At 46.0% G+C, this 68,684-nt stretch overlaps 1 protein-coding gene across 2 annotated transcripts; it reads left to right on the top strand.

Moving 5' to 3' along the window:
- Positions 1 to 28,544: 28,544 nt before the first annotated feature.
- Positions 28,545 to 39,327, top strand: MARCO (macrophage receptor with collagenous structure). 2 transcript variants are annotated; one of them, XM_032115115.1, is made up of 15 exons: positions 28,545 to 28,760; positions 30,710 to 30,811; positions 31,199 to 31,435; positions 31,833 to 31,868; positions 32,770 to 32,805; positions 33,168 to 33,275; positions 34,560 to 34,667; positions 34,766 to 34,810; positions 35,352 to 35,450; positions 35,546 to 35,599; positions 36,097 to 36,141; positions 36,285 to 36,392; positions 37,546 to 37,587; positions 37,901 to 38,077; positions 38,383 to 39,327. In XM_032115115.1, exons 1-15 carry the CDS (start codon positions 28,580 to 28,582, stop codon positions 38,511 to 38,513), a joined length of 1,509 nt encoding a protein of 502 aa, XP_031971006.1. In that variant the 5' UTR covers positions 28,545 to 28,579; the 3' UTR covers positions 38,514 to 39,327. The 2 variants fall into 2 exon arrangements, with proteins under 2 accessions (XP_031971006.1, XP_031971007.1); XM_032115116.1 differs by lacking the exon at positions 28,545 to 28,760 and adding an exon at positions 29,464 to 29,669.
- Positions 39,328 to 68,684: the final 29,357 nt, after the last annotated feature.

Below are 68,684 nucleotides of genomic sequence, written 5' to 3'. Positions count from 1 at the left end.
GAAAAGAAAACAAAAGAAAACAAAGAGAAAAGAAAAGGAAATAAAAGAGGCGAAAATAAGAGAAGATAAAAGAAAAAAGAAAAGAAGAGAAAAGGTAAGAGAACCGAAAAGAGAAGAGAAGGAAAAGAAAAGAAAAGAAAAGAAAAGAAAAGAAAAGAAAAGAAAAGAAAAGAAAAGAAAAGAGAAAAGAAAAGAAAAGAAAAGAAAAGAGAAAAGGAAAGAAAAGAAAGGAAAAGAAAGAGGAAAGGAAAAGAAAGGAAAGGAAAAAAAAGAGAAAAGGAAAGAAAAGAAAGAGAAAAGAAAAGAAAAGAAAAAATAAAAGAAAAAAGGAGAAAAACACAAGAGCTCGCTGCTTTCCAGTGGCCTGGCTGCAAACCCCTTCCCATTTGCTTCCCAAGCCCCCTCCCGCCTCCCACTCACATCTGCAGCCCACCCTACCTCGCTACGAGCAGCACAAGTCACCTGGATCGGCTGTCTTAAAAAGGTCCCAGCTCCCGGAGATGTTCCTCTCTAGCTGGCCGAGGGAGGATCCGAGGAGGGCAGCGGCATCCTGTCGCCCGGCGAGCAGCTCCGGCGGCTGCCTCCGGCCCCAGCTGCTCCCTGGCAATCTGGTTTAAGTTACAGTGGATATTTCTGAGCGCTGCTTTACTCCACTTCGGGACAGATACCCCTGTCCCTTCGCTAAAGACGTTACCAATAGGGGCTGAAAGCTCCGTGGAGGGTTTGGGGTCCGCACGAGCCTCTGCTCTGCTGGGCCGGTCCCGGTCTCGGTCCCGGTCCCGCCGTGCTCCTCGTCACCGGCACACCCGGTCGGACTGGCTCGGACCCGTTTACATTTTAAAATATGTTTTCAATTTCCTCCAGCTCTTCCCACCTATGTCTCGCCCTGCTTCTCTCTCGGCTTCGGGAGCCGTGGAGCCCAGGGAAGAGTCGGGAAAACTTTCGCCGCCCGACCCCGCGGGAGGCGGCGGAACCGGAGCCGGGGCCGGGGCGGCTCCGCGGAGCTCTGGCGGGCGGAGGGGATGTCCTTGCCCGGGTAAGGGGGGACTCCCTGCCCGGCCAGGGTGCCGGAGCCCCGCTTTGGGAACAACACCCCCGAGACTCTTCCCAACTCGAGTGAGTGCAGGGCTGCCTCTTCGTGGTAGTAAAGCTTTTCCCTTCACCGACTTCGGGATATTTGGGTGACAAAGGGGCACACGCGGGACTGGTGCCCACGCCGCCCACCCGCTGCCCTGCCATGGCTGTAGGGGCAGGGGCTGTCCGCGTCCAGCTCCACGCAGCCCCGCTGTGTCTCCCAGCCCTTCTGCGCTCTCTGCGCGTGTATTTGCCTGCGAGGGTTTGCGGGTGCATTTGTGCAGCTGAACGCGGGTGCAGCGGGCGTGTCGGGGAATATTCCCTCGCACACACGCGTGTGCAAGTGGCTGTAGCTGTTAGCTCAGAGGTTGCACACGGGCACGACCTCCCTCCACCACTACTCGGCGGGTTCCCTTTCTGCCCGAAGGCCGCCCCGAGGGGCTCCTCCTGCCAACCCCGCGCCCGTCCCCTGCCCGGGAGCAAAGGGTCCGTCGCCGTGGAAAGTTTGCCCAACTCCTGGCGTGGAGGAATGGTCCCTCATGGGGTCCTCTCCTCGGCTCTCAGGTGCACACCCCTCTCCAAGCGCCTGCCTGCGGGGATGGCTGGGGTTCTCCTGCAAAGATCTGGTGTTCTATAGGTTTTCTACCCCGAGGTCCAAACGACAGCACCGGTGTCGGGGGACATGAATGTCACCAATTCTCCCCTTCCTGTCGGCAGGCAGCTCAGGGCTCTCTCTGCCAGTGCTTTGGAGGGAGCCGAGACCCATACTCCTCTCCACAATATTTCACTCCCCTTTCTGTCACTTCACACCCCCGCGTCCGGGCCGTGGCTGCGACATGGGCCCCGGACCCGGGAGGCGACACCGGGTGGGAGGGTCCTGGCCTGCCCCGGGCCGGTGTGCAGGCACCGGGAAAGTTGAGAAGGAGAGAAAGGGGAGGTGGAGGGGGAAGAGAATCCTTTGTGTTTTTGTCATCCTTTGTTCCGGAACTAACTTGACCAGTGTGGCTGGGAAGCAGCACCATTTCTATTGGAAAAAGCAGGAGAGAGGGGGGCTCTTTTGATCCTCTTCGGGGAGATGATGTTCGGGGAGGTGGTTGGAGGCGCTGACACTGGCTCTGGACTCTCTCTGCGGAGGCTCACAGCGAAATTTCGTTGAAGGCACTATTTCTGCCTTGCCTGGGAACTTTCGGCTTTAATTATCCGTGTGGCTCCTACGAGCTGGGCTTGCCCCTCTCTGCTCATCCGTTCCCAGGGAGAGAAAACAGTGTGTAGTGCTAAAATGCAGCAAGACAAAATAATCAGCTTTAAAAGTACGTGTTGGCTTGGGGGTGGGAGACAGAGAAAGGGGCAGAGAGTAAAGCAAAATAAGTCTATTGCCTGGAGAAACGATGCAATGTTACTGCTGCCCAGTGGCAGTAACCGGAATTGGGTCATTTTAGGGACAAACGCCGGCAAAATTCAAGTCACGTCCACTTTTGATATAAGGATGTGTCCTCTTTAAAAATTGTTATGCAAAAGACTCTCATACGTGATCTTCTTGCGATAAAAAGCAGCAAGCCAAATATTGGAGCCCGAGTCAATAATGTATGAACAGATTAAGCAACCTTTCTCCCAAGCAATTATTCCAGCAATTGAAAACCTCGCTCGCTCCAAATTTCAATAATAATAATAATAATAACAATAATAGCAAAAGTAAATAAAGCCCAGCGCAAGTGAGATGGTCTCCTGCTCCTTGGCCCTTGCTCGGGAAGAGTGGGTGGAATTTTTTTTTTTCCAGCCGGGAAGGGTAGCCGAGAAGGTGTTTAAACCAGCAGCAGCTTGAAAATCACAACAATTCATAATAATCTACGGATCGCGGGAGTAAACAGGCATATCGCTGGGCCACCGGCCTGCGGGGTTTATTTGTCTTTAAAGCTCGGGGTAAATTAAGTTTCCGGCTGTGTAATTCTAACAAAAGGTGATAGAAAACGCACTGGGGGAGTAATAGATGGTGGCACCGGGGATCAGAGGGGGGAATGGGTTTAATGCTGATTTATGTGCCGAGGGCCGGGGCGCGCCGCCGCCGCCGCAGGAGCAACGCGGGCAGCTCCGCGGGTGCGGGGGCTCCGCGGGGGTGGCCGGGATGAGCGGGGCCCGGGGCACGGCCCGGAGCAGCGGCTTATGGAGGAGCCGCTGCCGGGAGGCGGCTTGTCCCGGCACTCGCCGGGAGGGAGACTGCTGCCCTGTGTGGGGAGGGACACGCGTCCCTCGTGGCCGAGATCGCCAGGAGATCACGAGGGGAAAATAAATTCAGCTGCAGGAGGAGGGCCAGGGGGTCTGGCAGCAGGGAGACGGGGGCGGAAGGCAGAGATCTGAGATGGGTTTCCGCGAGCATCCTTGTGGCTAAAGTCGCTGCAAAACTTGGAGAGAGAATTTCCCCAGTTCTACACTTCACGTCCCCTGCCCGCACTGGCGGCCCCGCAGCAGGCAGTTTGCATTTGCAAGCCTCTCTCTGGCTCCACCACAAAAACCTGCCCTCGTCTACACCGGTTCCGATCTTGGTCTTGAATTTGGTCGATGGTGCAGTGGCAATAACCAGCCATTCGTTTCGGTTGCAAAAGCAGAGAGCAAGTCAAAAGCAAGGAAATTGAACTTTCTGGAGACAGGCTGGTGTAGACTGGGGTTTCCACCCTTTAGGAGAAACCATGACCAGGTTTCAAGTGAGGGATGGGACTTGGGACCCATTTGGAGGCTGTGTGAGAGGAAGATGAAAATATTATTTGGGAACGATTCCTCACGGTGCATCTGAGCAAAGAGGTTGTGTGGGAGGACCGAGATGTTGTAGCACCCAGCCCCATTGACCTGCTACAACTGAGACCCTTTTCCAAAATATGCCAGAGTACAATAGAAATACTCGCTAGCCTGGCACTTCACCTGCACACCCAGCCCTGCAGCCAAATCCCACGTCCCTCTCCAGACAGCAGCCTTACATTCCTGAGCTAGACAAATGATGAAAAAGTTCCAGTTACCGTCTAATGAAAGGCCTCCATCTCCCTTCCCCCAGAGGTTTCCGATGCACATATAATTAGCTCTCAATATTTCATGAATATGGGGTTTTACTAATTCCTTTTCACTCAGGAGATTTCGCATTCACCGTTTTACCCTCTCTGTCATTTTGCACAAAGCCGTGGCTGTGGGAAGGGTGGTTGCGGGTTGGGGTGGGTTCTTTGAGCTGGATACACAACATCCTTCAGTCGCCTGAGGCCTCAGCCCAGACATCATGGGAGACACAGATCTCAAATGAAGGACCACAGGGTTTTTTTTAATGCAGGAAATTAAATGTGCTGTGGGATTTTGGTCCTTTGGGGCAAGCATTTTTTTCCATGGGTAGCAATTCAGGAACAGGTCTTCTGCTTCTGAGTTACAGCATGTTTTGGAGAGAAATTGGTACTTTCTGACCAAAAAAAGCAGTCATCTCAGACAAACCAGGAGGCAGAAGTCAAGCTAAATGTCATCAAGAAATGTCCCACTAAATCTTAGTGATCTTCCACAATAACAGCTTCAAATTGTCTGAATACTACACAATTGTATTAGTAAGGACAAATCCAAGTTCCCACTCTGTAAAATGAAAGGGAAGACTTTGCCAGCATCATCTTTAGTTCTTTTTCTTCTAATCATGCCAGAGATATTGACTACATCTCATTTTTCTCATCCTGCTCTATCCAAATGTATGTGCCTCGAGTAAAGTGATGTAATGATAGTACAGTCCTGGGGGACTGTTTTCCTGAACACACGGCAAGAACAAAGTTTGGTCCTACAGTTAAAGCAGATTTAGACTAATGGACTTTTCACCACATCCTTCAATGCTAAATACTGGCATTTGCAATGTAGTGGGTGAGTTTCTGTAAAGGCAACCCCCAACCAGAAACAGCTCATTAAAAATCCCATTATCCCCATAACTAGCTTATTATTAGTTTAAATGACTGTCTTACGATTTGTAAGAGGGAAAACAAATCCTAAAACAAATGATACTTATAATCACTGAGCCTGGTGGGCAATGGATTTTATTTGCCACACATTTTTAGTTGGATGTTAAAGAGGTTTTCCAGTTTACAGTAATTGCTGTCTCTCTATGTGGTCCATTGAAGGATAGCTTTGTTTTCTCGCATTAAACTTTGTGAGTCACTAGTTACTGTGCTTTGCCTATTTCTTAATAACAACTTTACACTTATATGGGCCTTTTCCACCCTGCAATTCTCTAGCTGTTTACTAGGAAGCCAAGAGGAGCTGGTGAAAGGGAGAGGAGTTCCCTGAGTGACTGACATGGATGCAGGATCAGAACCTGCAGGCACTCTGCTGAGCTCTGAGTCACGTTCAACAGGATTTTTCCCTGTGTCAGAGACAGAGAGTTCATTCCCATAATGTCTATCTGTGGGTGTGGCGCAGTGGGATTTTTTCTGTACTCATCAATCCCCAGGGGTGATGGTGCAGGTAGTGAAACTCCACAGGAGTTGGCAGGTTTGGAGGTTATAAACCCAGGCCAACGCTGCCTACAGGAAACATCTCAGAAGCTGAAAGTGTCTCCTTTGGCTCTCTGGGGAGCGACCTGCATCAGAAGCAGGACCCTAAGGGAGAATAGGATTATTCATCACTGCTCCGGGCTGAGACAGCCTGTGCTGAGATCCCATCAGCTGCAAGGGATCCAAAGCCCTGCAGACACTGCTCTGGTGTGCAAGAACACGCGGCAGAAGGGCTTCCAGAGAGGACTGCCCCCATATTTCACTGTTTTCTGCTGCACTGTGATTATTCTTTAATCTGGTTTCCAATGTGCACTCTTTGCTGTTTGTCCCATGACTTCAGAAGTCAGTACAGTTTTTGGTCCAACGGTGATTTACAGATCCACAGTTCTCATCCATGCGTTCAAGAGGTACCATGTGTACAACCTTATGGGCCAAATTCTCACCTGGAGTAAAGTGTTGTGGAGAGGGACCTTCATAGAGCTGGGCTGTCCCTGCCCCACTGCTCCCAGTACAGGTTCAGAGCAGCACACATCCCCGGGCTCAGGACTCACTGCAGATGGAAACAGCCCAGCCCCTTTCCCGGGGTTATTAATGCCTCTTTTTTTGTCCAACTGCTGGCTTCCAGAGACATCTTGTGGCTCTCACCAGCTATCACAGCTGAGCTGCTCCACATCCCAGCACACTGCTCTTCCTGCGGGGTTGAACAGCCAAAAACCGTTTCCCAGGCTGCTTGCTGTTTGCACCCTGTGTGAGGTTTATCTTTCTTTTAGCCCTTGATGTGTATTTTCAACATTGTGTGACTGCTTCTCACATACAGCTCAGTCTAGGCTACAGGTGTAAGCACCAGTGTTGAAGGAGAGAAAATCTCTGCAGAGGTGCCACTGGTGTGCGAGGCCTCCCAGACTGGTGTTGCCCCAGGAAATCAGTGTTTTCTCCCAGAGCAGCACCCAGAACTGGTACCTCAGCAGCTAATGAAGCCCAGTGTTGTTTGGTTTCTGGGTTTTTGGTGGGTTTTTTTCATTATTTCATTTGATGACAATGCTACAAAGAGAAATATAAAGCAAAAGCTCTTTTGTGAGAAGCAGGGGAAGAGCAGTGTTGGCACATGGCAGAAGATGGGGGATGGCTTGAATCCCTGTGTACTGCAGGCAGAGGGGCCCTCTCCAGCCCTTGCAGCAGAGATTTCCAGGAGCAGTTTCTCAGCTCAAGTAGGAGGGACAAACCCCACTGGGGTGTGAAAGACGATCTTTTTTGGAAAAGGGGTGATAGGAAGCAAATAGTGAGGATTGAACGCCATGACCATGTAGGTCCCATCCATCCACATGCTGACTGCCCAGATGGTGATGTGAAAGCACAGTCCTCCCAGACTGCAGTGAACAAGGACTGTTGGGCTTTTAAAATCTTTTCAAAGTAATGAATTAGCAGTAATTATTCAGAAGATAAAGAAAGGTCATTTAAACCACCCAGTGTCAGCAGATCTCTTCTTGTAAATCTCTTGTTTAGGCAACAAGCCCATCATTTTATCTGCCAGGGTGGCTTGTTCCAGCAAGCATGGGCAGCCCTGCTCCCCTGAGCACATGCAGTGCTGCCAGCCAACTCCTCACTCATGGCCAGAGAGCACAGGAGGGAGCAGCCAGGTTCAGGCAAGGAGACGAAGGCTGTTCCTCATGCCTCAGGCACACAAGGATTGTTGTGGTGCCACATTATGCAGGATCTGTCTGTCCAACACCCAGTTAATCCTCCTCCCTTTCCATGGGGAGATAGCAGCTACAGCTATGGTGTCTGAGCCAGCAGATTGCTTGTCTCCATCCAGCCAGGGATTCCCTTCTGATTGCACAAAGAAAGCTTCACAGATGAGGGTGATTTCAGATGTGTATCCCATAGGCACACTGACTCTTGCTGGGTCCAAGCCATCTATGCAATCTATACTTTCCCACTGGTGTATAATTTTCTTGGCACTTTCCTTGCAACAGGTGGACTGCAAAACAAGGAAACATAGTGTGACTGCTTCACTCTTGACTAAGAAGAAAGATTTACTGCAGAAGACACATTGCTCACAGTTTTATGGAGATTTCTTATCTAAAGCCATGTAACACCCTATGGCGGGGGGCCACAATGTTGAAAAAGTCTCAGAACATCCAAACAAATGTTTTCAAGCAGGAAAGGAGCCAAGTTACCATGTCTGTGCACAACATCAGGACACTGGGCTGGGAACTGTAGCGGAGATCACATGGTGCTCTAACCCCACTTCGCACTTGTCTGGTGCCCAAGGAACCTTGTGTAATTCATCCAGCCCTGGAGGGGAGAAGATTCCGCAGATGAAAAATGACTTCCCAAGTGCCCAGGACAATGCGTTGGCTGTGCTGACTCAGACAGCTTGCTGTGCTCTGTCCTTGAGCTAATCATCAGTGTCTCCATCCAAGAGGTGGCCAAGCCCATAACACAGCCTCTCACACCCACAAGAGGACACAGATACCTTCGTCCACGGCTATGACCAGGTCCACACCAGCTATGGTAATGTCTCCTGGCCTCTTACAGATCTGAGGCACCCAGGGAAGAGGACAGAGAGAACTGCTGTCCCTGCATTGCTCCTTGAGGTGGTTTTCCTGCATGGGTTTGTAGTTTGATGCAATGTCCACAGCGAGAACCAGTCCCTCTGTCACAGACGCTGCTAAGAAGAAAGCATGTCATGAGTTATGACCACTAAACAGCAAGGCAACACTAATAAATCTTAATCTGAAGGCTGATAAACTGTAAAACACAACATAAAATATGATGCATGGGTTGGTGTTGAGAGCCCGAGCCTCTGATCTCTTCCCACGGGTGCAAATTCTGGCTGATTTTTACTGATGGAGCTCCAAGTGGGCCAGCTGCTGTCACCCAGGCTAAAGTTGGCCTCATGAGTCTTATCTATGTAATTCCTGGTTATTAATATCTTTTATAGCTGATACGTGGGACTGAATGGTGTGTGCTTTTTCAGTGAGGATAAACCATTCAATCACGTAAAGCATCGCCTAAGAGCTGTTGCTAGATGAATCATTTAGGTTGATTGAAGGCTGTGTAAGTGATATATTAAAGAAGTGCCAAGCAACATTCCTTGATGGGGAAAATTATGTGTTTTCTGGCAGATTCATAAGCTAAGGAATTCATCTGTGGGTTGTTAAGGAGATTATTGTCTGGTATGTCTGTATATACATGGGAGCAGGAATACCAGTCAGTCCATTTTCATAGTTATCCAAAATAATCTTGGTTTGCTGAAATGAAACTGTCAGCCCAGTCTGATGCTGGGTAAACTTTTGACTCATCAAATCAAAGTGATTCTTTCTGTAACTCTTATGCCAAGAAAGAATTTGGTCCATGGGTTTCAGAGACAGGATCTTTGTGGGACATGACCAGCAGAGTGGACTCAGTGAATGTTGTTACCTTTTATTGTCAAGAGAATTGCTTTCTAGGACCACTGAAAGGATGGCTAAATATTTCTGTAACTCTAGCAAACTCTAGGATGATGTGAAAAGTGCAATGGTTATCGAAACCAGTTCAATTCCTCTTATTTTGATCCATACATTAAAAAATCCTAGCAAGAGCCCTCTTCCTTTAAGATGGTCCGTGTTGGGACTTAAAACTGACCTAACTAGGAGGAAAAATTAATTTTAACCCCACAAGAAACTTTTGGTGTCTATGATGCCATCCCAGGGCACACCATAATGCCTCCAGTTTCACAACCACTCTTTCAGGAAGGTGTTCATCTGAGTTGGCAGGACTGGGCACAGGGTCTGGCTGTGGCTGATATCCAATCCTGCGCTGCCACCAAAACAGCATCTTCCCTGAACTCGTGGCTGTTTGCCATTCACCAACACTCACATCAAGGAGAAAGGAGAAAAAGCATGATCAGAGAATATATTTTGCAATATCTACATATTTTAAACTTTTTTTTCTTTTCATTTTTCTGAAAATTATGTGTGTGTCCCTGGCCCTGGAACTCCCACACTGTCTCCTTTCAGCTGGAGTTCAGTATGGTCTTAGTTTGGATTGCCATTCAGGTCTTCAGGCTTTTGAAAGTTTGCTTCAGTTTATGCAGCTTATGCAAATCTATGTGTCTGAATCTGAATTTCACATTAGAAACATGAAGACAGCACTGCAAATAACAGCATTCTGTACAATCTGCTCTTTACATCATTACTTTCAAACCAGAGTTATTTATTGTCTCATGATCTGTTTTATAGAATTTCCTAGTTTATGGTTTGTACTTTTCCACATCTTCATTACATACTGTAATTTTATCATCCTCCAGTGAAGAATTTTAAATCACTGCTTAGTTTCTGTCCTGTATCCCCCACCCAAGATCACACAGCACTTTTCTGCAAGCCTCCTCCTATCAGTTGAAAAAGTAGGGGAAACCCTGTTTTGGCATGTTTCTCTGCAGTATTTTGCTTCCCTGTTTTACTCTGCTTCTTCCCAATGTGCAGCCAGTGACGGAAGGGGCTCTCCTCTGCTCTGACTCGGAGAACACTGTTCTCCACAGAGAGGAGAGAGACAATAATTAATAATATTAACTGTATGTCATGGACAAAACTAGCTTATGAAGAGCCCAGAGAGCTTGCAGATGGGGAGCTTATGGTCGCATCAATCAGCTGAACAAGCAAATGAGAGAGGCAGGCCCTTAAGCCCATTTACTCAGCGGCTTGGTGCGCCACAGAACTCGAGTACTTTGTCTCTCTGTGTGCTTTGTAAGGTTTTTCTGACAATTATGTATCTCACCTTCACATTACCCATTATGGCTTTGAGAGATGTTTAAAGTGATCTTCAAAGAAAGCTTAGAGTTGCTTAATGTTGTGGAGGGAACTTTGATATCCAGTAGCTTGGGCAAGGTTTAATCCACAGGGAAGCGTGTTTGGGTGCAACTCCCAGAGTGGGCTGCAGACCTTTTGCCTTGGCCCACAAGGGTGGGCATGGCTGGATACTCTTCTGATGGGAAAACAAATCCTGGTATGGATGCAGCTTTGGCCACTGAAGGAATATTTTTCTGGTTTATACTATTAAGAGGATGCAAGGTGCAGGTAACATTAGGTCAGTCTGGGCAGAGAGCTCTGCCAGCTGCAGGCGAACAAGACTGAGGTGATGGCTATTTCTTAATGGTAGTATAAGTATAAACATACTGATTAAAGGCTTCATGTTTGAAAGGCTATGACTACCTGAATAGCTTCCCAAGCAATACTTGGTGCTTCTCCACCATTATGAGGGTGACAGTTCTGAGACCCTCTCCCCACACCTCTCTCCTCAGTAGAATATAGACCAAAGAACACTCAAGTTCAATTAAACATATCAACTGTCCAGTAAAGAAACTAATTGTACACTCTCAGCTAGTCTCAAAGGAGCCTGAGCTCTTCAGCTGGCTGAACCAGATAATATCTTTCAGCTACTTGTTGGGAGCACACATTCCTCGGGAAAGCTATGATAAACCCGGCACTTAACAAGGCTCACAAACCAACTAAACAGCTGTGGGAGACATTTGGTGCATTCGACAGTAAAGACAGGAATGCTTTGAAGACCGGGCTTGTAAGGCAGAGCTCTGTCAACCAGCTCCGGAGCAGCCCGGCGAGCGGCTGGGGCGTATGGAGCGAGCTCAGCCTTTATGACTCCGCAGCCCGGCAACTGCCCTCCCGGCCGGCGTGGCCGTGATTTATCCACCCCGCACCCCCAGGCTGCTCTGCTGTTCTCGCTCCCTGCATTTTCCAGGGCTCTGTTTCACATTAACTCATCAGCAGGTTGCAAAGTTAGCAAGCCTGGAGAAAAGCTTTTTAAGAGAGACCCTGCAGATCGTCATCTCTTTGCCACAGAAGGGAGCTGGAGGGAGGAGGTCGCCTCCTGCTCCTTCCAGCCATCAGCTCCTCCGTTAAGCAAATGTGAATAGGATTCACCCCTTGGCACATAAGGAAGAAGTGCAGGAGAGAAAGAGATGCTGAGCTAGTCATAGTCACCCATGGGTTTGTATTTTTAGAAATTTTTTTTTTTTACAAGATAAATACTGTGTCACCTTCCCTCAAAGAAAAAAGGGCTGAAGTTGTTTTTTCATAACACAGGGCAGGAAGATGCTGGGTTCCCACCCATGTTTCCACCTTGCCCAGTTTCCCCTTCTGCCAGGAGGTGTTGAGCATTTTCTGTACCCTTGGTCATGGGACACGTGCCAGGGAGGTTTCAGCATTGCACCTGGGAATGGAGAGGTTGGGTTCAAGTTATCCTCATGGAGATGCTCTCAGAGACTGAAGAATATCCAGATCTTTGAAAAAAAGTTGAATTTACTCTGAGCTGTTACCTCTAAAAGGAGATCCTGGAATTATAGAACCATTTGAGCTGGAAAGGACCTTTTAAAGGTTATCTAGTCCAACACCCCTGCAATGAGCAGCGACATCTTCAATTAGATCGGGTTGCTCAGAGCCCCATCCAACTTGACCTTGAATGTTTCCAGGCACAGGACATCCACCACCTCTCTAGGAACACTTTCACCTTATTACAGATGATGGATTATTTCGCAGAGCCAATTGGTAATCACCGTGAATTAGAAATATCTGGTTTTTCCTGAAGATCAGTGACTACTCACAGCACTAACTGAGGACTCACAAATGGCTACATTCCTTTTGCTTGCTAAACATGCTTTCAGTAAAGTCCACATCACCTCTGAGATCCTTTCTTGCATAAGCAGCAAAGTAGAAGGTACTGGCTAGCTGTGTAACACCTCTGTGAAATCTTTAGTCATATTTTGAATTTTCATGGTAGATATTTAGGCATCAGAACCAAAGGTATCATCTTTCCAGAAGGAAAGATTTAAGCAACATCACGCACACACAAAAAAAACCCAACTCAAAAAAACCTTTCCTCATCTATCCAGGACTTTTACCACACCTTTTAGGGGCTGTCTAGAAGAAGAGGCAGAGAACATGCTTTTGTATCCCTTGCAATGAATGCTTAGCCGGGGCTCGAGGGGAGCTCACACTGCAGCCGGTGGCCGGGTGTCCCCGCAGCCCGGGGAGAGGCTCCGGCGCGCACCACAAGGTGGGGATGCTGCAATGCTGAATGGCAGCGGCTCCAGGCCGGGCAGCGCTCAGCTAAGCACATCCATCTCTGTCTAAGATGAAGTTTCTAATAGCCAAAAGCCAATATTAGGTAAGGTAAGGTATAATAAGCAAGGTATACTTAGCCCTGCGGAGCTTGCTCCAGTCCCAGCAAGTTACCCCACATCGTATCTCCTAATCTGGCATTAAGGGCTTTAGAAAATGTTGGTGCAAGTGCAGTTTGCTCGTGGGGTTCCCAGAGTCTTTTCTGTCACCTGGAGAGCCAGCACCGACGCTGCTCCTGAGGCTGGCGTGAGCCTGCAAGACACAGCAATGCTGTGGAGAGAGGGGAAATCTGATGTGCCTCTTTTTGTTTTTTTTCATGCAAGAGCAAGGTGACACCACCGTCAGAGAATGGTGATGGATTTCAAGCAATTAAGGGAGCCTCTTCCTCTAGAGACTGAGCTGGGTAGAAAACTCAGTGCTCTATGCTCCCACTCAATATTACTTGTTTTCCAGAGGCAGATGCCACAGTGAGAGCAATTCCTGCACAGAGGCGGTGGATGACAGCTCCTTAAAAAACTTTAAAAACCGAGTTTTAGAGCCTTGGCTTGCAGGGCAGTGTGCACTCAGTGGGCAACACAGAGGCATTTCCCTCCTGCACACTGACCACCTCTTCCTGCTCCAAAACTCCTGCTGCCATGGATGCCAGCAAAAGTGTGGCAGGCTCAGGGCTGTGCCTATGAGTTCTCCTGACAGCACTGGCCACCCTGCTCTGCCTGCACCCCACAGGCTTCATGGGCTCCTGAACGTCTCAGGCTGGGCAAGAGTGATCCTTCCCACCAGCTGGGAATGGGACATCTGGCATAATGAATATGGGCAAACAATAGCTGTGATACTTCTTGGAGTTAACAAAGTATTTTACTGACTAAAAAAGAGAACTGAGAACTTGGTTATAGTTTTCATATATGCAAGAGGTTATTATGAAGAGGGCAGCAGTCAATTGCTCTCCATAGCTACCAAGGGGAGGACAAAAAGGAATGAGCTGAATGTTTAGCAACAGAGCTTCAGAGTAGGCATTTGGGAGAAAAATACACCCTTTCTAACTGCGAAGGTAATTACACATTAGGACAGGTTATCCATGGAGGGCTGGGAGTCTGTATTTTAGGAGCATAAACATATGTCAGGAATAATCTTAAGACCCTCCCAGACCAATAATTTTTTTGTGCTTTTAACACTTCCTTCCTGCAGGTCTTGCTTTCATATCCCCAGGGATGAAGCTTGGCAGAGAGATTCTCTGTGTCTGGGGAGAGCTTTCCCTAGTGATAACCCATCTAGACATGGTTCTTGGAGCTTTTCTGACAACATTAGAGGTATCTCAGCCTCGTCATTCAATTCTATTAGCTCCTACATTGCCCTAACCCTTTCCCATTTTGCCTGCCAGGAGCTCCCTCTGCTCTGAACATCCCAGCTCCTTGTCCTTCTGCCTGCAGGAGCAGTCTTGGGTTTTATCTGAAGTGTTTTATCTCTGTACAGAGCTCCCTCTTGCTGGACTAGGAGTGGGTGGAGGAAAGCCTTAAGTCTTGGTCATAGTGAGGCCAGCAGGGACTTTGCACAGCATGGTGCATGGCCTTTTCTAAAGCCTCAGTTCAGAAGCAGCCTTGGACACCTCAGAAATGATGTGTGGGTAAACACGATCCCACAGCTCTGCTTAACCAACTGATTTAATTTCAGTATTAAAGCAGGGTCAGGAACAGGGAAAACAGTCCTCATATCAGGGCTTCATGGAGCAGCTGGGCACCCCAGGGTCATGGGGACAGCAGCACCCTGGGGCAGCTGGGCTGGGACTGCTTGGCCGGAGGAAGTAGATGGCAAATGCCAGCATGAGTTCAATGAATAAAGGAAATATGCCAAGAAAAAGCAAATGCGTGGGAGTAATTTCAGGGAATCCCTGAGCTGAGAATGACTGGAGGCTCAGAAAATGGTTGGGAAACATCATAAATATGTTCTTATATCCCTTTCTTCTGCTCTTCCTGAGACATTCACTTTTTTGGCAAACCTCAAGCAGGGCAGTGGGCTAAGGAAGGTTTTGGACCATTTGAGCCAACTTGTTCACTCATATACTGCAGTCAAAGGAGGGGATGAATAGGACTGAATACGGCTTAGAAAATTACAGGATTTGTTCCTCTAAATGACTAGGTTTTCTTCCCATGGCTCCTGGTGAGAGGTGGGTGTTTCAACCTTCTGACCACTCACAATCTTTGTTTAGTTGTCTTTCAGGCACTCTAGGACATGGCCCGCAGATTCACAGGCTGAAGCCTGAAGGAAAAGAAAGTGAATGAGTTCTGCAATAATTTACTACCTTCCCTGGCCATTTTTAACCCTATTGAAGAGCTGGCAGCTGATATTTGACAGAAGAGGAAGGCAGTGCTCTGCTGAGAGGAAGAGAGTGAAGTTACAGTATGGCCACAGCAAGAACAAGTGAATTGAATGGGAACAGTGAAGAAAGGTCATGAATATTTTCACAGGGACCAACTGTCCATAGTTTTGGGGGTTTTATTTTTGGGACATGACAGAAAGGTCACACTCAAGCAGCAAGGAAGAAATTCAGTTCTACATGCAATTTTATCTCTGCATAGCTGAGGAGGTGAAGGTGCTCTTCTGTGGCTGCTTTATCTTTGAGGCTGTCCAACCCCAGATGAAGCATTGTGTGCAGCAGTTTATTCTTTATCTCTCTATTCTTTCTCTCACTCGTGTGGTATGAAACACTACAGTCATGGATGGAATTAATGTCATTGGCAGGAGCTGGAATTTCTTTGCCATACTGCTGTAAAGCTATCCCAGGCAATTTATATAGATCAGAAAATCAAAGCTGCTTTTTCAACAGAAATTTCTGCTAAGAAGGGGATCCCATGAGCTCATCCAAAGAAAGGACAGGTCGGAGGGCACTGGCAGACCCTAGCTCCACCTGTCTGAAAGGATCCCCATCCCTGGGAAGTCTTGTCCTACCCAAGGCCAGGTATTGCCATGAGTGGCCACACTGCTGCAGCTCACCACCCCCAGAGACCTGGGGTTTGTGTAGACCCAAACAGTTTGTTTTCCCCCAGCCCTGGGGCTATCCCACTGTGAGCAAATTTCTGAGGAAACCTGATAGGAGAGGTAGGACTTTGCTTCTGGCTTGATCAGATGCTGAGGGCAGAACAAACCTGCCTGTGCAGTGGCCGCTGCAGGGATCTTGTCGTTATTATAGAAGCTCTGTTATTGCTCCCTTGCTTAGAGCTGCCATGTGGATGTTTTATTGTCAAATGCACAGAAAATCAATAATGGAAATGTGTCAGCACTGCCCACTGGCACAAAGCAGAACACGAATTGGTGGGACTTCCTTGCAGCTGGGCTGACCACAAAACCAGAGGGTACACGGTGGGTTTGCTGAGCTTCCTCGTTGTGTGTGCAGGCAGCACGAGCAGGTGGGTGAGTGCAACCAACATCCCTGCAGCAAAAACACTGCTCAGAAAATCATCATTTTCACTAAAATGTCCACCTACACCTATGTCAAACATGGTCAGGTCCACCTTGGCTTTATGGCTTCAAACAGGGAAAATCCAAGCCCCTGGATGTTTCCATCCTTTGTGTTGTGGTGTCTCACCCTGGGCTCGAGGTGCATCAGGAAAAAGCCATAGCTTCAAGCCATAAACCAGGAGCAAATCTCAGCATGGCTGCTGCGTGTACACGAGCAGGCTGAGCATTTCACAGAGAAAGAGATAAACAGCTGGTGAAATACAGTGGCAAGTTCAGCTCTCCTTCAGCTCAGAGTGGAACAGAGCTAAGCCACATGTAGAGATTGCTCTGGCCAGTGCTTTGAATAATAGTTTAACATGTGCCTGTGTCTGAGTTTGACAGAAAGGATACAAAATGGCAAGTCTGAAGGCTTTGCATCAATGCAAACATCTGAAAACAAGCCCAAGTTGTCACCTATGACCAAAAGTTGTTACTGGCATTTAGAGAGAGCATCATTCACAGGGGAGGAGTTATGCAATGAACTCACCTGGTTTTGGTTTTGGTTTGTGTTTACGAGACAGCTTCAAGAAGACAAAAAATAATTCTTCAACAATCCTACTAGTTTATTTTAATTTCTTATCATCATAGCACTGCCAATTTGTAGTGAGGAGGTCTTCATGTGCCCACAGATTTGGAAACCTGTGCGATGGACTTCCCCAGGGGAACATCAGTCCAGAGCAGCTGCTGCACTGGGAGCCTGGCAGAGGTGTCCTGTTCTCCCAGCTCACCCCTCAGATACTCACCAAGATTTCCTAAACTTTCATCTCTGGCACTGATGAATGTGAAGGAGCACAGCAGGAATGCAGTGTTTAATTGCTCCCAACAGCAAAGTGCTGCCAAGCAGCTCGGAGGAGCCACTTACCCGGAGGTAGCACAGCCAGGTGCCACACCCACCCCACACCTCAAAAAGAGAACTGCCACTGGGAAAAAAAACTGTGTTTTCCGGTTTTCTCTTCTTCTTCTTCTTACTTCTCGGTATCATTTTTCTGACAGATCCCAACACTTTAGCAAAGGCCACACCAATGACCTCTGCTCATCTCAGCTCTTTTTCTTCCTCACATGGGGCTCAGGACAGTGATCACAGAGGCTTTTGTCCTCCATCAAAACCTTTAGCAGCTAAACAAAGAGACAGATAGGAATATAAACAAAATGGAATTTTTACTTTGTTCCTTGCATCCTAAATCCTTGTCCTTTCTGCAGCCCTAGTAGAAATGTTTTTCTCCTACTGCCTTATTGACTATACATGGAGGATTGAGGGTACCCAAACCTGAGCCCCCCTCACCTGGTCAGCATCTGACACTTGTTGTCCAGTGACGGACAGAAATTCCCATGAGACAGACTTTGGTGTTAGAAGTCCAGTAGGACTTGCATTTTCTTTGCAGAAAATTGGATTATAAATTCTAACCCTCTGTAGCCAGATTTTTCAAGATGGCCTGTAAAGGTGCATCTTCATCCATGGGCCTCTTTGTGCCCTTTGCACTGAACTAAAATGTATTTCAAGGAGGTTTTCAATTCTCATGTTATTTTGAGGCAAGAAGAGTCTTGGCAGGGCAGGCTGTATAAAAAAAAAAGTGTATTAATGAAGAGTGGGAGGGAAGGTCATTCGCCTGTTATTTGTAGCACAATATCTGATAAGAGGTCATTAGTCATTCAAAACCACTGAACGACTTTAATTAAAATTTGATCTTTGAGAGCTGGGAACAATCTGCTGAACAGACTTTCAGGGCAAAAAGACAGAGGGAGGGAGGGAAGAGGAGTGGGAGTTGACCAAAATGACAATAAGCTTAATTAAAGCCAGGAGGAACACTGGCAAACTCTCATTTCTGGGCTCCCCAGTTGCGTTTTTATCCTGGTGCTCCAGACCTGCATCTTCCCTTGGTCTGCGTGGCACAACCATGACTTGGGGTAGCACAGGCTTGGGAGGCACATTCCTGGGCTCTTCCCTGTAGCACTGGATGATTCAGCAGTCTGTACAAGACATGTTTTTTTCCTCCTCCAAATATTTTATATCGTTATATAAAACGAACACATAATATAATATATATTATATAATATATAATATATAATATATAATACATAATATATAATATATAATATATAATATATATGTATATTTTATAAAAATAATTGTATTTTAAAACATTATTTTGTATTTTGTCCACAGCCCAGGACAGAGACAGGTGGTATAATTGAGCCTTTCACTGGGAAAAATAAATGCAGGAGAACAGGAGTGTGTGCCTGGGATTCACAAGACCAGATTTCTCAGAGGTGTTGACGTTTCCCAGCATTTTTCCCCTCACAGTCCACTGGTGATAATACAGCTGATAATAGTCCTGCTGCTGGTAATTCAGCAGCTGGTCCTCTCTGCACTGCTCCAGGATGGCTACAGGGAAGAGTTAGCGTGGAGAAAACAGGGCAGCTGGTGCTTTTAAAGGAAACACCTTACCAAGAACTGTAACCAAACTTGTATTTAAAGAGAAGGAAATCAGCCTGTGAAAGCAAGAAGACAATTTTGCACTGTTAAGGGTAAAACTAGGTCTTCCCCATTGCAGCTTCTCTCTCCAGGGTTGCATCTCCAGCACCTCTGCTTGTGCTGGGATGCTGAGACATGTTGATATATGTGCTCTGAACAGCTGCAAGGCAGACACAGCCATGCCAGACTGTGAGAATAAAGGAGGGGGCTTGTCCCCTGCTATTTGGTATATGCAACATATCATAACTAAGTAATGTGAGCTTGCTGCCAGCCTGGGGCACTGCCACAGGACAGGGATGTTTTTATTTCTTAGGACAGAGATATCTCTACATGGGCTTTTTAAAATATTTCAAATATTTCTCCTTTTTTTTTTTTTTTTTTTTTTTTGCTGTGTGACAAATGAAGCTCAAGGGCCCTTATTGGTACACTGAGAACCTGAACTTTGAGTGGAGGCGACACAATACAACCCTGACCATGAGCTGCTGATTGTTGTCCCCTTCCCCTGATGGGTCATTGCTGGAGAGCTTTCCAGGGATATTATTCACATGCCAAAAAGCATTTGGACTTATCCTTGCTGAGGGCTTTATCTAGGACAAACCAGACAAAAGACCCCGTCTCTTGCCCCACTGCCTGTGTGGGTACCAGGGGCCAGAGCTGAGAGACAAGGACAGTGTGGGTTTTCCCTCCTCCTGCCTCCAGCTGCTCAGGCTCACTCCCAGCTAGAGGTTCCCCATGCAGACCACCAAGGAAGAGCTTGTTGGCATGATAAATCACCTCCTGGTAAGGCCATGCTACTGGAGACATTGCATCAGGCCCTTGCATGTACCAGTTGATGGTTTTCCTGCCAGCAGAGCTGTATCATCTCTACTAACAATGTTGCTAGGCTGACAAAACACTATCTAAAACAAAGGTTTTCTTGGCTCAGCTTTCTGTGAGGAGGTGCAATGATTTTCTCTCCCCAGTCAGCATGCCTCCACCAGAAACATGCTGCACTATAGACCAAGCCCTACTGCTGTTGCAAAAGGCAGCCAACTTAGACCAGTGCCTAAGTTTCCATCTGCTTGTCATTAGTCTGGATCTTTGTGCTTTCAAGCTGGAGAATGAAATCTATGACCTTGATCCACTTTATTTTCATTTTGCTTTAGATTTTGCTAGTCTTCTTTTTGGTCTGGAGAAATATTTTGGGACAAATCCTCAAAGGCCACTTCTGATCCTGAGCTTCAGGTAACCTAGGGAGAGAAAGCAGTGGACAGTTAAAGAAAAATATACACCCCAGACTCTCTGTAGCTTTGAGATCACCTCTGGATCTTATTCATCAAATATCTGGCTCTTATCTGCTTGAGGGAATGAGCTCTGAAGGTGAGATGACACTTGGAAATTTGAGCTCATTTTTGCTTTGATCATTTTTTTCCTTAATGATGTGAGCTACCGGACTGTCTCCCTAAAATAACACCTTTCTTTAGCTTGTTCTGATGGACTAACATATAATGCATTTATTTCTGGCACACACACTTATTGGCATGTTGACATCTTTTTTAATATTCTTCCCACCTCAGGCCTCTCCATCAATCCACACTCCCTAAGCAGAGACTTCAATGCATCACAGAAGAGAAGTCAGGATAATTTTTTTTTTATTACCTTCAAGCAGGGCCATCTCTCCCAGATTTCCTTAGCCCTGTACAAAGGCTCATGCCAAGTCAATCTGAATTCCCTTTCAAAACTCTAACTGCACTTAATGGGAAAGGTATGATTTCATAAGCAGATCAGTGCAAGACTGATGTTGTGCAGACAAAACCCCATAATGATTAACATGTGGCACCTTGGTCAAATTCACTCAGCTATGCTCTTACAGTGCAGGGAGAGCTGCTTACCAGCTCACTCACTTGGTGCAACTCGATTAAAGAAATTAGGAAAGCCAGAAATCTGCTGCAATTGTCACATACTTTATTGACACCCATAGCTCTAATTTCTTACCGTGCCTTTCTAATATTTTTGGCAAGGAGAGAGTCTTGAAGCCTCAATCACAAGGTCTCTGCTAATGCCTTTCAGATGCGGCTGGGAGAGGAGCAGGAGCCAGGCTGCCTAGCTTAACATCCCTCTGGTTGGGCTGACCTCCCTTTTCCACCCTTGCCCAGTCCAGTGCTGGCAAACACACCAAGCTCCATGCACATTCCTGACCCTTGGATTTCAGCCCCAAAACATGGCTGGGAGGTCAGCCAGAGCTTCTGCTGGAGCCTCGTCAAGAAGGAAAGGGTGTCTGAGGTACCAGTCATGTCCTTCTGTGGCCCCAACACTTTTGAGGAGGTGGCTTTGAGGGAGACTTTGGGGACCATCACAGCTCCAGGGCTGTGCTAGCTGGTGTCCTCCAGCTCCCCTGCCCCACTGAGCAACAGCAGGCACAGAAATGCTCTGCTTCATCACCATGACTGAATGTCCTCTCATTACTTTCCCTGGTCCTGCCTGACCTGAAGCCTGATGACATCCCAAAAGCAGCTGGTTTAAACCTACAGCTTCTGAGTGAGGCCCTAAATCTGCACATGCCTTGGGAAGGTTAATCAACCTATAATGTGGACATTTTCACCAGCTCAGCTCATTTGAACACATCAGTGAATGTAAATCAGTGGCTTCCATGTAGAATTTCTCAGTGCCATCAAGAGTGCTGTATTGAACTAAAGATATCTGACTCATTAATAAAGGCAAATAACAGCAAGCCAATATTACTGTTTTACTGAGCTAGAGTTAAATATTTGACCAATAATGAAAACCTATTTCTAACTGATTTGATCCTTTCCTCCCCTGTTTCTTTTAAAGTACATATACATGTGTGGTTTCAATGTTTGGTTTTGCTTAAATTGTGCCTTCTGCCAGATTCCCTGGTGGTTAGAACACATTAAGAACCATACTTTTTATTTCTGTGATTACCACCTCTGTATTGAACCAGCCTTCAATGGCACTTGGTTATTCCTTGCTCCAGCACTGTCACCTACCACCATTGCCATATGGACCTATTTTCTCAGGCAGCATGCAGGGGACGTGCAGGGGCTGTGGCATGCAAACCCCGTTCCACAGAATCACAAAATGGGTCAGGTTGGAAGGCACCAGAGTGACTAATCTGGTCCAACCTCCCTGCTCAAGCAGGGTCATTCATCCCAGAGCACATGGCACAGGATTGCATCCAGATGGTTCTGGAATACCTCCACTGAGGGAGACTCCACACCCCTTCTACACAACCTGTTCCAGTGCACCGTCACCTGCACAGTTAAGAAGTTCTTCTTCATGTTCAGGTGAAACTTCCTGTGCATCACTTTTTGCACATTGCCTCTTGTCCTATTGCTTGGCACCACTGAGAAGAGCCTGGTTTCTGTCAGGTTTCTGTCAAAACTTTGCTCAAACACTAATAGACATGTGAGAATAACAGTACTCCTGAATTAATGATGTCGAAGGCTCCAGCCTTACTCAAATGTGAGAATCCTAGAGGCCCACTGCTTCCAGTTATTTTGGTGAAAAAAAAGAAAAAAGAAAAAAAAAAAAACCAGTTCAATGGGAAAGGTTGGAATTAGGCAAGAGTCAAGGCTGTGGGGCAAATTCTAGTTTTTTTCATCAAAGCGATCAAAGCAATTCGACTGTGCTTGATCTGTCATTGCCAGTGTAGCAGGAGGAAGGGAATTCCCAACTAGCTCCCAAAATAAGGTGTGTGTTGATTATGGAAAGAGGCAGAGAGCCCGAAGGTCAGCATAAAATTACTTTTCTCCCTAGAAAAACATGCCCACACCTCAGGCAAGTTAGCCGCTGGCAGGATCTTAGCATTGTGTTGGTCTCCAAGCATTTGGACACTTGCACTCAGTTTCTTATGAAGAAATAAAACATGCATGAAAGCATGAAAGCAAAAAGTAATTTTTTTTTTGCTCTTTTTATACCATCTTAAGTCCCTCCTGCTACTAGCACTAGCCCACTTTGGGAGATGCTCTGAGGAGAGCATCGAACCAGGGCTTTGCTTTTGTTTTTGGATGGGAAAGAAGCAGCGATGACACTTGTCTTTCAAGCACGGTAGAAAACATGAACTATGAGGACCACCTGCCTGCCTCTGGCAGGCGAGAAGCTGAGCCCAAAGGTTTCACACACACTCCAGCCCTAACACATGGCTGGTGTATTAGGACTGGACAGGAGCCAGCCTTACACCTGGCCCCAGAGACACCAGCCCGTTCCCAGCCCTGTGGGACTGGCACGTTAAGCCAGCAGCACCCACTGCACTGTCTTCTCCCAGCCCCTCACTGCTTTGATGAGGGTCCCTGCTCCACCCTGAGGAGTGCTTCAATCCACTCTTGCCATCTTTCACCAGTTTCTTGTTCCCTTTCCCTGAGACACTTCCTGAAACAAACACCTTCATGCTGAGAAATAGTGGAGAATCAGAAGAGTTATTTAAGAATTAGTTACCATTGTTAAAGACCATAATGGAGAAGCAGCAATCAGTTATTGGCTCTAATTAAGGGGAAACAACCCACACTGGTCTAAAGGTGAGATCTGTGGGGAGCAATGCAGTGATTGCAAACTGACTGTGATTTCTCGTGGGTACTGTGCCTTGGAGGATGTCAATGAAGTTCCCAATAAAGGCACCTTTTCCTTTTCTGTCACTTTTTCCCCAGTGCACTGATGCTGGGAGTTTCACACCCAAGCTTATCGTTTCCTGGCAGGAGATTGAGCAAGCTCAGGCACACGTGGCTGTCACAGACAAGCAGGAGAGTCACCAAAAGGGAATCGAGGTTTTTTGCAGAGCTGTTCCAAGCAGACAGGAGCCATGCTGTCATGTCAGCACCCAGAAAAGATGCACAAGAAGACAGCAAAGGGATGTCAGAACAGACGGCAAGAGATGAAGGAAGGAAAGTCAAGGGGAAAAGTCATGACTTCGGGTCTCTGAAGCACCCAGTGTCACCACAGCAATTACAGGAGATTATTTGAACAGCAGGGCTGGCTGTTGCTCTCTAGGGACAGCAGAAAACTGAGAGGCAGGGAAGTCTGGAGCATTTTCAGGGTCTGAGCTTTAATGCCTAGCACTGCACACATGTTTTACGGGACAGTTGCTTTGAGTTAATTCTGTATGGACTGCTGTCAGGGATGGTTTCAAGCCTGTGTATAAAGCTGCTCACACATGTTTGCTCCCCACATTCATTGAATAAGGGGCACAGGGTGGTTACAGGTTAATGGATTTACAAGCTGAAGTGTTTGCCAGTAGCATTCGGGGCATGGAAATTTGTGCCAGAAACCTTATCAGAGACAAACCATCCTGTGGTGTCCTTTAGTGGAAGCCCAAGTATTAGCTCCTTAATATGTTTACCCTGAGATAAATCCACAGTAACACATTGATGTGCAGGCAATTAATTGGGATGTGCCCCAGTGCAAGGACAATACTCAATAATAAACCTCTTTAAGATTGTCCTTCTGAACAATGTACTGACTACCTGCCTAGCTCCATATCTAAAAATACAATGACCCTGAGCCTCACATAATCCCAGGGACTTTCCTGAAAAAAACATGAGGGCAGGTTAAGGACCTTCTTGCCTGGTTGGATTGGTTGTGAGGCAGAAAGGACCACAACAGCACCCACAGCATCATTTGATATGTTTAATAGCTGCTTAGCAAATTAAAAATGACCCTTGAATTTTAAAAGCCCAGGAGATGGAGGGAAGTGGGAATGTGGCTACACTATGAGCTGTGCTTAGAAAAGTCTTTTTGGCCTTGTGGAAAGCATGTGATGAACCAAAGCATTCCAGAAAAGGGGAGCATTAGAGAGAATCTGATCTCTCCCTACAGCACGGAGCTGCTAAATGCAGGGCAAGCCCTGGGAGATGCCTCCCTTCAGCTGTAATGGTGCTGTTTGTAGCAGACCATTAACAGATCTAACCCGTCCTCCAGGTGACTGTTTTTTTGATGTCTCATTATCCCTCCTGTTTCTTAGCCTGCCTCATCCAGTCCTTGGGATCAGCTCTTTCCTGAATAAGGGACAACTGCCTTTGAGGTGAGGAGGAAGATGTTGTACGAAGACGTTGAAAACAAACTTGCCTGTCAGGAGCGTCTGCCTTGCAGAACACATTTTTCAGCTTTGAGGGTGGCCTGCTTAGCCAAGCCTGACTATTTCACCATGCTGTGGAGGCTGCCCTGGTATTAATTCACCTCAAAGAGCAGGTTGAAGTCATTAAAATATTTTGCAGGTGGTTCCTTGAATTCATGGTGCAGCTGGATCCAGCCTAAAGGGAGAAAAAAAAGGAAAGAAGGAGAAGAGGCAAGTTCTGATGAAACACAAATTAACATAACTCATAGAAGGGAAAGCAAATCTGTTTTCAATCTCTACAACAAAGCCAAGCAACACATCAAGCTAGAAAGGAGAAATGTCAGCCAGGCAGTGCTGGGGATTTTATTGCTTTAGCACAAGTGCTTCTCCATGGTCCCAGAAGTGCCCAGGTGCTACTGCAGCAGCCAGACCCCCTGGGCACAGGTCTGGGTATGCAGGGATGTGGGGGGCTTCACAACAAGGCCTCTGCTCCCATATGGGTCCAGACTCAAGGTTTGTTTTAATGCTCTGGCACTAGAACTTGTGTGTTGGCCTCAATTTCTCTTGTGCATGGAAACTCTCCATGTAATGCACCATTTCTTGCCCATAGGGCTGGATACACTTTTTTCAGGGGGTGCTGACCAGGGCTGAGCTTGGCAGTCCATGGGACACTCACAAGGGAGATCCCAGATCTGGTACCTCCATGAGCCACTGGTGGGCAGATCACCCACAACCTGCCTTGGCATTCCCTGGATTCAGCAGTGCCTCCCGATGTCCATGGGCATCACAGTCCTTGGTCCTTCCTCAGGGAGAAAAAGGCATTTTAACATAAACATCATCACACTGGAGGGCTGTACTGGGTCTGGCCAGGATGGAGGTATCATTCTCCACAGCAGCCCAACATAGTAGGGCAGTGTGCCTTGGATTTGGGGCTAAGCCAGTGCTGCTAAACACGGATGGTTTTGCTATTGGTGAGCAGAGCATTGAGACTGGGAGCAGGCTGGGGTTGGGCAAGAGACTGGGAAGGGACATGGGTGAGGCTGTGACCCAAACAGACCCCAGGGATGCTCTGCACCATATGATGTCAAACTCAGAGATTAGAAGTTCAGGGAAGGAAGGAGGAAGGGAAGATGTTTGCGGTTTGTGTATTTGTCAGCCCAAAAAGCCATCATGCATGCTGAGGCCCTGATTCCCAGGAAACAGTTGCCTATCTGCCTGCTGATGGGAAGTGGAGAATGAGTTCCTCTTTCTGCTTTGCTTGCAAGTGCATATTTTGCTTTCCCTATTAAACTGTCGTTATATCAACTCATGAGTCTTTTCACCTTCCATTTTCTCCCCATCCTTTGTGAAAGAGAACTGAGAAAACATTTGGGTGGCTGTTTGGCTGACGGCTGGAGTAAATCCACCACAAGAACTGGTATGTCAAAATTTACCACACTTGTTCACTGCAAAAAGACAAAAGACTGAAAAATCAGGTAAAATAGGAAAAAGAAGAACCAAGTTAGTCTACTGGCAAGCCTATGACTGATGAGGCAATTTTATAGCTCTGGGTGTTGCTGGCTTTGTGGTAGATATATATGGGCTGTGTCACAGGTCAAACCACAGCTACTTGCTTTTTTTCTGTGGGAGAGCAGTGTGGTCTGTGGGCAGGATTACTTTTGGGCGTTTTGAAGCCCATCTGCTGAAACATGAGTGCAAGTACTAGGATAAGGGGTAGACTGTCACCTTTCCTGGCTGCAACCCCCCACTTCAGTCTAGAGACAACAGCAGAAATGGTGGCGGTTCCTGCCCCAGGCTACCCAATATGAGGTCTGTTTGAGCCACACATTCTTTTTTCACTCTTCCTTGGAGGGGAATAAAAGCCTCCTGAATGCTGCACTTTTATACCTAAGACAGTCTGCAGTCAAATAGACGAGTCTGGAAAAATTACCATCTTGTGGATAAATGGAGAAACACCTCTTGTCTAGGATATCTTCTCATCTGGGGAAAAATATAAACCTTTAAAACATTGCAACTTCAGTTCTTTCAGGATAAATGGCTGTCCTGAGAAGGCTGATGCCTGTGCAAGCTCCCTCTCAGAATCACTGCTGGGAGGCTGTTGATGTCTTTAGCTGTTGCCAGGCTGGAGTTTGGTGTTGCATCCCTTTGCTTTGCCATGAGCTCTTGGTGGTGGCAAATGCCTGCAGTGGACAAGAGTGATGGAAGGAGATGAGAAAGGTAGTGGATGTGGCCAGGGACTTTTTGCTCCACCAGCCACTTCCAGGCCACTTCCTTTTCCCTCCACCAGATCCCCCAGGCCCGTGACATTGAGGCAGCTGTGGTCTGTTTATAAAACTTGGTTCAGATGTTGGTGCACATTTACAACGAGAACATGAGGAGCATCTTCTGTATGAATGTAGGAAAGAAAGGGATGAGCTGGAGGACTACAAGCTCTTCCTTGAGTGCCAGCAGAACATGTCAGGGGAGGCAGGATGAGCAGCAGGAGGAGAGGGACCAGGGCTTTCTCACAGACAGCCTGACAGATAAGGCTGATGGTCCAGCAGACGTGTCCCATAATGTGCTGGAAACTGTTATTCTATAAATAACCCCATTGTTTCAGCAAAACATCAACCTAGGGAGACTGCACTGAATCAGCAGTTTCTTTTCTTTTTTTCTTTCCTGATTGCAAAATCAGAGTCAAGCTATTGCTGCAGTCGGTGATGATACAGTGAGAAATGAAAGACAGCAGAAAGCAGGATGGGAGCACACACAAAGGCTGAGCCAGCATGTTGGGACATGGTCTCTGCACCCAAGGCGTGGCCCAGACCCTCGGCACCACACGCACTGGGAAATCAGCTGCCTGTTCTTAGAGGCTGGCATTGAGATAGAAATGCACCACGACCACCCAGACAGCCAGATGTTCACCTGAGCCATGAGAATGTGGCAGCTTGCAGAGCTGCATGGGGCTGCATCAACTAGAAATAAAGGTTAGACCAGCTGGGTAGGCAACTGCAGTCAGAAGGATCATGACTTTCCCCCCAAAAGTGGAGAACTGGACTTCAAAACCTGAAGCACTGCAGTTTGGGGCTGTCAAAATCAATGGAATCTTCTCCTGCTTTTGCACCCATGCCAACTGGGCTGCTGAGAGTGGCATGGCCAGAACATGATCATGATTCACGTGAAAACTTATCCCTGAGCTTCTTTCTCAGGGAAGGAGGGCACAGGGATCTCATTGCACCTTTTGTCTTTAGGAGGGCTTTTGAGAACTATGTGTGCCAGCTTATTTTTAATACTTCGAAATAAAATGGATTTGACTAGAAGTATTATTAAAAGCCTCTCTGCTGTAAATCTGCTCTCTGCATGCACCTGAATCACATCTGTCCCTATAGACATCCACTTGGCAGCACAAGAGCAGCCATTCCCAGCTCATCACCTAGCAAGAGAAGATGGCTCCAGGCTTATGCAGAGTGGTCAGCTGGACCACCAGAACCATCAGAAATGGGCTCGATATGAGCCCTTACTCCTGTGAGGAGGTGATGCCATGATGGGAGAGGACGCACAGGCAGTTACTGTGGCTCAGCCGATTGGTGGTGATCCTCCCTAATTCAAGGGGATATCTGAGCCCTTCACAAGGAAGCAAATTATCCCAATTCCTACACAGAGTGTAGTAGAATGTTTAAAAATGGAGGATTCCTCTTCCTCCCTGCTGGGGACAAACCAGGTCACAGCTGCACAAGCACATTTGAAAGGAGAACACAGAAGTGGGTTCAAAAATCCCCATTTGTGGTTTAAGCCTTTCAGAGATTTGTACATCAGGTGCAGAACAGAGGGCTTCACTCTGCACTGTCAGGGTGTGGATCTCCAGCTCACCCCTACCTGAAGATTTACTACATTTCATTCCATGGCCAAGCAAAGCGGCGAGGACACAGCAGCGCCAGGGATGAGCACAGAGCTGCAGCCCAGGACCAAACCGTGTGACAGTGACTGCCTTGCACCTCGGGGAGGGCAGGACGTGGTGGTGGCAGCGTGGATGCGAACGGCTCTGCCCAGCTCCTACCGAAGGCTCCTGCCTGTGGGCTTGGGTGAGTCCCTTTGCTTTGCAAAAGCAAAATCAAACCCAACATAAATGGAGAAGTCAAAACGCCGAATGCCATGGCGAGGTCTGCAGGGGGGAGTTTGGCAGCATGAGGGTAAAGAAATGGTGAAGAGGTAGGAATTGTGTCCATGGGTATGAAAAACTCATCAGGGAGGAAGCAGGAGCTGGAGAGATTTTGTCAAGGAGGCTGCAAGTGTCTCTTTTCCATATCATCCCAAACCCATCTGGGTTTCAGCATCCCCCATCCCATCATCATTCACTTGTCTTTACAACTCCTCCTGATTCTTTCCCTCCTTGCACTTGAGTCTCACACAATCTACTGATGTACACCTTGGTGCACATTGTTGTGTGTTCCACTATGACAAAGTCCTCATCCTCCCCTCCCAGGACAGGGATTGCCAAGCTGATATTGAACACGGAATCTTCTTGGCTATCTTCTTGAGGAGCTTTACTTGTGTTAGGAACAAATTCCATGCATCCATCTCATGCCTAACCCCATAACAATGCAGAGATATTGAACAACTCCAGGTTGAAGATCTTCCAGGTTCGTGCCCAAGGCTCCCTGGATTCCAAGTGAGCACATGACTGAACATCTTAGCTGTGGGATTTTTTGAGGAACTGTTCAAATTACCACATCAGAGTTCTCAGTACTCTATAAAAACTGAGCAGATAGGAAATGCATATCAGATAGCATCAAATCAGGAGGCGGAGAGGAAGTCCCTCCAGCTCTTTGTTGTCTATAGTCTTACAAGGCTTTAAGTTAGCCACAAGAAACTTGTCATGACATTTAAAGACAAATACGGGGAAGATGGAAATACGAGTGATATGAACACTTTCAGTGTTTCAGAAAAGATTGGGTTTGCCTCAGCTTCTACCACAACCTTTCAGATAAGTGGTAAGGTTTCTTTTTATTAAATGGATTTATATGGATTTTATCTGGTCTAAAACAACACATAAAAATGAAATATTGCATATTAAATTCTTTTTGCAGTGATTTTGCTAGTAAATTAACTACCATTTAAAATAGAAGTATGTCAAACTACCATTTCTAGCCAAAAGCTGATGCTGAGCATCAGAAAAAATGATTTTCCTGTTTTAGAAAATGTCTCATTTTCTTGAGTAAGACTTTCATGTGTAATAGTTAAGATACTAAAATCACCAGACTCAATAAAAAAAGTAAGTTTATGAATTTTTTAGCTGAATAGAAAAGCTTCATTGCTGACTAAGCCATTCTATTGTAAAACCAATTAAAATACTGTAGTCTTTTAAAACTAAGACTTTAAAGTCCTGATTACATTACTTTGTAAAAAAAGAAAAACCCCAATTGAGGGTAACTTACTGAATGTCTGACATAGCTAACAATGCTTCTGAAATACTTTTTTCTCCCTGAAGGCCAAAATTCAACAAAGCCATGTATTTATTTTACACTTGCTGGTAGTCATTGGTTTTACATGTTATGACTTGATTCAATTTGCTCTGCAGTTCAGCTTATTATTGATTTTTCATTTATTTTGATGCATACATGCATCACTGTTGGAATCATGTGTATGCAGCGGTCTGGATAGAGAAGGAATTGCCCTGAGCAACCCTCCGAATGGCAGCTTGGGACAATTAAAAGCAGTGGGAACAGGGAGTTTATTGATGCAGAAAGGGGAAAGCCACCACATTCACACTGCTATAGGCTGGATTAAGTCTTGATGGAATTGAGCTGGTTAAATTAACTAAGGAAAAGATGGCCAAGAAGACTGCAGTGCAAAGCCTGGAGCAGAGGAAGGCAGCCTGCCTTGCTGGCAGGATCAAGCACTCTCACAGAGGGTCCTTGCCGCTCCTCACTGCTGGAAAGCACTGTGGCCAAGCCTGAAATGGCTGGAAGCAAGCAGAGCTTGTAGGGAAGAGATGTGGGAGAGTGTCTACCCTTCTTGTCCTGGTTTTTAGAGCCTCAGAGCCATAAAAAGGCATCCACATGCTGTGTTCGGACAGCCCTCAGCATCTACCTGCTGCTGCTGACGGCCGGCCAGGGGCTGCTGATGTACAAAGGTAATGCTACAACCTTGCCAAGGGCTTGGCATCAAAAGAGAGCTTTGCTGGGTGCTCCTGGGGGCCTGGGCAAGTGGGAATGAGCACACAGATCGGGAACCTCTGAGGGAGCACAGAGGCTCCTCCACACACCTCCAGGCAAAGCAGCCGCTGCAGGGGACAATTCCCCCACCCTGTACGTGTGCTTTGCATTTGCAAAGGCATTCCCAGCTGCACTGCTGGCTGCAGCAAGGACTGGCACATGAAAACCACCTCCCCGGGTCTAACAGGGGTGGTCTTTATCCCCCGGTGTCCTCCCCAGGTGCTGAGGAACTGCTCTGCCAAAATACCATTTCCCAGCCAGACCGGGCAGTGAATATTCATTGCATGGGCTTTTTGTTTCCTCAGTATTTAAGATGCAGAGAGAGATATTGAAACTTCAAGAGCAAAATGCCTCCTATACAGAAGAGATTCTGAAGAGCTCCTTTGGCAACTATCTGGCTTTGGCAAGAAGCTCTACTGAGAAGAGCTTTCTCATGAGACACGAAGAAAACTGGAGGAGAAGCTTAGAAGAGCAAATCACCATAATTAAAAGTAACAATGCAAACTTGATGATGAGGATGAACAACATCACCGTGGTTGCAGGTATGGCTCTCCATGCTGGCTCTGCAGTGGGGAGACCCCACTCCTCCGCATCACTGGCAAAGAGGGGCTGAAAACCCGGTTTAGATGATCCAATAACTAGGGCAAGATTTAATCTTCCTGTCAGTTAGTGATGCCCCCATGCCCAGGGTTGGAATCTATAGGTGCTCCAGCACCTATAGGAGCTGGAGCACTGCACTGTGCAAACCCCCAGAGCCCCTTGCAGCTGCACCTGTGGCTCTGGGCTCCTCTCCCCTCCAGTGATTTGCAGATTTGGACTCTAGATGCCATCCAAAAGGGGGGTATCTCCAGCCCACATCTCAAGCCTGTCGATCTCATACTGCTGTGTTCCTCACTGGCTGCTGACTACTGAAAAATATGCATTAAATATCTATTTCAGGGCCTCCTGGACGCAAAGGAGATCCTGGTCCACCAGGTATGTTGGTAAATGAGCCACAACTTCTCTTCTTTTCCTCTTTTTCTTTTTTTCATCTAAGAGACCTTAAGTGAGGATTTGGGATTTCAGTCCCCAGACCAAGACCCTACCCAGTGTGCAGACACCCAATGCTCTGGCCATGAGAAGACCTGCTGTACCTTTTCACTGATCCTCCAGGAGCCTTGGCTAGCCCGAATGCTCCCACAGAGGTCCCTAGGAAAACATTGGCACAGACTCAGGAATGGCTGAGTGCAAGCTCTGCCCTCCACAGCCATGCCCAAGCTGCTGCCCTGGGTACCTGGGGGTTTGGGTAGAACTACACCCTCCTTAGGAGGTAAATATCTCCAGACTGTGAGGATGCAGCAAGTCCTGGTCTAGTGCTGGCTCCCCTCTGAGCAGAGGCTGGACCAGGAAACAGTTTCTGTGATCCTGTGATGATGACCTAAGATGCAACCCTTGTTAGGTTAGGTCTGTAACTCATCCATCCCTACTTCTTGGCTACAATGATGAGATTTTCTGAAGGAAAAAAATAAATTAAAAATTGTGTTTTCATATCTTCCTGGCTGCACTTACGACACTTACGAAACAGCACCTCCTGCCAAGCAATGTTATTACACATCAGAGCCCAATAGTTCAGTGCATTTTCATGGAAGATCTCCCCAATGGTCCCCATGAGCTGAGGCTGGCAAGAACACAAGCTGGCCCCTGCCCAGCTGAGCACTCAGCTGAGCTCCAAGGACTTTACTCAAGTGGTTGTGCTGGTCCCTGCCAGCTGAAGATTGGCCTCACTGGTGACTGAAATCGTGTGAGCAAAGGATGATTAAAAAATTCATCTCTTCTTCTTAGCCATTACTGTGGATAGATGATGTGTGTCAGCTGATATATATATTTTCCATCCCAGGGTTACAGGGACCACCAGGGACAAAGGGAGACCAAGGTAAGGCTTTTCTGACACCTGAATTACTTCTGTGTATGAACATAAAGTGGCTTTATGGATGATTTTATGAGCAATCATGTCCTCAGCCAAGGTGTGAGTAAGAATGTCATTGGAGTTGAAGGAAATAAGCCTATGTAGAGCTAATGTGAGCAAAAGAAAAACTTAGCTGGAAAAAATCTTATTTTAAAAGTCAATGTGCAACAGCCACAGTGGGCCAATTTGCCACTGTTACCAGCACCACTCTCAAGTGCACAGAGAGTGGAGTTTGGCTCATGCTCGCAGCTGTGGTGGGTGTCCTGCTGCTGGCATTCACTAGACATGGCACCCCATGAAGCCTCAGAAAAATGGTGTTGTCCTTGCAGGCATACATGGACCCCAGGGTGAGAAGGGGAGCAAAGGAGCTCCTGGTCCTACTGGCCCAAGTGGTGATCCAGGAGCGAAAGGAGAAAAAGGAGAGATAGGGCTTGCAGGTAAGACTTCTTCACTATCTCAACATTTTTAATGTTCTCACACATATTTCTTTTTAAACCCATTCTAGATAAAACACCAGAAGAAGTCTTCATAGGTCAGTATTCATAAAAATCCAAGCAGCCCTGAGCGTGGCTTGCCAGTCAGTGAGGGAGCTGGATAAACAGGACACTTGACCTGATCTGCAGGGGTTTAATTTCATGTCATGCTTCAGCAAATCTCCCAAAGGAGGGCAGGGAGAAGGGGCCATGTAAAATGTTGACTCTGCACCATGGAAGTCTCTTTACAGAGTGACCTTGTCTAATGAAAGCCACAGATATTCAATTATCAGCTTATCCTAGATTAAAGCAGTGATGTTTACAGTAGGATTTTCATGGTATAAAATAATACAATACAATTTATATGCACAAGCATGTGGATGTTAGTCCTCATTTCAGTGGAACCTCTTTCTGAGAGCTTTATATCTTACATAAGCCTGGCTTTATACACCTGAAGTAGAAGAGTTATGCAACATGTTTCTCCCATGTGACATGCATTATGGATAGCTGTTACTCAGTGGTCTCACACAGGCTGAAAACAGGAGAGGAAAAGAAAGCAGATGATGTGTGTGGTGCAGAGCAGGGAGGACAGCTGGGCAGGTTGATAAGAGCTTCCTCAGATCTTCCATCAGATTCTGGATGCCCCAATGCTCTCATTAGCACAAGATGCTCCAGAAGAGAAGTGATTGTAGGAGGAATACCAAAAGGCAAGGACTTTGGGATAATTCTAGAGCAGAAAGATGGAGGAGATATAGGTCTTCAAATGAGGCACTTTTGAGCAATTCAGCTCATTTGGAGCATGCTGATCACCTGTTCGGAGAAGAGAAAATAAAGGGGAGATGAGAGAACTCTCTGGAAGCACAGGAGTGGAATATGCTGCCTTCTATCTCCACTGTGGCTAGGAGCAGGGAAGCGTTCAGACTGGGGTAAGGGATATTTAACTAGAGGAGAAACATTCCAGTAGTAGGGATAGTTTGGGGAATAGATTGGAGAGGCGTCATGGCACCACTACAAGCCTGTAACAGCAGGCCAGCCAAACATCTGGCCAGAGAGGCTGACGGAGCCAGAGGTGGATCAGACAGACCAGCTCTGTCCTCCTACAGCTTTATGGGAATGTCACCGAGTGGTAAGTGCTGGTGTGAGGCCAAACCTTGCTACTGCTGTGGCCGGACAGAGGTGCTCCACAGGCTGCAGAGACAACAAATCTGTTTTTTTGAATTTATAGATGTGTGCTATGCTGTTTGATAGGTCCCCAAGGACAGAAAGGTGACATGGGCAAGAAGGGAGACCCTGGGCCCCAGGGACCTGTGGGTCCTCAGGGACAGCATGGAGTCCCAGGACTGCCAGCTCACGATGGTAAGTGCAGAGGACACAGTGTGACAAGGGTGCAGGGCTGCCCCAGCTGAGGGGCTGGGCTAAGCCTCGTTAGCACTGATGCCAGGATATCATTACAGGTAGCCCAGGGAAGCCTGGACCTCCTGGGCCGAAAGGAGAGGAAGGTAAGCAGTACAGAAGGTGCAATTTCTTGTAGAGACATCAGACTGATATCTTTTATATGGTGTTTCATGACAAGGAAAACTACAGCCGGTCTAGATCCCAGCATGGGTGAGAGAAGATGAGGATTAGATGAAGAAATCATGCCAACATTTCAATGTCATCGAATCTCATCCAGCAGCCTTGGCTGTCTCATCTGGGCCCCACTCACTGTGCAGGAGACTGAGAGGGAAAGAAGGGCCATGTCCTCCTTCCTGACGCGTGTGCGCGCACAAGGGCAGAAATTGTTGCTCTTTGAGGAGAGCACTTGTGCGTTTCAAGGCTGGCAATCGGCCAGGACCTGCGTCCATGCAGCCTTTCACTCCAGATCATTCCTCACTGCATTGCTAAGGTTAGCACTGCCAGGGGAGGATTGCAATTCAGAGAGACCCAATTTGGCCTTCGTAAGTTCAACTCAGAGTACAAGGGCTGGTGATCAAGCTGTCTTTTTATCTCCTTCATGTGTTGTGTTACATTTCATGTGTGCTGCTTTCACTCAACCTCAAGGTGCAGCTGGACAACGTGGACCTCCTGGAAGTCCTGGCCTCGATGGCAGACCTGGTCAGAAAGGGGAGAAGGGGGACCAGGGCCCCAGAGGTAGCCCAGGTACAGCACTGCTCAAACTTGTAACTCATTGATCTTCTACTCTGGCCCCACTTTGTGTGATGGCTTCACCCTTACTGATTTATTTTTCATTTTAGGAATACAAGGCATTTCTGGACTCAAAGGTGATCAGGGAGAACAAGGAATAGCAGGTAAAGTAGAATAAAACAGGTTTTGGGTCAACAGCACACATCATGCAGACACTGGAAAGGGAACTACAACACCAAGAGAAGATCTCTTGAGTCCTCTTCTTGGAGCTCCAATGCATCCCAGGATGCCATGGCACTCCTGGCACTCTGGCAGGCTGCTGTGGGCTGACTACTCACCAGAGAGTTGTTTCTACCATCTGTAATATGCATGAGGGGGTGATGGTGCCTGAATTTTTGTATCAATTGAAAACTCACAAACAAAGCAGCAGTTTAAGATGAACTTCAGGAGAAGATGTTTCTCCACTGCCTGTATTTTTTTTTTTGACATGGTCTGCACTGAGTATGATGTGAAATAAGACACCTGATTCAGAAATAGATGTTTATAGTGTAGACACCTAAACTAGATGAGTTAAAATCCATCATAAATACTAATTTGTATAAGCTTTTATTAATGTATAAAGATCACTCTTGTAAATGTTTGTTTGTTTGTATGATCTTAGGACCTCCAGGGCAAAAGGGAGCAAAGGGAGACCAGGGCCCACCAGGTAAACCCTTATAGCATGATTTATTCTGATGATGCAAAGCACTTTAGGTGCCACATTCCACTGTTCTGCATGAATGTGAAATGTTTGTCATGCCCTTTCCTTGGGAAGGGACAAAGGCAATGACTTTTTTGCTTTCCACCCAGGTACCCCAGGCCCAGTTGGTCAAAAAGGAAGCAAGGGTGATTACGGCACTAAGGGTCTGAAAGGAGAACCAGGACTGAAAGGAGCCAAGGGAGAGAGCGGATATCCTGGTAAGGCTCTTTGCCACAGGGTCTGTGGAGCTGATGGTGCATTTGGATTTGGGACCGTAGATCACAGACTGGCACAAGCAACTCTGGGGCGTGTTTGCAGAGCTCATTTGCAGGAACTCAACAGACAGATCAGCCTTCCCAGCAGAGGAATGCACAGGGTGTCACGTGTACACCCTGGGAGGTGTGCTAAAAGACATGCAAGAAAACAGATGCATTAGATTTTCTCAAATCCCCTATTTCACAGAAAACTGGAACAACCCACACTCCTCTCTGCTTTGCTCAGAGACATCTTGTAGCACACCATGTCACTTGGATAAATCCCATGTAAACACAGCACTGAGGAACATGGAATAGTGAAGCTGTTGGAAACACCTAACAGTGAGGCCATTTAATTATGCCTTGCTAACTGTAGGACACAAAAACTGTTCAAAAGGTCCAACACTACAGCTACTCTCCATCCTTGACTCCTCTCCCTTCCAATCACAGGGTGTTTCAAAAAATCATAAGACCTGTAGCAAAAAAACCCCCTAACAGTTGTTACAACAGCCCATGGGAAGCAAACTGTGCTCCAGATGCTATTTTCTTTCAATTGTTCACACAGGATAGTACAGGAATCCTCAGAAATAAACTAGATTCTATGTGGGGCTCCTCCATGCACTCCTCCTCTGGAGCTTTGCATCTGGAGGTAGCTTTGGACAAAAGAACTCATTGGGTTTTTTCAAACACCCTTACCCTCAAGACCAAGATACTCCACAGAAATGTGGAGGACTGTTGAGAGCACCTTTCTTCTCTCCCTGGAGAGCAAATCCCTGGATGTAGGTCTTCCTGGAAGTACTTTGGGAGATACCATGCCTACTCCTGGAGATCCCAAAGTCTGTCAAAGATGTCAGTTTACAGGGAAATGAGATACATTTCCCACAAGTGAATGAATAGATGGGTTTTTTAAAGCGGCCCTTTTCTTGGGTCACACATTAGGAAGATCCTACTTTTCCTGCCACGTTTCTTTTACATATCCTTAGTCACTTCAGGGTGTTCATTTTCTACAAGGGGAGGAGTCTGCACATCTCTGACTCATACAAGCATTCAGAACTAGATAATAACTGGATTTTTCCAGAAGCAACAGTCAAATGTTTGCTTTTCTATTTTGCAACAGGTTCCCAAGGAGTAAAAGGGAGCAAAGGTGAAAAAGGAGAAGGTACTGGACTTTTACTTCTTCTCTCACTTGCCTTCTGGTATCAAAGCTACCTGACATCAGGCCCAAAATCCCCCTCTACTCACACAGCACAGCTAACAGAGCTGAGGAGCCTGTGGTCTGAGCTGCAGCCTGGTGTCTCCAAATACAGGGGGAGCTCCTGAATTGTTTGGATTTGAGCTACCAGTAACCTCTGGTCCCACCCTGGAGGCGGGAACATCCCTCTGGTTTGGGTGGTCACTGCTCCTGTCTGTCAATGTCTTTCCTTATGCCTGTATGACCCTTAGAGTTATTTTCTTCTCCTCTGAACTCTCAGTTGGCCTCAGTAATTTTGTACGACTCGTGGGAGGAGACAGAAGGGGCCGTGTGGAAATCTTCCACAAAGGGTCCTGGGGAACAATATGTGACGATGGCTGGAGCATCCGAGAGGCCGGCGTAGTCTGCCGAATGCTGGGATTCAACCGTGCGGTCTCTTACTTCACAGCCTCAGCAGGTGAGTCCACTACAGCTTTACACCTCTCCAGGCCTGCCACGGGTGCTTACACACACCACAGCAAGGTCACCCACACGAGCAGCAAGTGATCTCCTCAGCAGGGCAGCTCGTTCCTCTTGGGATGAGGCAGCAGCATGTCAAGTGCTGCTTGACCTGTGCCCAAAGACTTGATTTCCAACGAGCCATCCACACAACCCAACACATGCCCACTATCCACAGGGCTCTCTTTAGAAAAAAAAAAATGCATACTCCTCTTTCTCTCATCCAACAGTTTTTTGTTTGTTTGTTTGTTTGATTTTCCAAAGGCACCGGACAAATTTGGCTCGATGACGTAAATTGCAAGGGGAGTGAAATTACAATTACGGACTGTAGCAAGCGTGACTGGGGTGCACACAACTGCAACCACAACGAGGATGTTGGGGTGGAGTGCACTTGATGGGACACCAAGTCTGTCCTGGGAGCTGCTGCTGCCTCTGCTCTCCGTGGAGCTTTTCATCAGGCTGTGCTTTTGTGCCTCTCTACCAGGTCATAAAAATATTGACAAAGAAAGTTGAATTTTTCACAAATCAGTAACAGTTGCAAGACCTACAGGTAACCTGAAACATCCCAGCTGTCACAAAACAATTGGAGTTCAGGCATGTGAGCCAGTTCACAGCTTTTCCAGCTACCTGACATCAGCTCATCTGCAGGAGCTCACGTGTGTGACCTCTAAGTCCACAGGGGAGGTGATGGTCCACATTAGCTTAGTGCAGTAAGGATCAGTGTGCAGAAACCTGCACTTACTGCAGCTGAGCTGGCTAGTCCATCTTCATCACAGTACAGTTGTGAACCTGAGCTTAAAACCCCCAGGGAAGTGCATACACCCAAAACAGCAGATGCTCAGAAATCATCAGATGATCACTCTGGCATGCAAATATAAATATTCTTCAGAAAGTATGCTGATCACACATTGAAGCGCAAAAATAAGTGCCCGGGATCTAGGTGCCATACTATCCTGGTTTAGCACAGCGCTTTGTTTTGACCTTAGCTAAGTCCCTTGCCTTCTCTGTCAGCATTTCCTAACCTGTCTCCAGGAGCAATATCCCTTACTTATCTGGTGTATAAAGCTAAGCTTTTCATACCTTTTGAAATTAAATGCTCCAGTAAAGCAAAATCATGACAAATAAAAAATGTAGCAAAGCATGAATAAGCTATCGATTGGTGTTAAATATAAATAAATAAACAAATAAATAAACAAATAAATGCTTGAATAGATAAATAAATAAAATTATAGACACACACACCTGTAGATGTATTAGGGAGAAAATATTGAACTGGGCTTTCCTGGATCCCATGCGATTGATGCAGTTTACGTTCAACAAATAAAGGTTTCCCTGCAAGGACAAGCGCTGGACACATCCTGACGGGATGCCACGAGCGCGGTGGGACCTGCGGGAGGAGCCGCGGGTACCGCGCCAGGACCCACCGGTCCCCTCCCGACACCCCTCCCCATCCCCGCCGCCGAGCCCGGTTGTCTCAAATGCTCCTTCCCGGCACTAAGGGGAGCTCAAGGGCCGCCGCCGCTCCGCAAAGCCGCTGCGGGAGACCCGCGGCACCGGCCCGGCCCCGCGGCTGCGCCTCCGCGCTGCCTTGTGCCTCGGAGAACCGGGGATCCTGCGCATCCCTCTCTGCTCCGCTCTCGTGAAACCCCGCCTGGAGCACTGCGTCCAGCTCTGAGACCCCGGCACAGCAGGGATAGCGACATGCTGGAGTGAGGCCAGAGGGGGCTGCGAAGATGCTCAGAGAGCTGGAGCACCCTTCCTATGAAAACAGGCTGAGAGAGCCGGGGCTGTTCAGTCTGGAGAAGAGACAGCTCTTAGAGCACCTTCCAGCAAGAGAGCTGGAGAGGGATTTTTTACAAGGTCATGTAGAGATAGGACAAGGGGGAATAGCCTTAAACTAAAAGAGAGTAGGTTTAGATTATGTATCAGGGAGAATATTCTTCCTTGTGACAGTGGTGGGGCACTGGCCCAGAGGTTGCCCAGAGCAGCTGTGGATGCCTCATCCCTGAAAGTGTTCAAGGCCAGGTTGGACAGGGCTCCCCTGCCCAGGAGATTGAAATTAGACTACCTTTAAGGTTCTTTCCAACTCAAATCATTCCATGATTCTATGTTGCTAGGAGTGGAATGGCAGTGGTGGCCACAAGGGCCTGGTGATGCATCCAGAGGGTCCCTGTTATGTCCCTGTGCCATAGGGAAGGATTAAAATGTGTTTTATCCTGTTGAACAGCTGACAGCACACGCAGCAAGACCAAAATCTGAGAGTGGGGTGCTTGGTTTGAGGGAATGAGACAGGCTATGGTGGTCTCAGTCCTGGATAACTGCAGCACTGGTCAAACAGTTCTCCAATAAAGGGATTTTACAAAATAAGAACAGATGTTTTTAGGTATTTGTGATGCAGACTCTTACGCCTGATGTTTTGTGAGAGGCTGCTGGGCAGTTGGGACACTTGTACAGGTTTTGCTCCCCACTCTTTAATAGCTAGAAACACAATTTTTAAGGCAAACCATCAGATTTTTCCAACATACCAGAGGTGTCCCCTTGGAGGGACAGAGGAGGGACAGCTGTACAGCTCACCCCCAGCCTTACCACTGTGGGGGCAGGACACAAGTCCCAGCAGTGGCATTTGGAGCCTGAAGCCCAGCACTGCGACCCCCATGCAGCAGGTTTGGGGGGCATTCGTGCTCCACATGTTCACTTCTCCAGTCTAAGGGAAGGTCCACTGGGGCAGGAAGAGTGCTACAAGTCACCACGGGATGGTTGGTGAGCAATAAAAAATCCTTTTGCATCTACAGAAAGGGGTAGCCCTGAGTTTTGGAGGTTGGCTTGCAGGGCCACACCCCCTCCCTCCCAAATACCCAGCTCCAGCTATTCCACCCCAGCTTTGAAGTCTCCCAACTATCCTGCACTGCCCTGAAAGAGCTGCCTGTGACAGCTAACAAGGAGTAGTACAGCTTTGCTTATCATTCATGCCCAGCACCAATTAAAAAGACTTAGTTAAGCAAAATGCAATTACACTGTCATGGATAAAAGGGATACAATTAATTAAAATGGAGCACTTTCCCTTAGGAATGATGTTATTTCCAGATGCTCCCATCCCTGATCATTCCTTGTGTTCTGAAGAGATTTGGAACGGGTGGGGAGAACTGGGGTTTTTTGGGTAGTTCTGTCTCACTAGCTCACGTGTATTTATGAGGTAAGTTAGCAAAGACCCTTGAGGACACAAATCTTTTCTGGAGCCCTAGAGCACCATTTCCAATGTATCTGACACTACCTTTCCAAGGAGACGAACATTTCATAGAGGCTATCTGGCATCAAACTGAGACTTTTCTCCTTTTGGGGAGAAAACTGAACCTTCTGTCATCTCTGAAGGAATGGGGAACAGCCAGACACAGTGGGATATGTGCTGTGGCTGGAAGGATTTTCCAAAATTCACACTTCAACTGCAGTGAGGTTTCCTATCTCATGCCCCATGGGAAGGGAGAGATGCTGAAGAGCAAAACATTTACTAACTAAAAGCCAGTTCTACAGGTTTCCAAGGCCTGAAGTTTATGCTGAGTGCACCCATAACACACCTCCTTAGCAAAATTATTGATGATTCCAGCTGCAAAGATAAAAAAGGTAATTAATGAGTTAAAGACATCGCATTAAAATATGCAATAAATCGTTTTCTGCATTACATGCATATTACAGACAGGTAACAAGTTTAATACACATGCAGGCTACATCTAAAGCTTAAACTCATCGCATCATATATAGGTCAATAATCGTATTTTCATCCCTCTCTTCTGAAGTCTTCTGATGTTTTAGATCAAATCACCACAAATCTGCCAGCACATTTCCTAGTTTTTTCTGTTGAACATCATGGTGGAGGGCAGCATCTGGCCTCAAAACCGTAAGGCTTTTTTTGTCTCACTTGGTGTCAGAACTGGTCAGGTTTTACTTGATTAACTCTTCCCACCAGCATGATCCAGCAAAGGCCCAACCAACCATCCAGTGCAGTGCAGAAGCCCAAACTACAAGTGTTTCTGATCCTGCAAAGGAGCCAGTTTGGCTCTCACAGGCGCTGGCATGAAGCTGGACCATGCACTGATGCAGGCAGCTGCTCTGCTGTGACACAGAGTTGAATTTAACCCAAAGTTCTTAAACAAACTGTTAATGGTAGCTCCAAATGATTATCCATTTATTTCAGTACTTGTCTTTTTCAAATGTGACCTAAAATCTATAAGTAATTAGTTATTGTACAGGCTACGGTATTGCAAAATGCTTCCCTTCATTTTTTATTCAGACTCTGAACTATAACTCCAAAATCATTCTAGTCACACCAGCCTTCAAAGGTCTAAATGGGGAAGAAGGGGGGCTAATGCCTTAGTGTCTTTGAGATTTACAAGAATATTTGAGGATTTTCCTGGGATTCAGTGTGAGATGAAAAAAAAGTGTTTTGCAGGCAAACAGAGGAACTTATGCTTCCAGTTCAAAAGGAAAGACACATCCAAATAGAGAAAGATTTAAATGCTAAAATGCTAAATAAATATTGCTATTCAACAGCAGTCTTTGTCTTTTGAGCCCTAGGTTAAAACTACTTCACAGGGACTATAAAAGCTTGTTACTCTTCTTTGTTGGAGCTAAATGAATTTTAACCGCAGAAGTTCCAGAGTGAAGAATTGCCTCCTAAAACTCCTCCCATGTCATCTAGGTACCCCATCAGGGGAAGGCAGGAGAGGACTTTGGGAGCTGTTAAATAAGGTGAATAAGAAAATAATACACAAATTGCATTTATTCTGAGTCCGCTTGTGATGTTTTCTGTAAATGCTAACAAATAAGTGGCACTGGGAAGGTGCTGATTCCACACCATCAGGGTATCAGCAGCACAAGGAAGTGCAATTCTGCAATGACCTTGCCTTAGGAAATCCCAGTGGAGTTAAGGGATTCAGAGGGCTTTCAGGCTTAGGCCATAAATCACTCAAGATATTAATGACTGCCTTATTAAGCAGATTCATAACTGTAATTCCAGATAAATACACAACTAGTCTGATCTCTTCTGATAACATGCCAACAGGAAAAAAAAGTAAGTCACCTCCTACTAAGCAGACTATCTATTCAAAGGAACTGGAGCAAACTTTCACAGATGTTGAGGCCAGCGGGACCACCGTAATAATCCCATCTCACCTTCTGCATGGTGCAGGGCAGAAAAACTCCCCCAGGGATTTCTACACCATTTTGAAACCACAGCTTGTTTTCTAGGAAGGTGCCTTACCTTCATTGAAAGTTTTCTGAAAGCAGAGAAAGCACTGTGTTCCTGAAAACACATTCTTGCCTCATTAATTAATGTGCCAGCTCTCTCCCAGTGACTCCTCTCCTAACCTGTGCTGGGACACCAGGAGCCAGCTGAGATCCTTGAGCCACCGAGTGCTGTTGCCTGAAGTACGTTCAGACAAGGCTTAAGAGATGAAATAAGTTTTCCTTAACATGATTAACTTCACCTGGCAGGGACAAGCTCACAACCAGGTTTTGGAAGAACTACTTATTGTTCCAAGCAAGCAGCACACCTATAAAGGGATGCTAATGCCCTGGACAGAGTGTAGAGAAATGAAGAATGTGCAGCACACACCAAGATCAAACTGGAAGTGACCTTGATAGTTTTACTTCTGCTCAGCATCTGAAAGGGTATTTCTGAAAGGCTTTTTCCATAATAGCTGTGGCTTGCATGAACACTGGGACTCTGCTCTTGCAGTTGCTCTGATGTTAAAGCAAATGTTTGACTTTACATAGCGGTGATAGAAAGAGCTCTTTGGGAGTAGAAGGCTCTCATCACACTTCTGAGGCCCTCAAACTCTTTTCTGGGTGGAAATGAGATCAGACTAAACTAAAGTGGCACTGTTTGCATGAGTAACAGCTAATCCAAATTACCCAGGGCTGAGAGATGAGGATCCCAGGGCTAAAAGAAAAAGGGTGTTTTTTCCACAAATGGGTAAAGACTGTTGACTCAACTTGCAGGGCTATAACATTTCTCCACTAACAAGCAGGGACAGACTCCTACAGCAATGCTGGAGGGAAGGGAAATACCCTGTCTCTGAAAATCCACTATTTCAACCAGACTGAAAGAGCTGCACAAGACTATAAATGGATCTGGCTGTGGTTAAGGGGTAGATGAGAGGAGGAAGAAAACCCTTTGCTTGTCCTGTGTTTATACTCCAAAACTGCAAGATTAAGACTGGGGAACTCCCCTACTTCCAGTTTACCTGCTTTAGAAGCCTTTTTGAGTCCCCCAGCACAAGCTGGCATGGAGAGGGCAGAAGAAGCTCTTTTCTGGACAGTGTTCTGGCACACTGACTTTACACACCATAGACAGGAAATGTGGAAAAAAAGCCACTTTTTCAACATTTTCCTTTTGTTGCTCCCAGATGCACAGTGCCACTTCCCATTACAAGCCAGCATGTCAGTTGTGACCTGCTCAGGGGAGACGTGCTGTGACCCCATGGGACAGGCTCAGCACACTGAGGATGCAAGGGTAAAATGTACAGTCTTCAGTAAACATGTGGGGCCCAGCTCAGTGAGGGATCCTGAGTGATGAGACTTCAGCAAAAGGGCTCCAAGCATCACCCAGCACAGGAGATGAAGCAGAGAGTTGTCATCTAGGTCACATCTGCAGCTGGTATAAATCAACATTGCTCTGTTGATAACTGGGGAAATACATGGGTTTGTTTCTGCTGATAATTCAGCCCTCTTCTGATAATTTTAAATTTTGCCCAGCTCTCTCAAACACTGCTTAGCTCCTGGTGAGTCTGCTCTTGGGCTTGCAGGTGGGTCATGTGTTCTGCCCAGCAGCCTGGAAGGAAGGTGGGAGATTCAGAAGGAATAGTGAGTCCTTTCTCAAATGCCTGGGCAACCAGCAAAAGCATGCCCAAGGCTGGGAATCCTGATGTTTTCTAGTGCAGAAAACAGTAGGGACTCTTTCCAAAATGGTTATTTAAACAAGGCATTTTAAATTGAGTTGCACTGATTATTAGAAAGCACAGTAATTTTCAGTCTCATGTCACAGAGGCATTATAAAACTGCCGACAACAGCATTTCATCAACACCTCTGGTTCCAGCTTTCTCCCACCTTGACACTTCTGCAGTTTAACCCTAATTATTGCTGCTTGCCCCATTATGATAGATGTAGTCCCAAGCCATCCTTCACCTCTGTGCCATCAAGCTCTCAAGGATCCTGATTCCTTCACTTAAAGTGAAGTGATGAAATGGGTTCTGGCAACAGAGACACAAAGTTGGAAAGCTAAAATTTTGTTGAAGTATAAGCATAGAAGCGAGTAGTGTAGAGTTTTCATCCAAATTATTTTAAAGAGACATATTTCATAGAATCATAGAATATCCTGACTTGGAAAAGACCCACAGGGCTCATCGACGTCCAGCTGCTGCACAGGACCACCCCAAGGATCACATCATGTGCCTGAGAGCATTATCCAAATGCTTCTTGAGCTCTGGCAGGCTTGGTGCTTCCAGGACCCAAGCACCCTCTGGGAGAAGAGCCTTTTCCTAATATCTAGCCTAAGCCCCTCTGACACAGTTTCATGCCATTCCCTCAGGTCCTGTCACTGGTCATGACAAAGCAGAGATCAGTGTCTGCCCCTCCTCTTCCCCTCACAATGCTCTCTTGTAGACTGCAATGAGGTCTCCCCTCAATCTCCTCTTCTCCAGGCTGAACGGACCGAGTGACCTCAGTTGCTCCTCACATGGCTTCCCCTCAAGGCCCTTCACCATCTTTGTTGCCCTCCTTTGGACACTCTCTAATAGTTTAATATCTTTCTTATATTGCAGTGCCCACATATGGAGAGGAGAAACTCCTTCTCCAAAGTAAAAGGGCTTGTTCCCCAGCTAACATCAAGTACACAGCCTATCTAATGAAGTATTTGTGGATCCCTTCCCTATCTAATGAAGTATTTGTGAGTCTCTTCCCTCATCTTTAGGGGGGGGTTTCCCTTCTATTCAGTTGTACATCTTCTGCTCTTTAGGTCTAACTGTTCCAAGATGTTCATCTGATATGAATTTACAAACCAGATGATAGCCATCATTTTCACATTAAGGAGGAAAACTCATGTACTGTTTCAAAGGCTTTAACTCTTAATCTCTGTTTTCAGACCTGTATGTAGTGCTCTGTTCATATTTCTTCCATTTAGTTTCCAAGTACTCAATCTTTTTCAAACGAGATCATGGTAGCTGGCAGTATTTGAGAACACTGATACTGTTAATCAGCAAAAGTCTTGTTGAATTGAAAGAAACCCAAACTTGTCTGTCTTGCATGACAAACAATTTATGCAAAGTTAGCCCAGCTGACACATTGAGATATGGAGTAGAGAGCAGGCCTTTAAGGTTGGTTAAGACAGAAAATATTTTAATCACAGCTGAGAAAGGAAGAGATCACGGTCAGGTTTGGATAGGCTCAGTCAGGTGCTCAGCTGGTGTAAATAAACTCAGCTCTGTTGAGGTCAAAACGGTTTACACCCGCAGTTATTTTTCCCTGAATGAGGTGAACATGTAAAATCCCTTATTGAGTAATCTTCAGCAAGCTTGAGCACTACAATTCTCTCTAAAATTAGGAGGAATGAGAAGTCTGAGAGAGGACCACCCAAGTTATCGCAGGCTATCAGTAACCGTCAAGGGGAAAATGGCGGAATCAAAGACTAAGAAGTTCTTCTCCATTAAAACACAGATTAAGTGCACATAGCTGAAAGGAGCTCAAACACTTTTCTCCCTTTGTGTGCTTGACATAGCAGGAGAGTGTTTGTCCTGGCAGCAGCATTTCAGGTAAACTGGAATAAGTCAAATATGTAAATACCGGGTCTGAGCCATCCCATCTGCCTTTTGAGGGTTGCTGAGAGTGTTACCTGGCAGGTGATATGATCATTACCTGGATGGAAAAGTAGAGAATTTCAAAGATGAGGGGAACATCCAGCTTTCAAAATGGTCAGAGGAAAAGAAAGTCTAAACTGACTCCATAGGAAAGAGCAGAAATGCAGGGAACCTCCAACAGAACATCAAAATCACACATTATTATGAAAACAAAGAGATATTTTCAGGGAGTTAGGGATTAGAAATTAGAGTCTGGGCTTCAGAAGTATTTGTAACCACAACCAAGTAAAATTTGAGAAAAAGAGAAAGCTCATATTGTCACTGAAACCACGGGAAAAACAAAAACTCTCCAACATTTTTAGTGTTAGATAATCAAGGCATTACTTTATTCTGGCCAGGATGTTGTTCTGGCCAGGATGTGCAACAGAAATCATCTCATCCACACATAGCCCCAGCTGTGCAGAGAAAATCATTCCATCACACATGAATTTGACTAGATCTTTCAGATATTTATACAGTCAAAACCCACAGAAATTCATTGGTCCCAAGTTACACAGTTCTTAGTATTTGGTTTCCTATTGGTTATCGATCTCTTTGCCTTCGATGTTAATTAGGTTCTCATTCTTCGTTGTCTTATCTCTCTTTTCCCAGACCAGGTGTCTCTGACCATGCCAGGGGTGATGTTTGGAGCTGATGGCTGTTACCTTTTATGTATCTTCTGTGCTTCTCCCAATCTGTTGAGATGTTAAGCTCATCACACCTTGAGTGATGAAACAGTCTTTTGAAAAGAGACTTAAAATTCCTTTCCCCCGGGGCAAAGGCGAACAAAACTCCTGATTAAAGTTATATTAAAAAATTTGAAACTTGGTATTCTTTCCAACTATATCAAGTCTAAAAAGTCTTCGCACAACAGATATGGGAGCTGTAGCAGTAAGAGGCTCTTTTTGCGAGCTTAAAAAAAAACCAAACTTGAGATTGAGATAAAATGCAATGTATTTCTGTTTTCTTACCAAAATTAAAAGCAAAAATATTGCCATTTCTAGGGAAAGTGAGTGCTAAAGATTTCACCAAGTCTGCATATCATCAATCCACAGTAATTTAGACTGTGGTCCTGACGGTGAGGCAAGCAGCCTTATCTACCCCAGGCAGAAATAGCCAAAAAAAGGAGTTCAGCCCACCCAGCCCAGGGTTTGTGCCACACTAAAACCAATTTAATCCTAATGTCCCTGTACCCACCCTGCCAGTAAGCACTTCTGAGCATCCCAGCTAATTTCTAGAAACTTTGTCAATGGTGACCATCTGTCATTGGGAAAACACAAAAAGAGGGGTTAGTAACAGACTGGCAGGGAATACTGGAAAACTGGCAATATATTTTACTGAGTGCAGATGTAAACACAATGAGGATGTTGTTTTGAAATTGAGGCAAGAGCAGAAAATTTTGCAGTGTTCTCCTGAGTTGGTTTGTTGGAGATTTTTTTCCCTTGCCGCATCAGTGGGAGAAAAAGGCTGGCAAGTGAGAAGACTAATAATAGGGCATAAATGTACCATTTTGGGTATTTTCCTATGGGATCTGCTCCACCTCCCTTACTACTCAATTGCCACCACTACTGCACGTGAGATGCGTGTTTATGTGGCTGCTGAATGAATGCACAGATGCATCTCTGTTATCCTCAGAAGCAAAAACTGCTTCTTCTAACAAATACATTGCCCAATGCACAAACACACCTAACGGGCCCCTTCTGCCTTGTTTGTTGGAATATGGCACCTTCTGCTGAGACTAAGATAAAATAGAAAGAGCGTAGAAACCTCTGAGAAAACCTAAATGGGGGAACTTAATTGCCTCAGTAGTTTTGCTTCCAAAATTAGAGAGGAAAATGTTTTACAGATGAGAAGATTTTAAAGGGCGCCAATCACAATGAGAGAGATTTCTGTTTGAAATGCTGATGGTCGAGACATCTCCAAGGCCATGTTCCTCGCAGAAGGGGAAAATATTCAGACAACTGCCAAAAATGTCATCCAAGGAGGGAACCTCTCCCCAGATCTTGTTGGCACTAATAAGAATTTGCTGGCACTTCTGAAGGCAGACGTATCTTCTGCTGAAAAAAGTCTTTCCCATTCCCTCGGTGAAGGAAGACACACTCTTTGGCTGGTGTAAATCCATACACTGCTGCTTCTGCTAGCATCAAAACGTCATTAAAAATCACAGCCTGAGAGGCATTACTGCAGCAGGAGAAGTCTCTGGCAAGGGGCAGCCTTTGGCTGGAGGCTGTGGCTTGGAAAGTGTTCTGTAACACTGCTGAAGCAGACATAGGGGCCGGCGAGTCCCCCAGAGTGGGGCAAAAAGCATGAAGACTCATTAACCAGGCAAATCTGCAATTAGTAGGGCAGTGTAGGGCAATGAACATGATCCACAGGAGTGGAAGCTGGCTGGGATTGCTCCCACATCTCTCCACTCCCCTCTTTCACCAGTACTCCTGGGGATCAGCCTGTGTCTAACCAAAATGATGGAAATACTTCACCAACTTTGACGGACATTGGATCTGGCTTTTCATGACATTTTATCCTCTCCTACTATTCCAAAAGGTCCTACACGACAACCATGAGGCTGAGATTTTCAAGTCTACTCCCATCGCTTTCAACAGAGACTTTTCTTCCACCTGCCGAGACAACCCCGAGCCACGCACATTAATAATTAAATAACAGCTGAACACCAGGGGAGGGGAAGTGACAAAGCTGCCAAAATCCTTCCCAGATATTTTGACAATCCTCAGCCTGAAAAGATTGTAAATGAGGGTCTGACCCCTTGCTCCTCTCCCACTTTCTCCTGCGTATCTTTAAGCATCACACAGATTACGCATCATCCATCCCGGAGATACATATTGATGTCATAACAATATTTCCCACACCGGACCACACAACACCGAGCTGCAGACACAGTGATTAACAACTGCTTTTGCCACTGTACCTTCTGGACTCCCATCAAAGTAGGATTTGTCCCAATTAATCAAACCCAAGTGTTCCTTGCTGCCGCGCTTGTCTGCATGGAGAAGATCCCAAACGTTCATCCCGGATGCTGTGCGCGGCTCTAACCTTTCAGTGGAGTCTGCTGGGAGCTGCTGCTCATTTATATACAAAGCACAGCAGGTAAAAGGGCAACTAAACATAATTTACCTGGAAGTGAGGTTAAAAGTGGTTTACCAGCTTGATGGTGTTTGGCTTGAGAAACAAGACATTAATTAACACCTACCCATTGATTAATATTGACCAGGTTTTTACCTTGTGCAAGTTTTAAGTAGGTGATGCTTAATTTTATTTTTACTTAAATTTTCCCTGTACCAAGAATATTTTGGCTGAACTTTGACATGAACATGAGCTTCCTTCTGGCCTGACATGCTAACACAGAGAAGACCTGCACCTCCATTGAGGACTGCAAGCACTGCTGCTCTGGGAGTATTCCTGCCCTCAGTGGGAGAGTGCCCCAGGACACCCTGGTCCAGTATCACTGGCATTAATGAGCCTTGTCACTGCTTCCAAACTCTTATGGCCAAATCCTGCTGCCCGCAAGGCTGGAACTTTCTAACAAGCTCCCCTTGCCTTGGGGGCCATATGCCCAATTTCACTGCAGGCATGGTAGAAAAACCCAACATAAAGACACAAATCCTCTGTTTCTTTGAAAGGCATCATATTTATTTAGCAGTGGCATCCTCCTGGTGCCATTGCAGCAATTGCAATGCACTGTGGGGTATTCACATGATCTCAGCACCCCAAGTGCCCTGCTGATCCTACAGACAGAAGTTGGGCTATTTCACCCCAAATAAGAGAGAAGACCTGCCCCATGCATTGTGATTGTCCCTGGATGCCTGTGACATGATCAAAATATCCGTACTGTCTGGGTGGTCCTCTTGGAACAGGAATATGGTCTCAATTCATCCTCTGAAAGTGCTGGGTTTATCCCTTCTCACCCACCCATGGCACATTTAATTTGGCAATGTGAGATACAAATAAAATTAAAGCCAGCTATTCACCCATCTGAGGCAGGAGGAAGCCTGGGTTCCAGCAGCTCACAGATGCCATAAGTGGAGAAACTGGCTTTCCCATGAATCATTCTGCAAAAAAAGCAGCATGAGGCCCAAAATTCACCCACAGGTGGGACCTCCCATGTCTCAGGAGACCCCATTTAAAGGAGGGAGATGATTCTGGAGCCATGGTGGGAGTACAAGCACCTACGCCTGATCTTCCTCCAGAAACTGTCTTTCAAGCTGGCTAAAGCCCTTGGAAGTGGCTTCTGCAAGAAGCAGAGCAGGTGGGAAAAGCCTTCAGGAAGCAAAGACAAAACCTTGAAGCTGTATCTGCCTTGGCAGGCCTTGAAATAGAGCCTTTGCTGTGTATTGTTTTTGTTTTAGTGGCTCTTTAACTGGTGTTTATTAAAAAGAGAGCCCTTTTGAAACTTGAAAGATCTTTGTCCAAATTGCCATAATTTCTCTCATCCTCCAAAAATTTGAGTTTTCTCTTGACTTGAATTTTCCATAAACAAAGACCCTCTGCAACTTCGAAAACTACTTTGATTCAAAGTTTTAATAAAAACCTTTGAGGCATCTTATTGTCCTCACCTAGAGGGGAGAATACTTGTTTGCTTGTTGGCAGGGTGGAAAATGCTGACAGTTATGGCAGCTTCAGGAAAAATTAACTTTTGGGCAATGAGGTAGTTTTTTTGTCCTGACAATTCAAAAAATTTGTACATAGGGGTTTATACCTTCAACTATAGAAATATTAAAGCAAGTGTTTGTTTAAATTTAAGCTCTAAAAATATTTCAATGCACTGAAGAATCAATCTGTTCATTTTCTGTTTTCATCTTCCTTTTCAAAATGGGATGACTTTGCACCCTGGAGTGATGCTGTTGACTTCAAGACTGACCTGACTGTTATAGGACAGGTGAAACAATCCCAGCTGCAGTGTGATTTTAATCAAACCAAACATTCTGAAAACAACAAAAATATTCAAATCACTTTTTTTCCCCATGCAAAACCAGTACAGCATGCCTTGAGCCCAGCAGTGAGACTGCTGGTTTAGCCACTGCTGATGGGCACCATTTTGCAAGTTTGTTTTTGTTCAATTCATTGGGTTGTTGGGTTGCTTTTAAGAATAGATCAAAATAACACATCATGGCCATGACAGGTCAATAACCCAACCTGTTCTTGGCCTGTGTCCTGTCCTCCTACCTCCTAAGCAATGAACTAGAACAAGCATTAAAGCACTCTGAAATCAGTCCTGACCCAAGAAATATGCAGTAGACAGAGATCTCACTCTGAGCCATGTTGCAGAAGCACATTTTGTTCTCTGTGCTCCAGAGCCCCCAAGAAAGCATCCTGAAAATCATTCTTCAAAATGTTCTGCAGATTAGCCTTAAATGCTGAACACAAATGAGGCAACCTCAGCCTTTAGGAGCTGCTTCATGGCTCAGGCTGTTTCAGCACTCCCATTTTCTGCCAAGGGCTTGGGGTTCGCTCATATTTTATGACTGTGCACCCGGGACAGCTGGTCTAGTCATCAGGTGAGAGATGAAGAGTATTCCTAATATATAAAGGTAAAGAGAAGGATGAAAATTATTTAGATCTGTGGTTTAATGGGAAGAAGTTATTTCCTTGCAGTTGAAGTCTGGTGTCTCCAAAACAGAGGGAAGGCTGAATTTGCTTCATCCCTTTACAGGCAGATCAGTGCAGCAGGCTGCAGCCACTCTTGACCGACACAGAGATTTTGGAAGCTCTGTGAGTGATGAGTCATGTCCCTGTAGGAGTCTCCCTCAGCCCCAGCGTGGGCATAGGACAGCCAGCCTCTCCTCTGGATGGAGGTACAGTCATACTCAACACATGAATAAATTGTAGCTCTCCAAGGCTCATAACTCAGCCAATTCAGTCCCAGTTTTCATGGGAGCGCCCGGCTACACTCATCAAGGAGACCCATTCCCCTGCCAGGATTCATTTCCCTGCCCCCAGCTGCTTTGACTGTGCAGATGCTAAAAATAAAGTTGCAATGACTGTTTGCTAGAGGAAATAAAGAGTTTTTGCACTCTCATATTGCAGAGTGAGCAGGCCAGGTCAGCTCACAATCCCCCCCACCCGTATAAAAAAATACACGAAAAGCGATAGATCTGCTAACCCTTTTGTCCAGAGAGAGGCCAAGGTTTGGAATCAATGCTCTGGAAGGCAAATACCAAAATCCTCTCTAATAACCAAGAGACCTGGACACTCTTTAATTATCCCAGCAGCCTCACCTTGTCTGAGTGCTCACCCAGTGCTGTGGGGGGCAAACATCCTGCTGAACCCCAGTCCCACATGCCCTTGGAGGTCACCTGCCAAGAATGAGCAGCTGCAGCCTCTGCCAAAAAACTTACTTTTCTGACATTTATTTTTTATTAACTTCTACAAGCTGCCAAGAAAGAGATTTTCTTACAGGGAGAGTTGAGTGAAGCAGCAGGAAGACATGAAAAACGCCCCTTCTCCCCCCACTTTCTCATTCATCACTAAATTAATGAGAAGCATTTGCAAAGGACACAGGCATTGCAGCCCACTCTGCACACTGGGTTTCCCCCTCCCACGTAACCCCGCAGGTAAACAGCATCACCAAGGCCTGGCTTTGTGACAAAAGGCACCCACCATGGTGAGAGCCAAGTCTTTAAGAACCACTCCAATTAAATTAAAAACATTTCTTGCAATAGTGTAATTCAGAGTCCAGGCTTAAGGGAGGATTTTTGCATGCCAAATAATCCATTCATTAAAAGCTAAAAAACCCACCCTTAGTTTATTACCTGCTATTCTGAGGTGAGGAACTTATACCCAACCTCTGCAGAATGCAGTTATATTGACTACAAATAGGATTACTCACAGGAGCTTTTCATTTGTAAGTTTTCTGTGGAGCTTGAAGGTCACGCATTAAAAAGGGCTACAACCTCCTTCGAAAAACAGCAAGGGAGAATGCATTACCTCTGCTGCTGCCGCTTATGCAAGGAAACAATAAATACCTTTCTTAAATGGCATAAACTGAGCTGTGCTGATGTTTCACAAAGGCACAAATTGGTTATCTTATTTAAGTGTCAGGTTGTTTGCTCCTGAATGAGATCCAAGCTGCTCCACCATGACAGACAAGATTAACTCAACATCTCTGAAGTGGGAAGGGCCAGCTCAGAGAGCCCAGCACAGCTCATCTGGCCAGTTAAAGGATGTCTGCTGGGACAAATCACTCTACCCTGCACATGCAGTACTTTGCCACTTATGACCCACTGATCTGAGTCTCCAGAAGTTGAGATTTGATATGACCAAGCCAGAAGAACCTTTGGCCCCTGCAATGATCTCTCTCAAGACCCTGGAGTTTGGAGAAGCCACCATGTGCCTGCTGTGCCTGAGCAAATGAAGACAAATGGGCAGCCACGAATTCCTGCCCACACCAGATGCCCCAAGCCCTGCTCAGGGTCTGCAGGCAGCCTCTCAGAGGTGACACAGATGTCACCTCTCTATCTTGTTTCTGCTGTCAACAACTCCAAACCCCTCACAGGTATGGGAGTGCTACAAAGACAAGGTGATGTTGTTTCCCATCTCCCTTACCCACCCTGGGCAGTGCCAGTGATGTGCAGTGCATGCCTGAGGACTCCCTGCTCTCATCAGGGACACAGTGGAGGTTGTTTAGGAGCAAAATGAACTCACCTCAGTTTTGCCTCTGGTCTCTGCAGTAATTAGTTGTTCCCTGGAGGAATCCAGTGCCAAAAATCATACATCTGAAGAGTTCCTTTTATTTTGAATTAATTTTCAGATATTTTAATTGTCTCCTTCAGCAGACTTCAATGACATCTATCTTTTAAAAATGTCTTAATTAAAAGCCAGGCTTTCAGAACTTTGAAAGATAGCAGCGGAAGTGTCACAGGGCAGATGCACAGACTCTTACCCCACCAGACACCAAGGGGGTTGAAGAAAAGGAGTTAAGCTCTCTGGCCCACAAAAAGTCTGCCTGTACCAATTTTTTAAATTCTTGGGATCTGAAACATTTCATAATGTGGCTCCAGACCAATGCAGAAACAGCACATATAATACCTGTGATTGAAAACACGCCAATTTGGGCCTGGAAAACATTACTGAGTGTGTTCCCTGCCTTCTGCTTGCAGCAGGCATTGAATGACTTTCCACAAATAGCCAGGCAACAGGATCAGAGGTTGGTGTGAAGACCTCTGCAGGGTCTGCAAGGAGAAAGAAAACAAATGACTGTCTCTGCTGTGTATACCTGTCCTCTCTGTTGGATGGGGCTCCCCAGAGGAGCACAGTGAGTGCTGATCTCACTCAACTCCAATCCTCAGCCTGCCACGTGTGGAGCCACAAGTGGGGATTCCTGCAGGGTGTTGGACCTGCTGTCTGCTCAGCTGGAAATCACATTTCTGGAGGAGCTACTTGTCCTTCAAAAAACCACCAATCCCTCACATGACTTCATGCCTTGAAGGACCTGCCTGAAGGGGCTGGCGCTTGTTATCCCGAGGGCCACTCTGCTCCTGAAATAGCCCAGCACGAACAGATTGAAATCAGTGACGAGGAAGGAGGCTGAGTGCTAGGGCTGGAAGAGATTTCTGGGACCAGAGGAGGCATTTGAGAGCAACTCCACAAGCTTGCATTAGTAAGCACCAACACACACCAAATAAGTCAGGAGCTTCTTTTCTAAAATAAGCACCCACTACATGTACTGCTCCCTGACCACAAATCCTCTCCTGCTAGGGTGAGAGCCAGCCTCCACCTGGCACTGGTAGGTTTTATAAGCCTGGACTTGTGACTAGGGCCATCTGCAATCCCAGTTTTACCTGCCTTAAGTACCTGCTAGTGTTACAACTCCTGACCCTGCAGTATGTGGAGCAGCCACACAGTTTGTCTCTCCTGGCTTGGGTCAAAAAGGATGCAGAGTACATTTTTCTCAGGGCCAGCTGTAACTTATGCACCTTCTGTGATTCTTTTTTCTCGCTACTTCTGACATTTTGGTGCGTTAGCTTTGTTCTACACTACTACAACTCCTCCTCTCAACTGTGGGAAAGAAGGGCTGGGTGGTGAAAAGCCTTCTTGAAAGATCACAGACAAAACAGAATGGTAAGAGGGCCAGCAGCACAGCCAGGCTCTCTTCTCAGATGCTGCTTGTCAGGACAGGACCAAAGCAAAGTCCAAAAGTGGTTTTGGGACAGGGACATGCAGCCCACAGTTGTACCATATGCGTACTGAAGATCTCAGATACGTGATCTGACATAGGCAGGAACCATCCTCCTGGACTCAGCCTCTAGGAAAACACCTCACACTAGGAGAAAACTTAGTCCCAGCTGTCTAAGCTAAACCTTGTTAGTCATAGGAAGGCTGCTGACTTCCTGGGAGCTCCCCAAACTTGGCATCTGTGTGGTCCCACAGAGCAGGCTGCGAGGCACAGGTCAGCTATGCTTCTTAGCATCTTCATCAGGTACCACATGACACAGATTCTGAATACTAAATAAATCATGTCTTTCATAAGCATTTATTGCTCATTAGTTTGGACACCGAGCTAATGAATGACTCATTTGTCTTCCAAATCCCTAATGACCATTAATTAAAGAATTAACCCAGCTTGCTGAGAAATGGAAGAAATCAACCAACAATTATTCACAGATATATACAAAAATTCACGGCTATTTTTAAGATTCCAGGATGCTTTGTCAGGGAATTGCAATCACTCACCAAAGTGCTGTTCTTTAATTTTCGGTTGGAAAGCTTCAGAGCATTTCTCCTGGCAATTGCTAAGTGGCTGAATGATTGCTCCCCATTGACAAACGAGGGGCTGGCAGGTCGCAGGTGGTTATGTGCATTCATATAAAGCAGCACAATGCGAGCCAGTGCTGCTTAGATGTGTGCGTCACCTTTTCATAACAACGAAGAAAAATACCTCCAAAGGTTTCAAGTGTTTTGCTTATTAAGCAGTTGACTGATTGCTCCAGACTGGCAAGTGACACGGTGAAAGGTACCAGGTGTTGCTGCTTTCTGGTGTGCTGGAGCTGCCCACCTTCCTTTTGGACTAACAGATTACTGAGGGGCACAGTTAGAAGATGAAGATTTTGGTGGCTTAAATATTCTTAGGTACCCATTTTGCAATGTGTTCTTGTCGACCCAAGACCCCTCTTGTTACAGAGCAGCTCTTTCTATTCACTCTGAAAACAACAGAAAAAATACTTGACTGACCACTTGAGACAGAAACTTGAGTTTCCACGGAGGCAGACAGGGGGCTTGGTGTAATTTGGCATCAGGTGAGGAAGCATTAGGAAGCATTTTTTGCATTTCCTTTGAAGCTGCTGCTCACCAGTGAATACTTGTGTTCAACAACGCAGTGAATAATCCCCCGGTCACTTCATCCATCACCTTCAAGAGATCACAACTTCTAGCTCATCTGCCTCACAGTCATTTATTTTCCCAGAGGAAAAGTCCCAATCTGTTTAGTGTTTGTCATATGGAAACTCTTGCATGCCCTTGGTCATCCCTTACCCTTCTCTGTATCTCTCCTGATGGATGAATGACACTGTTGGCTTCACTGGAATTAGTAGAAGCATGAAGTTGGGATTGCAGTTAAAATTTTGTTGGTTTCATGTGTGGGTTTTAATTTTTTCAAGCCACATGAACTCTCATAATTTCAGCGACACTGGGCTGGATGAGAAAAAGTGCTGGTTGGTGTTGCAGTGGGGATCCTGCAACAGGTTGGATCATTACAGGCTACAAAAACACAGCCTTTGCATGATCCAGATAACTCAGTTATCTGGATCACTCGGTGGCTTGCAAGATCTCAGTATTAGATGATGCAGTAGCCAATATATGCCTGTAAACTTCACAATGCTCATTTAATTTATACCCTGTAATTTACATACTCAAGTGTTGGCTGTACACATCTGCTGATGGGTGGAAATGAGACTTCATATTGCCAAAACAAAGCATTCCAAAATCAGGTTAGACACCATCCTGCCTCCAGAAAACACATACAGGGGGAATGCTCTTCTGGGAGAGACTTTTTAATCTGTGATTTCCAGACCTGTGAGGTCTGCTGAGCTCACCTTTCCAGGATTTTTGGATTAGCTGCCCTCTTTGCCAGTGTCTCAGCACCTAAGATGAGGGTTTTGCTGCAGAATCTCCTCTGCAGCCACACCCCGAGTGTCTGCCTCTGCCTTGCCCACGCCCGCCTGTGGCAGCCATGGGCAGACATCATGGCAGTGGGCATTTTGTGTTGTCTGAGGTGGGACTGTCACCATAAAATTTTTTAAAACCACCCCAAAAATGCAAATTAAACCACATTTTTAACCTCCCCTATTTAAGCCACTCCTGAATGCTCAAGATCTCAGTATGTTTGATGGACTGGAAAAAAACATTTCCCAACTAGCCCTGCCTAATTATAGCCTCATTAACAGGAGAATCGACTGTACTGAGCCACTGGCAAAACTAGGCTGCCACAAAGGAAAAACTGGGAAAGGCCATAGATTTTATGACCTGTGACACTTCCAGGCTGGAACATCTGTGGCAGGTCTCATGAAGGACCTGTCCAGATATCAGGAGTGGGCATACACAAATATGCTGGAGCGTGTGTTTCTAATTTTCCACCTGGGATAATTGACAGTAGGTGATGCTACCCCCAGCTGTCCCCCACCCAGTGCTCACCCCCAAGGCTCAGCAGGCACGCCTGGCCTGCATGGGCACACCTCTGGTCTTGCAGAAGGTCACCTTGGTGGCAGCTCCAGCAGCTTTGAACTGACAAGATGGGACAAAACAATCATCATGAAGCTGGACTAAGAAACCACAGGGTTTGGTGCTTCAGAATGATGTGATGGAGTAGCAAAATACCTTGGACTCTGAGTCTGCAAATCCTGGGTGCAAAATGAAGGTGGGAATCACCAGCTGGGGGGTATACAAAATACATACATGATCAAAAGCCGGCTGGGCTCACTCGGGACCCAAACACCTCCATGCTTCAATGGCCATTGCAGCTAGAAGCCCTCTGATTTATTTTTTTTTTAATAAACTGGTGTGTAAGCAGAAGGAAAGGCCTGGTGCATGGACTAATTTTTAATTGATTAATTGACTTAATTAATTGCCTTTCATTATTTTTTTCCCTCCTGGCCGTCTTCCAGGCACACACCAGTGCAACCCAAACTGCTGGCAGAAGCAAGACAGGAGCAAACACAAGCGTTGAAGGTGGGTGTTTGGCAGCAGAGCTGGGCGCCTGCTCCATGTTCATCACTGCTGGGAGGACAGCAAGGAGCCAGAAAGTTTCATCATGTCCGAAAGAAGCGAGCAGAGTAATGAAAGACTGCTCAGACAGTGCTGCGGGGTGCCGAGGGTAATAAATCAACCAGAAAGAGAGTCAAAACAAACAGGAGCAAAAACCCATTTTTGTGCCGAATTTTGAGCTTGCTTTGTTTAAGTTTGGAAGCATTTGGTGGGGGCAAGTCTTTGCTTTTATATAAAATATTTGCAGTAAAATGCCAGTTTCTCTCCAGGCTCTTTTGTTTAAATCCAGAATGATTTTTTTTTTTTTTTTTAAATCAAGAATGACCCTTCCACAAAGGATTTTGTAAGTAGTACATCTACAGAAATAATATTTTAAATAGGATTACTTTTTGTCCAAGTTGCTTTTTAAAATAAAACCTCATGTTTATTTAAATGTGCAATTTGGAAAAACATTGACCAAAATCCTCTTAGCAGAAACCTTGGCCACAGCATAATGAAGGGGATTTTTGTTCTTGATTACAATGAGGACCAAGATTAATCACAACATGATTTTGAGAAACAGCTGGATTTTTGGCTAGGGGGGAGGGAGTTTAAAAATAAAGTTGGCATAAAGATGAAAAAAAAGACTTAGACATTATGTTTAGCTAATTAGCTAATTATCCTGTCCTAGCAGTCTGCACAAAATGAAACAAGCACTCTTAAACAAGCATCAAATTCCTGCAAATTTCCAAAACATGTTTTGGAAGCTATTTTGCTCTCTGATTCCTTCACTGAATTTCTCTTCTTTCCTCAGCCCAGCCAGTGATGGATTAAATCCCCTCAGTTCACTCTGGGGGATGAAGTGCAGGTATGGACCTGCCCTGGTGGAGCTTCCCAAGCCTGAGAGCTAACCTGGCAGCTGTCAGGAGGGACATCCTGGTGCTCAGCAGCTCCTCTCCTGCACTCACACACCCCAAATTGCGCAAATAAGAACTATTTTACCCCCCCTTTCACCTGTTGGGAAACATGCAGACCAACCCTTTGCTCTTAGGGCAGAGGAGGGGTATTTTTATATTTATAATCAAAGCTGTACTCTGATGTGTTAGTTTTAGGTCAGAAATGAGGACCCTCCAATGCCAGACTCTTAGCAAGCACTAACTAAAAAGAGATTTCCAGCCCAAGACCAGAGACAGCTACAGACAACCAGGGTGAAAACAAGGGCTTCAGCACCCACCACTCAGTGGTGGCAATGTCAGGTTAGTGGTTGGACTTGGTGATCTTAGAGCTCTTTTCCAAGTTAATGATTCAATGATTCTGTGACCTTGGGTCACCACCATGTGATAATTTTGGAGTGGGACCAGCTGAAGAAGGAACTACCGAAGAACATGAAGGAACAGGGAGATTTACAAGAGGAAGAGACAGCCACTGACAACTGAGAAAGGGAACTCCATGGTGGCTCATCAAGCTGCATTCGTGTGGCGAGGAGGAACGGAGGGTGTAGGGGAACCTGGAGGAAAGATGTAACACTGGCTGATGATGGAGAGGTGGTAGCTTGTAGCTGCTGTACAGAAATAGCACGTAGGACATAGGCATAGCCTGGATGCAAAGGGCTTGAGGTGACAACCAGACATCCGGTGGGATATGTCAAAAAGACAGACTGTGACTGATTTGGGAGAGCAACACTGGACCCTGAGCCGGCAACATTCTCTGAACTGAAGTTTGCAGATGAGAAAACCTGAAGAGAAGTAGAAGAGAAGGGATACGAAGGCAAGGCTGTGTGGAGCTCTGACATAAATATGGAATGACAGCAAGGATGGTCCAGAAGGGATGGCACCACCCCTTTACCACTGGTACATGGGAGCACTGTTCTTCCCCGAAGACTTGTGAGGAGCAGGTGGATCTGCCGTGCCAGCAGGGCTCAGGAGGGAGAGGAGCCAGGGCTGCAGGAACACTGGGCATTCAGCCCTCAACAATGCTCAGAAGAACTCAGCTGACCTCCTTGGACCTTACTGCACCCACTGCAATATTTCAGGAAAAGGAAAGAATCTCAGGGAAAGTTATAAAAAGATTAAATCTTAGAGCTACTCCAATAACCTCAGGCACACTACTACAGCTGAGGCAATCATGATCCCTTCAGAGACATGCTACCACATGGGATTTACACACCCAGAGCATCATTTTAAGCCCAGCTGCTGCATCAACAGCTGTGCTCAGGGGCTTTGCTCCACTGCACTCTTTAGAAAAAGGCAACCAGTCCCACATCACCTTGCACATAAGTCTGGTGAGACCAAACCATTCCCCGTCCAAACCCCTCTGACCCTAAGCAACCTCGAAGCAAAAGCAAAGCAGCAAGCACCCTGGGAGCAGCAATTAAACCTGCTCAATTTGATTTGTTTCAATATCGCTAACAGCTCTAACACTGTGGTGCCCCAGCAGCAGGGCACTCTGCTCAGCGGCAGGTGTCAGGACAGGGACCCAGCTGCCACAGACACCAGGGATCCCCTGAGACAGGAGGATCAGGAAGGGATGAGAAGGTGCAGCATGGACCTGCCAGACAGCCCTTGTCCCAGCCGTGTCCTTGCAGGAGACACAATAATATGGGTTTTTCCTGGCATCAGGAAGCACTGGTTGCTCCTAACAGATGTCTGTCCTCACCCAATGATACAGAAAAATGTTGAGACACCCTGTTTCTTCCACCACCAACATGCAAAGCATCCCAAATGAGGGTGGAAGCTCTCTGGTCTGAAGACCCTTTATTTCATTTCTGCTGCCTTTGCCCTTCAGCTGCAAGTCCTGACCAATTCTCCCATCTTCCTCTACCAGGACAGCTATTTTGGTCTGCAGTTGTACAAAATGTCATACAGTAGGTACCACCACGTACTTCCTGGGTACAATTTGGGGTTTTCAGAGCTTACAGCCTTCTCTGGAAAGAACTGTGCCATTTTGACAATGTTCTCCCCAAACTCCTGCGCTGAGAGTCTCCTGGATTAGTGTGGAGTGTCAAAATGAATATATCAGGCCAACGCCTTCAACCCATGCCTATTAGATCAAGTCTGGCCTGCATAGTAAAAGTGAGTCTGATGGGCATGACGCCTTGGTTGGATGTAATAAAGAGTGATAAAGTAACCTCACTGGAGTAAAATTAAGAGGGCAGAGCTAACTGCAGTGGAGCAGGATATTATCATCAACAACCATGTGCCTTTGCCAAAGGCCTGTCTGAAGTGGGCAGTAAAAACCACGCAGCAGGATTGGGCTCTTGTGAGCGTGTCTGCCAACACGAAGCTGGTGAGGAAAGGCATCCTGTCACCTGAGCTGCTGGGGACAAAGTGGGACACACCTCTGCCCACCGCCAGCAGGAAGGAGAGTGGCCAGGGACAGTAGTTTCTCCTCCCTGTACAGCTTAAGCCTCTGGTCTGTTGATCAACCAGCACCCTTCTGGTCATGCACACCAATAAATCAACACCCACTGATTTTATGAGGCCAATTCCTCACATCTAACCCACCATACACCTCAGTAAAGAGTTGTAACAATTTCTTTAAAACATCAATTCATTGGACTCCAGAACAAAACTCTTCTTGTTCAGCACAGAAAGGATGTGGACCTGCTGGAGTGAGTCCAGAGGAGGCCACAAAAACGCTCAGAGGGCTGGACATCTCTGCTATGGAGACAGGCTGAGAAAGTTGGGGTTGCTCAGCTTGGAGAAGAGAAGGTTTCAGAGAAAACTTTGAGCGACTTCCAGTACCTAAATGGGCTACAAGAAAGCTGGAGAGGGACTTTTTACAAGGCTTTGTAGTGATAGGACAGGGGGTAATGGCTTTAAACTGAAAGAGGGCAGGTTTGTGTTAGATATCAGGGAGAAATTCTTTGCTGTGATGGTGATGAGGCACTGGAACAGCTTGCCCAGAGAAGCTGTGGATACCCCATCCCTGCAAGTGTTCAAACCAGGTTGGATAGGGCTTTGAACAACCTGGTCTAGTGGAAAGTGTCCCTGCCCAGGGCAGGGGGGTTGGAACTGGATGGTCCTTAATGTCCCTTCCAACCCAAACCATTCTGTGATTCTATGATTCCCAGAGACATTTCAGTCCTCAATGAAATCTCTTCAAACCTATATTTTCCTGTAACAAATCTTAGAAATACTTTCCAGAACGGTCATTCTTGCTCTGGTTTCTCCTTGGACCTGTGTTTCGAGAATCCCTGTTTAAAATCCTGTCTCAGAGGTTTGACTTGCGTGTGGTGAGCCATGCCCAGGAGCACTTCACTAATTGCTGTATGACCAATGGTCCTGGTAGTACATCACAGTTTCAACACCCTTGGCTCAGGTGCAAGCAGAATTTCATAAGAGTCTTATGATTTTAACAGCACATTGCTGAAGTGGGGAGGAGATGGGTAATTCTTCAGCTGCAGAGTCTCCAAGCTGTAAGACAATGCTCTCTTCATGCTTAGTGTGAAGAACTACATCAATATTGAAGGCCTGTCTTGAGAGGCTCCTCACCCCACTGTCAGTGTGTGACCCCAACTACTTGTTTTTGAACTACTGAGTCTTTGCAAAAAATTATCCCTGATGGATACCCCAAACTTCCCAAAGCTTTGCACACTGCTGTCAGATGTAAGCAGATTTGACTGTTATTGTATGAAACAAGATACTAATAGCTAATAGGCAATTTATTTGGTGCTGTCAGCTTCATGATTATCCACCTCAGAGACATGGCCCGAGAAAACGTGAATAAAATGTATGGGCCAGATCCTCATGCCTCCAAATCTGCCTCGTTATCTCTATTTGCGCATGGGAGATTTTCACAATCTGACACTTAATTCATGTGAAGGACCAATGTCAGCCACTGGCAAAGAAGCACTTCATCAAAAACTGGAAGTTTGTCATAAAACACTTGGTGTACAAGGTGGGAGTTAAGTGTAGAGGCAAGAGGGTTCAGAAATTATAAACTAAGCCTAATTTTCCATCCATATTGAAGACCAACTCTCCCAGGGGTAGCACTGAGTGTAAGAGCAAGTCTGTGCTTGAGCAGCTTTTGACACGTGTAATGTTGGGGTTTTTTATCAAACTCAGGTGAGGGAAAAGCTGGGCACTCAGACAGGACCTGTGCTTGCTCAGGTCTTCCCAAACTGATGCTGCATTGTGGAGAGGACAGGGTGGGGACCTCAACACATTTTGGGTCCCTTGAATACTGACGTACTTGAGGTTCCTCAGAGATGGAGGTCTGGTGGCCTGCTCTCACACAAAGTCCCCCAGTGACAAAGCCAGTCAAAAATTAGTGGCCAACCCTCACAATAACAAGGTATGTAATGGGTCCAAGAGTCATAAAAGACATAACACTACTGCAATCCTGCCCATCTCCTTTCCTTCCACTATAGAGTGGAACGTTCTTGCACTTGCATGCTTTGTCTTGCTGGATACAGGAAAGAGTGTTCTCCGGTGATCTCCTCCAACCTGGGCCAGGACAAGGGCTGCTTTGTCACCATGCACCTACAACTAGTGTAGAAAGGTGACCTTATGGACCAGCAAGGAGTTCACCCCATTTTTCTACACCCATTGGCATTAGCTTATTACTTCATGCCCCAAAATGTACGGCTTGTAAGTCTCTTTGAAGAGGTCTAAGTAACATTCATGGTACTCCATCAGAGCACCAGGTTTCAGGGTTATTCTTTTTTCCAAGCTTCCCTCGTTTGTACTCCTGGTGACAAGGGCTGGTGCAGTGCATAAAGACAATTTCATACCTGTTTATTATGGGGAAGGACACATGCATCTGTAACTGATTTGACAGGAGACAGCGTGACAGCTGGTTTACAGGATTCTCCATTGAAATAGCAAATGAGAGGCTTGCTGGCATATATGGGACATATTTATATCCTAAACAAAAGGGCAATAACATACATAGTGACAAGCCTTGTTTGTACACAGCTTTCAGCAAGTTTGTGCCAAGCACTGGCTTCCAGCCAAGCTCACGGCTGGTACAATCTGGCACAGCCCGTCTGACTCCAAGGCAGCTGCATCAATTTACACCAAGGAAGAAATGAGGTATAATTTTCTCAGTTACACACCAGAATTACAAGAGATGGGGGGGGAAAGAATGATCATCTGCAGGAAGGCTGGAGGCCAGCAGTATCTCAGCCTGCCACGTGATGGAGGGGGATAGGTCTGAGCGTGTTCGCAAGGCTGGGCCATTGGATTTGTGTGTGTTGTGGGGGTTTGCAACAAAGATAGAAACATTTTAGAAGCCACCCATAGCTGTCTGCATCCAGTGTGGCAAATAGCACCTAGCCCATTATTTTCAGCCTGTTTAAGTGGGAGGGTACTGTGGGAAAAACTGCACTTCCATCAGTGCTTGCACACAGGGAAATGGAGACAGGGATCTCCTGTACCCCAGGGTCTCCAACCATTCTGCAAACAGCAATTTTCTCACACAGGGAAAAGAGATATGAAGATCACCTCCAGCCCTCACTTTGTCCCTGACCATCTGTGTAATGCCAGAGGATGCTTCAGGGAAGAGGCTGATGGCAGTAGCCTGTGGAGGCTGAAGCAGGACATTAGTGATCATGCCACTGAGCTGAATTTTGGATGAAACTAGCAAGTGTACAACCTTTGCCATACCCTTAGCGGCTTTTTTTTATCAGCAGCACACTCTCAGGAGCATAGTAAGCATTAATGCCATTTCCAGACACTAGTTCAACATGCTTTCTAGAGATGTCCAGCTTAAGCATCTTTTAAATTGATTTTCATAATTCAATGACCAAATTTAAAAATAATGTGGATGCTTAGTCCGGCTCTTTAGGGAAAGCTTTGCTTCTCCGTGAGTGACTCCATAGCTCCTTGCTGCACCAGGCTGTTGTCTTGGCTTAGACATTTCACATTGTTTCATCAAAAATAGAAAGAATTATCTGTTATTGTTTATAACAATTAATTCCAGCTGTAATAAATAATGCCATGCCTGTTCATCTACTTATAGTATAACTATACCTCGTCACACCCAGACCTGCCCAGAACTGCTGTTGAGTGTAAGGGATTTGCTGTATTTCCAGCCCAAACCCTGGTGTCAGTTCCTCACATGTAGTCAGAAAGCTGTCCAGCAGATGAACACTGTCAGAAGGTTAGAAATTACAGTGGCCTGATCATGTAACTTTGCTTTCACCCTGACCAAAAAAAAAAAAGCCTTACACAGGAAAACAGATAGGACATAAATCTCAGCAAGAAGCCCCCACAGATCTACGTTCATGTCTACATCACAAGTTTTATGATGATCATCTTGAGGTTGGCTTGTTATGTCAAAGATAGGTATGTTAAGAGAAATGTTTGGAATGGTTTGCTTTAATTTCTCTTAAAGCAGGAACTGATATCTCATTAATTTTAATTTTAGCCTTCTAATACTAAAACCAAATTTCTTTTCAGAAAACTGAGATGGCTGTGCCTCCAGCTATTAAAGGCAACAATATGGTATGCTAAAAACCCCAGGAACACTGGCAAAACAAGGCACCAGTGTAAACAAATGGATGAGGCAACAAAAACTGAATGAGACGTTTTCCAACATTTAATGATTACATGTCAAAGCACAATTTAAATATCACAGCACCTTATGTGTTCATGAAGAGGAAAACAAAATGACTGAGAACCCTTGGCTAAAATAGTCTTGTTCCTGGCACTGATTGATATTCTTGAATGGAAGACTTGATGGATTATGATTTTTGCAAGAGAATCATTACATGCCAGGTGCACAAATAGAGAAGTACAGCTTGTTGACACCTCTGTGCAAAATAAAGCCATTCTAGAAATTTTGATTCATTATATCTCTATTAGGAATCAATCCACCTGACCTAAATTTTGCATCATAAATCAGATTAAGAAACCCGTCTGGATCTCAGCAAAGGCTGTACGCCCTTGGTTTAAAATCACACCAATATATCCAGCACGCCATTATTATTCTAAATGCAATAATCTATACTGTATAATTTAGGTCAACTTGATTTCAGACTAGGCAAGAGCATTTCTACCCACTCACCTGCAGAGGAATTTAATCATTTTAGGGACATTATTTGTCTTTTTGTATATGAGCTATTTGTTGGGTTTTTTAGTTTGATATTCACTCACTGGTCAAGATGTGGGGGAAAAAAATAGCACAACATTGATAAAATACTGCAGGAAGATTATAAAGCAACTTTGGAGAACCTTAAAGTAGAGCTGTATCGTTTTCTTACATGGGTAATTACAGTAAATTGGATTTACACAGCTAAGTAGAGAATCATTGATTTTTCCTGGCTGGCCACAGTGCTGAAGAGAAGCCAGGTGGGTTTGTGATACTGCCTAAAAGACTTTGACAGCTGAAAATCTTCCCCCTTGAAAGTGTGTAAGAGTGTATAGGTCTGGCTGAAAGTCAAAAGGAGTTGCATCCAAGTCTGAGATGCTTTTTAAACTATCCCCATTGGTATCAACCTGGAGTTTGGAGTGAGTTTTAAAAGGAAAGATGGTAGCATTTTCTGCATAAAATTAGACAAGTTCATTAACCATGAGGAATTTTTGTTCAACTTTGAGGAGCTGTATCGCTCGCTCCTCTTTGAGCTGCACAAGCAAACCCAGGGGTACAGCACCAGCCTTTGACGATGAAAGGGGCTACGAGCAGAAACAAAATGGGCTTTTGAAAGCTTCAAGCCCATGACAGCTGTGAGAGAGCAATAATTCAGGAAATGTCTTGGGTAAAATCAACTCGAATGACTTGATGCTTTGTTTTATCATTATGAACATAAAGGAGTTTCTTTTAGTTATCAACCAGAAATCTCAAGGGGTTCCCCAAAGATTTGCTAATAACATGCCTTGAATTGAAATGACTGCAAGTGACAATAAAATAGCAATTGAAAAGGGACATTTTGCCCACAAATATCAGTTCTGCCACTAAAACAAGAGACTCCCTAGCTACACCTACACCCTGTTCCCACAGACTCCCTCTAATTCCAACAGGGCAAGCCTCTCTCCAGACTTCCACCATAAAACAAGGATGTCAACGCTGGCTGTCTACATTCCTGGGAAACCTTAAAATGAGGCCATTGATTGTTATAGCCTGTGGTTTTTGGTGGTCATTTACACCTGTGTGTGTGGGAGGTGAGGAATAAAATGTGCTGTTAGTGTAGGATAGCTTTGCAGACACCTTGCCAAGGGGGAGGCACCAATGGATGGGAGCTCAGCTCTGTGGACACCTCCCTGCCTGGGGAAGCTGGTCCCCATCCAAACACTGTGCTGCCATCAGGCAGAGTGGAAGCAGCAAGTGCTTTTCCATAGCATTCAACACTGAGTTTGTATGGACCCATTTTCTAATGAGATGCCCCTTTTCCTGGTGAAGGAAGTATTTACACACCATGTGATTATTTTGTTATGACCTGTAGGATTTTTTGTGCCTTTAAAGAGGTTTCCCATCCAGGGCATGGCTGAGATGGCCCCAGGCTCTGATCCCAGGGCAGGACCAATCCCCATCCCCATGGGTGGATA

This window comes from Corvus moneduloides, chromosome 7, assembly GCF_009650955.1.
Source record: "Corvus moneduloides isolate bCorMon1 chromosome 7, bCorMon1.pri, whole genome shotgun sequence".
NCBI classification, from domain to species: domain Eukaryota; kingdom Metazoa; phylum Chordata; class Aves; order Passeriformes; family Corvidae; genus Corvus; species Corvus moneduloides.
The sequence above is the reverse complement of the archived record's forward strand: the minus strand, read 5'-3'. Positions and strand labels throughout refer to the sequence as shown.

What these genes read in the sequence shown, in the direction of transcription:
- MARCO (XM_032115115.1), top strand. Translation starts at nt 28,580, where the DNA reads ATGGCCAAGCAAAGCGGCGAGGACACAGCAGCGCCAGGGATGAGCACA. An exon ending in GCTCCTGCCTGTGGGCTTGG is followed by an intron (nt 28,761 to 30,709) that starts GTGAGTCCCTTT and finishes CCTGGTTTTTAG; the next exon opens with AGCCTCAGAGCCATAAAAAG. An exon ending in GGGAGAACAAGGAATAGCAG is followed by an intron (nt 35,600 to 36,096) that starts GTAAAGTAGAAT and finishes GTATGATCTTAG; the next exon opens with GACCTCCAGGGCAAAAGGGA.